Source organism: Carassius carassius, chromosome 22 (genome assembly GCF_963082965.1).
Source record: "Carassius carassius chromosome 22, fCarCar2.1, whole genome shotgun sequence".
NCBI lineage: Eukaryota > Metazoa > Chordata > Actinopteri > Cypriniformes > Cyprinidae > Carassius > Carassius carassius.
In genome coordinates, this window is record NC_081776.1 from 6,441,526 (window position 1) to 6,510,313 (window position 68,788).

The window sequence follows — 68,788 nt, forward strand, 5'->3', positions numbered from 1 at the left end:
CTCTTGAGTTGTTAGAAGAAAGAAAAATGTGTACTGACATAACTGCGAAAATGACTTAAGGGCCCTATGAATCGGTTCATTGAACCAAACTGTCCAAATGAATCATTTTCAGAAGTGAATCGGACTTTGCATCAGTAAAACAGATCACAAAAAAGAGATTTGTAACATCACAACATGGAAGGAACGTATACTTCGCAAACAGCGTAGAAATCTTTGCAAAGGTGTATGATGGGTATTGTAGTTCCCTGACCTGAAGATCTACATAGCTTGAATGAGGTATTAGTTAAATGTATTAAATTGAACCCCTTTGTAAAACAAAAACATATAATACATATAATAACAATAAATAACGACTATATTCAAGAATAATACGATATACTGTACATGTGCTAAAACAGGCTAAAATAGGGTTGGCTATGCTGTAATGGAGCAACCGTTGTTATGTTATCTTGTGAACCATTAGGATTCGTGTGTCCTGAAACCAAATAATTGTCTTTATCTGTAGAAAAAGACAATCGTGTCCTGCTGCTGTGGTCTGAATATCCAGTCTGTCTTCATCAGGAAATGATGAACACCCATCATCAGACCCCGTTCTGGAGATTGTCTGTATGTTTGTCTATTTTACAGACATATTTCATCATAAAACTAGGTAAGCAGGGCCTTGTAATAATATGGTAAACATGTCATAAGTCGGTCAATTGTGCATCCAGAGTTTATCTTACTGCATCTCTATAATAAATTTCTGCAACCTTTTAGATTTTAAATAGGGTCATTTGTGATCTATAACCTATTGCAAAGTTCACAGTAACCTCCCCAAAACTGTGCGTAAAATAATTCCCCCCAAGGTCTCAGTTACAGCTAAACGTTAAAACAAAAACTTAAGGTCTTTGTTGGCAGTTTTGTGAGGAATGTGTGTGAAAACTGCGTGGTTTGAAAGAAAAATGTTTTAGCTTATATATGTGATTTTACTACAAACTATAAGCAATCTAACTAAGAAACCTAATATGTTTTTATTTTAAAAACCTTTTAAACCTTTGCGACCAACGTTATTAGGGTGGTTGGGGAAGTGTTAGTGTGTGTTTTTTTATTTTTTATTCGATGCTTTAAACATTAAAAACATAAAGACGTACATTACTGGTAGATTTACAAATACGCTCTGAGATAACACTCAATTTTTGTTCACACTCTGTACATCATAAAACAAAATAAATGTAAAATAAATAAAACAACACTTAAGAAAAAATAAAAATATAATGATAAAGAAAATGTAGTGGGGAGTAACAGATTTTCACATTAAGAAACCAAAGTCCTCTAATGAAGAATACAAAAGTCTTGCTTTGGGACTTTTCATGCCTTTTAACGTCTCCAAATACATCACAAATTCCTCTTTAAACGCCACTAAACGTGGTGGAATTTTGAAAAACATACATTTATGAATCTAGAATTTGTGCCAGAAGTTAATATTAACAAAATAAAAGACATATTCAATGATTAAGGCTACTAAAGTAAGTGTGAGTGGCTTATTAAAATAAAATAAAACATCAAGGTCTTTTGTTTAGATTAAAAATAAAGAGCATATATATAGAATACCAGAAAGAACATCTAATCATCCGTCTGTTTATACTACAGAAATGATTGTCATATTTTTGGCTCTTCAGTGGGGTTGAGCACATTAATACACCTAAAGTAGTCATATGCTCAGACTCATTTTCAGTACTATCAAGTTTAAAGAGTGGTGAAGCTTCTACTAGACAAGTCATCTTATCAGGCATTTTACAGAGTTTGTTCAGAATACAAGCAAAAACAAAGATTTATTTTGTATGGATACCCACACATATAGGTGATGAAAGTAGTGGACCAGATAAAAGCCAGACATCGTATTTAATACTCCAATGAGTAAATTAGAAATAAAAGGTCTAGTTAAAAAATAAATAAAAAGATACGTGTCAAATTAAATGGGTTGGTTAGAATAAAGGCCAGCATTTATATAATATTCAAAGACCAGTTGGAAATGAAAGGAGAATTTTTGGGAATAGAAGAGAAGATCTCGCCATAGAATTGGACACATTGCACTTAATCAGTCATTATTTATAAGATGAAATACATGTGCCTGGACTTTGTGTTAAATGTGATATTGTGAAACAGTTGAATCTATTTTAATAAAATGTAAAAGATATGACAACGAAAGATTACAACCTACAGAAACATTTAATATAACAATAAATCAGATCTCATTTTAGATTTTGTTAAATAAAGGTGTGGCTATAGAAATGTTTCACAGAATAAGCATGGGAGAAGGAAAGTGTGTGTGTGTGTGGGTGTGTGTGTGTGTGTGTGTGTGTATTGAGGCTTGAAAAAAACAAGGTAGACTACGCTTGTTTGTATGACCTGTGTGCATTAATGTTTGCATCGGTGTTTAAAAAATCACCTTGTGAATAAAAATAATAAATGTAATTAAAATAAAAATCCTATATATATATATATATATATATAACACCCTTTGAAATTAGTTAGTTTCACAAGCCAGTTACAAGCATTTCAAAACCTGTTAGATGTTTTTACAACCGCTTGATGTCTAACTGATATGTAGACGCCTGTAATCACACAGACACCGACACATTCGGGTTTCGGTGCTTGAGATGACCGAGATGACGTCTGGTTTATTTACTAGATAACGCGACACAAGCTTGACAGAAGGAAAGTGTGTGTGTGTGTGTGTGTGTGTGTGTGCGTGTTAATTGACATAGCTTGAGAAATTAAGCTTGACAAAAATAAAAGATATATCGACGGAGATAGTCTAGATTTAGACTAGTCATAGATTAAAGTAAATAACTTAACACATTAAAAACAAATAACGCCTTTTCAACCAAGGTTTTTTTTTTTTTTTTTTTTTTTTTTTAAGACTAGCCTAAAAGTAAATAAAAATCGTATAGGCCTACATCATTTAAAAAGTAAAAATTGACCATATGTTTTCCATATGTTTTCTATAAAGTTTTCACTAATTAAGGACTGATGTCTATTTATTAAAAACTACTTAGTTTAATTATTGTAACATTTAAATCTATTTAATGCTGCTACCACGCCTCCTGCCCGGCCCTCTCTAGCGCTGGAGGCGTGGTTTATTTCCGGAGCATTCCCAAGCCGCATTCTAACTGTGTTTGCGGTGGTGGTAGGTTGTTTTACGGAAGGCTTCGCAACTCTGCCGGAGGATCTTTTTATTTTCTTTCGTTTAACAGTCTAGATTTTAAAAATTGTAGTTAGTGGTAAAGTACTGCATAGATTTGACAAGTATCTTGTGCTGGTGTTTTAAAGACGGGTCCGATGTATTTTCTTTGAGATCAGCGTAAATGCCTAAGTTAACTTTTCTTTTAACTTTTAACTTTTCACCCGACGTGACAAACGCCTACTTTCTTGGTTTATAACATTGCTTTACGTTAGCTTCTTTTTTTTTTTTTAGTTTGAGTCGAGCTAACGTTACCGGAGACATCGTAACATTTTGCTGTGAGATCTTCTTTTTTTTCTTTTGTTTAACTCTTGTCAGTAAAATTTTAGTTAGTGGTAAAGTACAACATAGTTTTGACAAGTATCAAAACTCCGTTGTATTTTCTTTGAGATCAGCGTAAATGCCTACCTCTTTTTTCTTTTGCTTTAACTTTTCTCTAACCTCGTGACAAAATTCCTACTTTTCTGGTTTGTATCGCTGCTTTACATTCGTTTCTTTTTTTCAGTTTGAGGTAAGGTACAAATGCTAAAACTCTATTACCTAGTTTTCTTTCTTTATTTTCTAACTGGTAACAAAACACCATTTTTAAATTGTAATGCTACAAGCTCTCACATCTTTTTCACGTATTGCTTAACGAAAACATATCTGATAGTTTTGACTCGTTTGGTTGGTTGTTTCAGATAAATAACCAGTAACCTAGTTTTATTTCATTTGTAACAACTTTAACAACGTTTTTACACTTTTCCAACTACGAAAACGATCATTACATTGTTTCCATTGCTGCTATGTGTTTATAACCTTTTTCTTGAAATGCATTGTGTACTTAAAACCTTAATAAAATCTTCCCTTACACCATTTTCATGATTTCGCCCTTTTCAGAGTTTAAAAAAAGCACATAGCTCCCCAACACCTCTCCCTCCCTCCGAAATTCCTCCTTGGGTTCATAAGTTCATATTAAGGTCACTGGCTGTACAGGGAGGGGAGGGGGGTGTACAAACAGGTGTCCAGAACAGATGGCTTTTATGACCCTCATCAATCAAATTTTTTGAGACAAGCCATACTTTACCCTCTCTTGCACGTGACAGGTTTTTCATTGCCGCTCCCGCAGAATTCTGTCCCGCGCCCGGCCGCATAAAATTAATCTTTATAGATTATTTTCAGTAGCCTAACCAAATTTTCTACGAAATTTATATGAAATGGTTCTGTAACATCGCCTAAGCAACACAACATTACAGCATAAACGCAATATTTGTTATTTAGGCTAAGCATCAACATTCACAATCACAAACCACTATTATTTTTACCAGAAAGCAAGCATGGGCATGGTTTGTCATGGAAGAATGTGAGCAGTGCTTCCTTTATTATCATTCAAAGCTGACATCTCAGTAAATCGCGATCTCATAAAGTTCTGTCATAATACTATAAATATATGCACAATGATTATTTCACAGTGTCTACACATTTTGTGTTAAAATGAGAGGATTCCTGAGCACACAATTTCAGCACTGCGGTAAGTAAATTCTAACTTGATCACCTCTGATTGGCCATTACGTTACAGAAATCAACAGCTGAGTTGGCTACATTGCCCAACCCTTTAAACACGTGTTATAAATAGATACTGTGCCTAGCTTGCATGTCAGTCATTTTAATGTTAATATTAGTTAATATTAATATTATGTTGTTCTTTTTGCTTTTTTTTTTTGCAACAGATAAATAACCATTTATATGTTTTAGACACTTGGTTTAGATAATTTCTATTTTCCGGAAGTCTCGCCTATCATTTTATTCTTCCGCATCCCGCACACACACGAGTGTCTTCCAGCCCCCGCCGCACGCTGTTTCGTTGGGTGACTCTTAAGTGCAGGTCTCTACTCCAGACTAGATCAAGTGTAACCAGTTCCACCAACATCTTTCCAATAAACAGGGCCGGATTAAGACCAAATTGGGCCTGATGCTACAGCGCAAAAAGGGCCTATTTTTTGTAACTGAGAAATATCTCTGTGATGTCTCGTTCCCGCTTTCAGGGAACCAAGAGGTTACGATAGTAACCGGAGCATTTTCAGGAGTGATGATATTACTGCGCCGAGGTCGAAGTGTTGTGAAGTACTTTTCCACCATACATTATATTTATAATTCTTTATCCTCTCAGAAAATCGCCACGTTTTATTTTGTGTCACCATTACTCGTGTAACTACTCAGTAAACCATCTTTAAATAGTGAAAACATGGAAGTGTTTGGTAGCTTTTAAATTAATCTCTGTTTGGATCATAAGTAATGAATGATGCTAAGCTAAATTCTAGCATAGTGGCGCCTCACGCTACACAGCGATTAAGTGCACACACTGAGACCGGAGAGTTACGTATCAACTTGTCTAAATTGAGGGAAGAAGATAGTGGAATATGGAAAAACAGTGGAGTTTTCCTTTAACAGTTTCATAAATAATAGTTATTTTAGTGCTTTTAAGAAATAAATATTTTAAAAAAGGTAAAGGAAATAGATAAAGAAAATAACATCTTATTGCCAAATTATGAGGTAATATAAATAACAATACATTTAAAAACAATTCTTGCAAAAGATGTGTGCAAACTCTGTAATGGCTTCTCACAGTCAGAGGCAGAGGAGACATAGTGTTAATACAATATAATAACTGATCTTAACTGTATGTATGTATAGGTACTCAGGGGTCCCTGGAAGTTATAAGAAAAGGTAGCCTACTCCACAACTTTACACCACCGGCAGCAGACTAAACCACTGATAAGCAGGATAGATGTCATGCTATTCGCTCTTCTGTGTACCTTCTGCCTTTCTATCAGCTCTAACCAGTCTGGTCATTATCCTCTGGCATCAAAAAGACATTTTCACTCACAGAACTGCCACTCACTGGAAATTTAGTCTTTTTGGACCATTTTCTGTAAACCCTAGAGATGGTTGTGTGTGATAATCCCAGTAGATCAGCAGTTTCTGAAATACTCAGACCATTGGTTTTAGTTTGAACTTCAGCAGATTGCCTTGACCATGTCTACATGCCTAAATGCATTAAGGCATGATTGGCTGATTAGATGTTTGCACTAACAGTTTAAGTGGCCAGTGAGAGTATTAGAGATAACAAAATGGGAACTCAACCAATCAACAATCTAAATAAATTAAAATAAAACTGCAACTATTGTTGTCAGCAGTGAAGAAGCAGCTTTGAACAAGTCAGTACTGAAGGTGAGGACAATTTCCAACAAAAGGGTTTTAAAAGTACCAAAAAAGTAGCAGGACATTTCAATGGTTTCATTTGACTGCAACACATGTACATAGACGATGTCACTACAGGCAACTCTGCACTTATTTTATATAGTTTATATATTAATAATTTTTTGTTGCTAAGTCATAATACATAATAAGTTAATATTAAGTCATAATATATTGTTATAAAGTGAAAGTAACATACAGCCAAGTATGATGACCCATACTCAGCATTCGTGCTCTGCATTTGACCCATCCAAAGTGCACACACACAGCAGTGAACACACACACAGAGCAGTGCTTAGCCATTTATGCTGAGGTGCCCAGGGAGCAGTTGGGGGTTCGGTGCCTTGCTTAAGTCATGGTATTGCTGGCCCAAGACTCGAATCCACAACCTTAGGGTTAGAAGTCAAACTCTCTAACCATTAGGCCACAACTTCCCCTAAAAAAGAGTTTCATATGGTTTATGGAGAAGAAATATGCATTTTAAATGTTTTACAGGTTGTTGAATTACACATGTAACACACAGCCTGATAAATCATGCATATAAAGAAAAACGCCCAGCAGACAAGAAATACGAGTATTTATTTATTGGTTAAAAACAGCTGATCACATAAGATAATATTTGATACAGACTTTGTGTGTGTGTGTGTCTAATGTAGAACTTAGTTTTTTTTTTTTGTTTTTGTTTTTTCATTTATCAGCTCACAAAAGTCCAGTACTTGCTGCAGTGATGCCGATGGATGTTAAATCACTGATGGTTATTTGGGTTTATATTTATAATGTCTTTGAATGTGTTGCTTGTGCTTTGTTGTCTAGTGTCTTACTGAAATACATAAAAAAATTTGTCTGAAATATTTTTATTGATATTAAAAAGGCCCAAAAAGAGGTCTCAAAATGCAAAATTAAAAAAGTTTTAATACAAAAACAGGGAAAAATATAAAAACCTGAGATTTAACATCAATAACAATATCACTCAAACTTTGTTCAGATTTGTTGAACCGAGGCAGTGGATGATCACTGAGCCGAATGCCCCACTTCTTTGTTTGACTCCACATCATCATAATCTGTTATTAACAATAAAATCTTAAATCATGTAAAATAATATAATAAGAAGAACATTTTAAAAGTCTAAAAAACGTAAAACTAAATTAATTTTTTTTTTTAAATATAAATAAAGATGTAAGCATAATGAGAACAAAAGGGTTACAATAACTTACCCAACAGGTTTTTCACATCCTCACTGACACTCATCACATCATCATACTCCTCCTGAACTCCCTCTGATCAAGAATGACATAAATATTAGTTTATAAAACACTTCATCTCATTTGAAGGATCCCTTTTCCCTTAAGTGAATTGATGACAAAGAACAAATGTCTAATACTCATGTCAACATGGAATGGGTGATTTGGAAAAAAAAAAGAAGTTCTGTTCATCTCACCTGTTACCTCTTGAGAGCTCGGTCTATTAATGATGACATCATCATAATTCTCTGGTGCATCCACTACACATAAAAATTTGTCAACTTTAAATGAGCCAAAAAAAAAAATCACATTAATATAAAATATTGTCTGTAACAATCTTGATTTTAAAGGAATATAAAACATTTTTTTATAAAACACCTTTTTTGATATCAGTACTGCATCCGCTTGTCATGACATCATCATAGCTCTCTGGTGTTTCTTCTACAAATTCACACATTCATCACAGACACACACATTCATTACATTCAGAACAAATTTGAAATATCTATCTTAAATGTACTGTAATATTTTAGTTTAAAAGTATATTATATGCTGTTGTAAAATAACAAAGTGACACCTGTCTCACGATCTGGCTTCAGTCCATCAGTGATGACATCATCATAGTACACCGGTGTGATTTCCTTCATCTCTTCTGCATCAACACACAACATGTTTGGATACAAAAGCCAAAAAAAATTTTTTGTGGCAGGTCATGAGACTGAGACTCTGTAAACATTTCGAATCATGTGATCAATTTAAAAGGTCACTGACCTTTTAGGCCACTGCCATTGGTGACATCATCATAATATGCAGTATTGAACTCTTTTGCTGAAAAAAGGAGAGCAGACTGTTAATATGTAAGTAAGTAAACAGCAGTATCTGAATAGTACTGAGTCATTAATCAAATATATAATCGAATTACTAATCACATTTATGTATTTTTTTTTTTTTTTTTTAGTGGATTATGGATTGAATATGTGCTTCAGCTCTCTAACCTGAGAGAAGCTCATCAGCATCTTGATACCCAGAATGCAGTTCTTCAGAGATGGGATTCCCTTTTAAAGAAGAGCAGAACAGTCAGAAACATGTTCATCAATACAAACAGACTGAATCTTTATTTCTTTTCGATTATAAAACATTATGTTAGTGACAACACAACAAATTATTTTACTAATTACACAATAAATAATAAACTTTTATTATTTAAAACATTCAAAAAAATAAATCCCATGATGTTTAGACCTATTAGCAAACATACATGAACCCATTCCTCACTGCCTTCCAGAAATATACACAGGAAGAGACAAACACACACACCTGCATCTACTGTACATGTACAAACATATAAGTTCCTGCTTATGACCTTCTAAAAACAGGAAGAGACGCTGACTGGCACACACACACACACACACACACACACACACATGCACCTGCACCTGCAGCTCTGTGGTTTTCTGTCAGGAATTCTGTGGTTTGAAGCAGGAGGTTTAACAAGACTAATAATAGATGAACATCAACTGTCTGACAGACTCTTATTAATGATATTAAATGAGATTGATGGCTCATGTCTCACCCCTCTGAGTGAAGTGATTGTTTCTCTGCTGAATCTCCTCATAAACGGCCCCAGACATCGTCCTGTGTCTCCTCTTAGAGAGAGCTGTGAGTGTAGACAGACAAACCTGCTGTCAGTTCACAACACATGACTGATCACACACTGAATAAGACACAATATGACAGTCTCTGGATCTCTCCTACCTCTCCTCATCACTCTGTTCTGCTGAATCAGTATAAGCAGTGGCACTAAGAGCAGTAAGAGCACAACTCCCAGAACAATCACTAGCACTGGGGGAGACACTGATGGAGACACTGGTGGAAGAGTTTGTGGAGGATCGATTGATGTGGAGCGCACTGAAGGAGAAACTGGAGGAGAAGCTGATGATGTTGTGGCAGGAGTAGTGGACACTGACACATCTGATAAATCTGTCCAAACAAACACAAACACATTAATAATCATGCAAATGCCTGATTAAACACAACTATTATAAGCACTAATATTATCAAAATATTTTGCTGTGACCTTCACAGGTGAGTGTAACAAGCTTCTTGTGGGAGCAGTCAGTGTGGTTATTCAGGGAGAGAGGACAGTCCCACAGGTGAATCTCATTCCCTCTGCACTCGACTTTGTTCATCCACACAACACCTTCACCAGCACCAAAGACTGAATTCCCATCAGCCCTCAGTGCTGCTCCACAACCCAGCTGCCTGCAGACCACCTGAGCATCGCTGATGTCCCAGTGATCATAACAGACTGAGCCCCACACAGCGTTATGATACACCTCCAGCCTCCCAGAGCACCGGCCGTCCCCTCCACTCAGTCTGAGAGGAACATGATCTAAAGTACACACACATCAATGAGAACAGACCAGCTTCAGCACAACATTTACAACAAAACACACACTGAACCAAGATGGCTTTAAATGTTTGATTAGACTTCTTGTTCTTGTTTTAAATTACATATTTCAATAATATATTTTGAGAATAAGGCTTAAGTTATAGATATAGTTAAAAACTTACCTGAACACTGTTTCTGGTGAGGAGATGGTGAGATAAAACATTTCAGACGACTCCGAGGAGACTCCTGATCCTCCTCCTCTGTGATCAAAATATGAAGTGAACTGAACATTAGGATACAGGGGACATCTTTCATTGAAACATATCAGTGTGAAAACATATCATTTCAGCCTTACAAATAATTTTATGCTTTTTCCATCAGCTAAGTTTAGCTTTTCTTAAACATTAGTTTACTCACAACATATAAACATTGTGTTAAACATGACTTTGGAGAACATTTTACATCATTTAAATATAATCTCACTTGAGCAGGTGATTTTTGCCACTTCATCCTTATTATTACAGTCATTCTTTCCCCAGGGTGAAGATGGACACTGCCATAAAGTGGAATCATGTCGTCGACATTTAAAATAATCAAGCCAGTTATGAATCTTCAGTCCCTCTGAATAACTGGGTTCTCCGCCAGATCTTCCACAGTTCAGCTCTTGACAGATCAGACTCGCTGTGTCTCTGTCCATCTGGTTGTAACACACATTACCCCAGGATCCATTGTAGAAGACCTCCACATTCCCTTCACAGCCCTCAGTTAACCTGATCTCCTTAAACTCTAAATGGAAAGGAATGTGAATTAAAACAACTGGAATTCAGGTATTGCTTAATTTAAAATATTCCCAAAATAACTTATTAATTCATGGCTGATTCATGCTGCCAGCACTGCCAGCGTCTAAAATATTATGGTAGCCTAATACTAAGTTACTGACATAATATGCTTTTGCAACATGCATTAGCTTTTTTTGTGAAAAAAAAAAACAAACAAACTTTTCCTCTAGTGTACTGTTTACCTGAGCACACGACTCCTACATCCTCCTTGTGTTGACAGTCATGTTTTCCCCAGCCTGGAGAAGAGCAACTCCACAGGGACGTCTCATTCCCCTCACACTCCACCTCATCCAGCCATATGTGTCCAGAACCAGGACCAAACCAGGCTGGTACCTGCTGGTTACTGAGGGCCACTCCACACTGCAGCTGTCTGCACACCACATGAGCATCTTTAATATCCCAGGAGTCATCACACACTGTCCCCCATGAGCCGCTGTGAAAAACCTCCAGCCTCCCTGCACAGTCTCCCCCAGAACCCACCAGCCTGATGGACCCGCGACCTGAAATTCAGAGACAGAAAAACACATTATTGATCACAAACAACTGAAGAATCTGTCCAGATGTTGTTCTTCTCACCAAGGCAGGTGATTGACAGCTGTTGTGTGGAGCTGCAGTTGAGAGTTTGTGGAGAGCTGCAGTTCCCCAGATGAGATTCACTCCCAGAGCACTGGAAGCCCGTCACACACTCATAACTGTGTTCAGGACTGGATGAAGAGGAGCTGGAGAAGTTCAGTACAGGGCCACAGCCCAGCTGTCTGCAGACCACAGAGGATTCAGTGAGACTCCAGGAGTCCAGCAGAACTCTCCTCCAGACCTGATGGATGAAAACTTCCACCTGCCCCTCACACTGTCTCTCTCCAGACAACCGCACCAGACCATCATGAAGAGCCAGAGAGGAATCTGGAGGGAAGATTTAATATTGAACAAAGTATTGTAATTACAGGTTACAGAAATGGTACTGCTATTTTTTTTTCCTTTCAGAATTAGCATTCATGACTCTCTTGATTAAACAAGTTTACTAGAGCAGATGACTCCAACATCTCGTCTATGAGAACATTCAGCTCGACTCCATGAAGAGATGGAACATTCTGAGAGTTTTTATTCATTTCCATCACAATCAAACACATCAGCCCAGATTTCACCACTTCCCTCTTCAAACCAGTCTGATCCCACAACAGACACAGCAATCCCACAATTCAGCTGTCTACAGAGGACACTGGCAGCTCTCATATCCCAGAATGCATCACACACTGTGCCCCATTTCCTGCTATATAGAAGCTCCACTGTTCCAGAACATGAATCTGAACTGTTTACCAGCCTGAGATCAGTGTAACCTGGACAAAACATGAAAATTATTTTAAACAGTGTAAAACAAGAGACAATTGAATATATCAGTAAAACTCTGCTAGCATTACAGAAATAGTGTGGTTACTTTTAAAATGTTATACTATTCAATATAGTATTAAATCCCCAAAATTTTAATTAATCATAATACATAGTTGCATTTGTCAAAAAGTATGTTACTTTTCTTTTGCAATATAGCCTTGTTAAAATCATGTTGTGTTCGTCTCAAATTGGACTCAAATCAGTTTCTCCATGGTATTTTTTTAAATCTTGTATATTTAGTTAGCAAATTAATGCTCAATCCAGTCAGGTTATATGTTGGACAAAACATAAAAAGTGACACATTTAATAACCAGAGGTGTTAAGTACTGGAGTAAATGTAATTAGTTACTGTACTTAAGTATTATTTTATCTACTTTGTAGTTTTACTGAGTATCAAAGATATTAGCAACTTTTACTCTCTACTTGACTACATTTTTGAATAGGTATCTGTACTCTTTACTCCCCTACATTTGTGATGACTAATGTAATTACTAATTACATTTTACATAGCACTTTTTTCTGCAGCAGTTTATTTTTGCTTTACAAAACAAGTGAAATCGCCAACGACAGGGCATTAAAGGCAAATAGGCCGCTATGTTTTCTAAACACTTTAAATGAACTGTAATTGTGTCCATGTTTAAAAGCATTATATTCAGCTTCTACATTTTGCTCCTCTCGTCCTTTCTTTATTTCACAGATTAAACTTCATGCATCGCCTTCCTTCCTATTGTCTCTGTCTCTCTGTTTTTTCTTCCATCTCTGATTTGAATTTCTTGACTGCACACTCATTTCTGTTTTCTAAAAGAGTAGGATATACATGTCAACTATAAAAAAAAATCAGTGTTAAGGTCGCCATACTCTGGCCCGCTTTATCTTCCACATTAAACCAGAATAATAGTTGTTTAAATTTAGTGGTCAACCTTTTAAGTTAGAAATAAAAACACATATTTCAAAGGGTTTTGACTACTCCTTTAAGGTATGGCCACACCCACTCGTGTCATATTCATAAAAAAAAAGATGTGTACACCCATTGAGCACAGTACAGTCAAGCTTAAATGGTCACTTTACTGCAGTTTTGAGGTTTTCAGTTTTGTTTTGATTTTAGAAAATAAACAATGATTGCTGTCCTCACAAATCACTGTAGGTGTTGAGGACTATTACATGTTTGACCCTGTATTCAGAAGGAGTAAAATACTCAAGTACTGTTAAAGTCAGATACTCTAAGATTTTTACTCAAGTTGTTTTGGAATTGGTGACTTGTAACTTGTAGTGCAGTAATTTTTACAGTAAGGTATCTGTACTTTTACTCAAGTATGGTTTTCAGATATTCTTTACACCTCTGATAATAACTTAAAACACAATACAAAATAAACCATGCAAGTTCTGTCTAGTGTGCTTTTTCACATTTTAGTGTATTGCTGTCTGCATAACAACATGTAGAAGAGAGAGAATATACTCATATGCACACACATAAACAAATATATGGAAGATATTCATACTCAACCAGAACATATAACTCCAACATTATTGTCATGGGAACAGTTGTTTTTGCTTGAAGATGTATGTGGACAAAAATATATATGTGATTCGTTTCCTCTGCACTGAATCTCTTGTGTCCACATTTGAGCGTCTCCTTTGCCAAAAGCAGCTGCTCCCAGCACCTGTACATGAGCCCCACAGTCCAGCTCTCTACACACAACCTCTGCATCCTGCTGGTCAAAGACAGCGTCACACACTGACATCCACGTCTGATTATGAAGGATCTCTAACCTCCCAGAGCAGCGAGAACCTCCAACCAGTCGGACTTCTGAACAAAGAAATAAAAATAAACATTAACACTTCATAAGTTTTATTTCATAAGTTAATGCATTCGGTATATTGAAGTACAGTGCTGTATTGTACAGTACACCATTATTTTGAATCATTCATTGATCAAGATTAATGTTAAATGTAGTACGGATAATTTTTTAACTCAGACTTGTTCATCATGATCTTTTCATCTTAATTTATACAAACTGATATGTTTTAAATGGATATGTAAAAGTACTTCTATGTGTGTGTGTGTGTGTGTGTGTGTGTGTACACACATACACACACACACATAGAAGTACTTTTATAAGAAAATGCTATTTCAGTCTTTCGACTTCAAAATTTCATGTTTAATTCAAGGCCTATTTAGATTGAAAGTAGTTGTGTTTGTAATTCAGTTTGGTCATTGTCGTTCTTTTCCATACAAAGTGCTATTTCGGTGCAAAATTTCTCAGTTAAAATTAGTTTGTGGATGGTATGTAAATAATATGCAGCTTTATTACACTGATATAATGCACAAGAGTGGTGTGACTGTGTAGTGAACTTGCTCCAAAATGTTTCGAAAATGAATCTTATTCACCTGAACAAATGACTCCAACATCTGTAGTATGATAACATCTGCTTTTACCCCATTCTAATGATCCACAGTTCTTCAGTGTGGACTCTGATCCAGTACATAAGACCATACTCATCCAGATTGGTCCTGATCCTGGTCCAAAACGAGCATCACTCAGAGCATCTACAGGTTCTCCACAGTCCAGCTCTCTACACACCACTGCAGCATCAGCCAAATCCCAGCCATCATCACACACTGTTCCCCACTGACCTCTGTGAAGAACCTCCACTCTACCAGCACAGCGACTGCTACCATTCACCAGTCTCACATTCACACTGTCTAAATATTGTACAAAGAGCATGAGAGATGAAAAGACATTAAAAATAAGAAAAATTAAGATAACAGAATCACACACAATGAGAAAAAAACCCTTCCAGGACAGAACCTTCACACTAATATTAGCATCCTTGGCCATGTACAAAAGTCTTAGTCTGTAATTAAAAATACTAGCAAATCTAAACTTCATTCAAAGTAAAATTATTGGCAACTAAAATATTTAGTTAATTGATTAGTGTTAAAAATGCACAGAAATGTGTGGCCACAGTTATTAGCTGTGCCAGAAATTAATGTAAACAGAAAATCTACCTTAATTAAATACCCATTTATATTATACATTATTACAGTAAATTTACCTGAGTGATTAAGAAACCTTCCCTGTTTCACTGGCCAAAATCATATAGTCAAACATCACTATACAGTAATTATACTTGACAAAGGTTGAGTCGCACAGATCAAGAAGTGGCTATATAAGAAAACAGATTATTAATTAAGAATGCCCATCATGGCAATAATTGATCAGCTGGAGATGTTAACAATTGCCCTAGAAAAGGATGTGTATATTTATCACACACAAAGAAAGATGGATGATGGCTTGTGATCAAAAAATTTATAGCGGAAATGCTGCCTATACTGTACAGTTTGCCAGATGTTACTGGATCTTTCATAGCCTTAGCTACCGGTCCCATGACCCAAACCCCATATATAAAACCTGCGGAATGAGCTAAATGATTCTGTATAAATGAATAGTTTCAGACTCTCTGCAATGTGTTCTCCAACCTTAATATAAGAGAATTTTCTTGGCAAAGAAATTTTACCTTAGCATAGAGAGCTTGTGCATGGTATTCAATAAAACTGAGAATATATATATATGTGACGCTAACAATGGAGGACAGGAGGCAGATGCAAGTAAAGGTAGTTTATTGACAGGAGTTGTGATGGATGAATGCTGGTGAGTGACGCAGGAACCACGATGGCAGCACAGACAGGTGGGTAGGTGATTTGAGTGCGTTGGTAGAGATGACGGTGGTGGTAGATCGGTGATCCGTGGTGATAATCCGTGAGTGACTGTGATAATCCAAAGTAGACCGAACAGGAAACAGGGCAAGGACAGGAACACAGGAGCACGAACAGACATCAACACATGGACCTCAAACAACGATCTGACAAACAGGAGACGAAAGACAGGGCGTTATATAGGCGGTTGGAATGAGATGCACCTGCCGCTGATCAGGCGATCAGTGGCCACACCCACATGAACCAATCAACATGACATAACATGACTACAGCTGGAGACGGTGCGTTCACGAACCGTGACAGTACCCCTCCTCCTAAGGACGCCTCCTGGCGTCCCCAGAATCTCTTACCTGTCGATTGTAATCATCGATAAGGGAGTGATCCAGGATGTCCCTGGCAGGTACCCAACTTCTCTCCTCCGGACCGTAACCCTCCCAGTCCACCAAGTACTGAAATCCGCATCCCCTCCTTCTAGAGTCCAGAATACGATTTACCAAATAGGTGGTCTCCCCATCTACGAGACGCGGCGGGGGAGGAACCGGGGTAGGCGGATTAATGGGAGAATGAAATACGGGCTTAATTTTGGACACATGAAAGGCGGGATGAATTCTCCTGTACGTAGGAGGGAGTTTAAGGCGGACTGCCACCGGACTAATGATTTTGGTGACAGTAAACGGGCCAATAAATTTGGGAGCCAATTTATTAGATACGGACCGGAGAGGAATATTCTTGGTTGAAAGCCACACCTTTTGACCCACGACGTATACGGGAGGCCTAGACCGGTGGCGATCGGCCTTGGCCTTGGTGCGCGCCCCCGCTTGGAGTAGAGTCTCACGGGCTCTGGTCCAAGTGCGGTGGCACCTCTGGACGAAGGCGTGAGCGGAGGGGACCGCAACTTCGGATTCCATACTGGGAAAAATAGGTGGCTGGTAACCTACACTACACTCAAAAGGAGATAGGCCCGTAGCTGATACTGGTAAGGTATTGTGGGCGTACTCCACCATAGACAATTGTTGGCTCCAGGAGGAAGGATTCTTGGAGACCAAACATCGCAACACCCTTTCCAAATCTTGGTTGGCTCTCTCGGTTTGACCATTGCTCTGGGGGTGAAACCCTGAGGACAGACTTACAGTCGCTCCCAGTAGTCTACAGAATTCTTGCCAAAATTTAGCCACAAATTGGGGTCCCCTGTCGGAAACCACGTCTATCGGGAGGCCATGTAAACGAAAGACGTGGTCTACGACGGTCAACGCTGTCTCCTTGGCTGAGGGTAATTTGGGCAAGGGAATAAAGTGGGCCGCCTTCGAGAACCGGTCCACCACGGTTAAAACTACCGTGTTTCCCTGGGAGGGTGGGAGGGCGGTAATAAAATCTAGAGCGATGTGGGACCAGGGTCTCGAAGGAACCGGCAGCGGTTGGAGTAACCCATCAGGGGGCCGATTGGAAGTCTTACCAGTGGCACAAACCGAGCAAGCCAAAACAAAACTGTGAATGTCGCGAGCCATAAGTGGCCACCAGAATCGTTGCTTGACTAAAAATCTAGTACGGTTAACCCCTGGATGGCAAGCTACATTCGAGCAATGTCCCCACTGGATAACGTTGGACCTTAATCCCTCCGGCACAAATAAACGGTTCGGTGGGCACCCGGGCGGAGGCGTTACCCCTTCTAAGGCCGTTCTGACCTTCGATTCGATCTCCCATGTGAGAGTGGAGACCACTAATGTCTCAGGAAAAATACACTCGGGAGTGGACGGGCGTTCAGAATGGTCAAAAATACGCGACAAAGAATCGGGTTTGATATTTTTGGAACCCGGGCGGTACGAGATAGTAAAGTCAAAACGTCCGAAAAAAAGTGCCCACCGAGCCTGCCTGGAGTTCAACCTCTTGGCGGTGCTAATGTACTCTAAATTCTTGTGGTCAGTCCATACTATAAAAGGAACCCCCGATCCCTCTAACCAGTGTCGCCATTCCTCTAATGCCATCTTAACTGCCAACAATTCTCGGTTACCAATATCATAATTTCGTTCTGCCGGAGATAAACGATATGAAAAATACGCGCAAGGGTGGACCTTGTCGTCTAAGGGAGAACGTTGAGATAACACCGCTCCTACCCCCACCTCTGATGCGTCGACCTCCACCACGAACTGACGTGTAGGGTCAGGGGTAATCAGAATAGGGGCTGAAATGAAACGGCTCTTCAGTTTGGCAAACACAGCCTCAGCTGTGTCCGACCACCTGAACGCAGTCTTGGCGGAGGTCAAGGCGGTCAGAGGTGCGGCTAGTTGGCTGAAGTTGCGAATAAAACGCCGGTAGAAGTTAGCGAACCCCAGAAACCTCTGTAGGGCCTTACGGGAATCTGGGCTTGGCCATTCTACCACAGCCTTAACCTTCTCGGGATCCATGCGTATTCCCTCAGTCGACACGATATACCCCAAAAATGGAATTGACTGTGCATGAAATTCGCATTTCTCCGCCTTGACAAAAAGCCCATTCTCTAGCAACCTCTGAAGCACTCGTTGGACGTGCTGCACATGTTCCTGGAGAGAAGAAGAAAAAATCAATATGTCGTCCAGGTAGACATAAATGAACTGATCGATCAGATCTCGCAGCACGTCGTTGACAAGTGCCTGGAAGACCGCTGGGGAGTTGGAGAGCCCAAAGGGCATAACCAAGTATTCAAAGTGCCCTCTGGGGGTGTTAAAAGCGGTCTTCCATTCATCCCCCTCCCTGATCCGAACCAAATGATACGCATTGCGTAAGTCCAGTTTTGTGAAAATTGACGCTCCCTGCAACCTCTCGAAGGCCGAAGACATCAACGGCAAAGGATAAGTATTCTTTACCGTGATGTTGTTCAGTCCCCGGTAATCAATACAAGGTCGCAGAGATCCGTCCTTCTTTCCCACAAAAAAGAACCCCGCCCCCGCAGGAGAAGAGGAAGGGCGGATGAATTTAGAAGCTAGAGAATCAGAAATATATTTCTCCATAGCCTCCCTCTCTGGAACAGAAAGTGAATAGAGTTTGCCCTTAGGCGGAGACTTACCTGATAGTAAATCTATGGCACAGTCGTAAGGACGATGCGGAGGAAGAGAAGCAGCCCGAGACTTACTGAACACTTCCTTCAGATGGAGGTACTCAGCGGGCACGTTAGACAAATCCACCGCCTCCTCCTGCAACACAGACACAGACACAGACGGACAGGCAGACACTAGACAAGACTCATGACATCTTTTACACCAAGACAAAACGGAGTTAGAGAGCCAGTCAATGCTAGGGTTGTGGAGGAGGAGCCAAGGGTGTCCGAGGACAATGGGTGCCAGGGGAGAGTCAAGGATGTGAAAAGAGATGGTTTCGGAGTGATTGCCAGAGGTGATGAGTGTAATGTCTTCAGTGATGTATGATATGGTGGGAAGTTGCTGACCAGTGAGGGCGTGAACCGTGATGTGGTGCGGAAGAGGTCTGAGGGGGATGTGGAGCTTGTGGGCTAATGTGCTGTCCATGAAGTTACCTTCTGCCCCGGAATCCAGTAGTGCCTGACAGTGATGTGTCTGTGCTGACCACCGCAGCCATACCGGGAGGAGCGTAGAAGATGATGGTGATGATGATGATGATGATGAGGTCTTCTCGGCGGAGATCCCACCCGATAGTAGCCTCATACGTACTACCGGGCCTGGCCTTTTACCGGACAGGCGTGGGCTTGATGTCCGGCTCCCCCGCAGTAAAGGCAAAGGCCCAGGGACCTCCGCCTCTCCTTCTCCTCCCGGGAAAGCCGAGCTCGCCCTACCTGCATGGGCTCGTGATCGTAGACGGGGCTGGCCACGTCCCCGCCGCTGAACCGCACGTCTGCCGGTCCCCTGGATGGGGTGTTGAGTAGCCCCCTCCTCTCCATCCGTGCCAGACGTGCGTCGACCCGAAGGGCCAGCTCAATGAGTCCATTGAACGACGGGGGAAGGTCCAGGGCGTAGATCTCCCTCTGGACGCGGTCAGCCAGCCCATGCAGGAACATGTCCCACTGCGCCTCCTCGTTCCAATGGCACTCCGCCGCCAGGGTCCGGAACTCGATGGAGTAGTCCGAGACGGATCTCTCGTGCTGGCGCAACTCCGCCAGCCTCCTGGCCGCCTCCCGTCCTGCGGCGGCCCGATCAAAGACCCGTCTCATCTCGGCGGAGAGGGCCTGGAACGAGGCGCAGCATGGGTCCTGATTCTCCCACACCGCTGTTCCCCACAATGCCGCCCTCCCAGAGAGCAGGGTCAGGACGAACGCCACCTTGGCCCTCTCAGTGGCGAACGTTCTAGGCTGGAGGGCAAAATGCATATCACAACGGTTAAGGAAAGCTCTACAATAATCGGGTTCACCTGAGTAAGCCTCCGGAATCGGGAGGCGTGGTTCCGGCTGGGAGGGGGCCTCCGATGGTGCTGGTGGAACAGGCGGTGTGAGTGGCGCAGTGGGAGCTCGTAATAGCTGGAACTGTTGGGTGAGCTCGGACACCTGCGTCACTAAAGCCTGAACCGCGCGACCAGTGTCGTTAAGAGTCCGCTCCTGGGAGTCCATCCTCCGAACACTGGCGCTGAGGAAAGCTTCGAGAGAGGAGGGTTGATTACTCGCTGCCTCCATGTTGGTCAGATCGTTCTGTGACGCTAACAATGGAGGACAGGAGGCAGATGCAAGTAAAGGTAGTTTATTGACAGGAGTTGTGATGGATGAATGCTGGTGAGTGACGCAGGAACCACGATGGCAGCACAGACAGGTGGGTAGGTGATTTGAGTGCGTTGGTAGAGATGACGGTGGTGGTAGATCGGTGATCCGTGGTGATAATCCGTGAGTGACTGTGATAATCCAAAGTAGACCGAACAGGAAACAGGGCAAGGACAGGAACACAGGAGCACGAACAGACATCAACACATGGACCTCAAACAACGATCTGACAAACAGGAGACGAAAGACAGGGCGTTATATAGGCGGTTGGAATGAGATGCACCTGCCGCTGATCAGGCGATCAGTGGCCACACCCACATGAACCAATCAACATGACATAACATGACTACAGCTGGAGACGGTGCGTTCACGAACCGTGACAATATATATATATATATATATATATATATATATATATATATATATATATATATATATATATATATATATATATTTTTTTTTTTTCTTCAGGAAATCAATTTCTGTCTTTTAATTATTGTAATTAAAGTTTACATTTATGTAAATATTTTGACTGAAAGACAGGAACTGACTGTTCACAGACTGTTTTGCTCATATTGACCAAAGATACCAAAATTAGTGGAGAACACTGTAGATCTTATTTCAGATTATATTATATTAGATTTAGGGATTTTAATCTAAAGTGGAACCTGCACACACTAGTCCAACGATGTATTCATGTGAACAGTTGTTTTGATGTGATGGTGATGTTGGACAGAGGTGAATCTGAGATTCATGTCCTCTGCACTGAATCTCTTGTGTCCACATCTGAGCGTCTCCTTTGTCAAAAGCAGCTGCTCCCAGCACCTGTACAGGAGCCCCACAGTCCAGCTCTCTACACACAACCTCTGCATCCTGCTGGTCAAAGACAGCGTCACACACTGACATCCACGTCTGATTATGAAGGATCTCTAACCTCCCAGAGCAGCGAGAACCTCCAACCAGCCGGACTTCTGAAGCAACACAGATAATTAAATAGTTGTTAACAACAGCAGCAATAATAACAGTACATTTACAGAAATTCAGATTACTCAGAGAGATATTTTTTACATCTCTGAAACAACTGTTTCAAAATATTTACAGTAATTTCTGATCATTTCATAACATGTAAAGAAAAACGCTCATCACACATACACGAGTGGAATTCTTTTCACTCAGACGAAAAAAAAAAAAAATTTAGGGACAAAAACATTACAAAAAAGCACTTGCAGATGCTTTTTAACTGAGATAGAAAAAACGTTAAGGAGAACTTTTTGTAGAGTTGATTAACAATTTTGAGTACACACAGAAGAGATGTACAGATGTTACAGCTGTGAACATTTTTATTTTTGTTTTGGAGGGTTGTATTCATGTACAACCTAAGAAATATTAGTGTTTATTACACTCTAATATCAGAGAAAAATATTAGAGTGATGTAGTAATTTGAAACAGCTCACCTGAGCAGATGACACCAGCATATCCTGTAGGACCACAGCCCTGTCCACCTTGTCCTAATGACCCACAGTTCTTCAGTTTAGATTCTGATCCAGTACACATGACAGTACTCATCCAGACTAGTCCTAATTCCGGTCCAAAACGAGCATCACTCAGAGCATCTACAGGTTCTCCACAGTCCAGCTCTCTACACACCACTGCAGCATCAGCCATATCCCAGCCATCACCACACACTGTTCCCCACTGACCTCTATGAAGAACCTCCACTCGACCAGCACAGTGACTGCTACCATTCACCAGTCTCACATTCACACTGTCTTTTAAGGCAATAGATAAATAACAGATGAATCGAAAGAGGAAATGAAAAAGATTAGGGGGAAAAGAATGGAAAGACAGAGGGAGAAAATCATAAAAAAATACAGCTCTAATAAATATATTAATAAATTATTGAAATGTACTGTATATAATATGTGAGTCACCAGCAGCATTATTTAATTGCTTTATGTTTCATTTGAGATTATTTTCCTCCTTGATTCAAGGTATAAACCTACCAGAGGTGATGAGCTTTATCAGAAACATCAGCATCAGACAGGTCTTCATCTTCTCCTTCATCAAACTATTTTCATCAGCTCAAAACGCAGCAAAAGTTTCTCCTCTGCTCCCTCAAACACACTGAAGATATTGGCTTCTGTCAGCCCCCTAAAGATAAAGTATGTGCCAAAAGTTTCCAATCAAGTTCATCGTTACCTTATTCGACACAACAGAGGAAATCATCAAACAACTTAAGTGACAAATCAGAGGAAGCATTTCTGATTTTTACCATATATATCAAACTAACGTCAGCGCTGAACAGGACTCCTCCTCCTCCATATAGAGACTCTTCAGTGAGGATGTGCGCACACACACCTGCCAGAGGCAAAAATAGACACACATCATACAGGAGACATTAAAGATTTCAGAGAGAGGAAGCACACCGGGATATTTACAGCATCAACACCTGCTGAGATACAGAGACTGATAACTGTTCACTTTAAACTTCATATCAGCATATTTTCCTCTTACAGATAAATTCAGTAAAATTCTTTAAATTGTGAAACCCAGCAAACAATTTTTTTTAAATCAATTTTCTATATATATATATATATATATATATATATATATAGTAATACAAATTGTACAAATATAATAATATAAATAAAATAAATAAACAAACATGCATATGTATATTTAAGAAAAATATGTTGTTTATATTTTAAATATATTTATACAAAATATAAATTAAATGAATATAAAAATATACATGGAAATACATGTAAATATTTTCAAAATATTTATTGTATGTGTGTGTTTTTATATGTACATAATATATATGCACAGTACACACACATATATTATGTAAACTTTCAATTTTAACAATTTATTAAAAAAATCGAAAAGTAAACACTACATTATACCCCACACATATCACACTGCAATGTGTTCAGAAAAATAATAATACAAATAATAATTTCAAATATTAAATATAGCTGCAAGCAGGGATTAAGGGGTTCAAGCACATTAAGGCCTTTAAGGTGGTATGTTTTTTGGGTCTAGGCCAACCTTAATGAATGGCTGACAGACACACATACAGGCAGAACCAAACACACATATACAGACATACATGCACACACATTTTGTTGCAGATATAGATATTTGAAGTAAATGATAGGTGACAATACTTAATGCAAGTCTTGTCTTTTTAGGAATTTATATGTAGTTTTCAGATTTCACTGTAATCATAATCTGGCATAATGGTAAAAACGAATATGTCTGTATGAACAAAATGTTAAGCTATGATTAAATATGATTTTAAATGTTAGAACTGATTTTATAATGTGTAAGCATGAATCCATCAAACCTATGAACAGTACTGTGTAGTACATTTAATGAGCCCATTAGTGGTCTTCCACTGCCACCTAGTGGTTATAATCCTCCATAATTATTACAAGTTCACAAAAGTAATTTTTAATTAAAGTAATGATTTTGTAATAATCTAATATATTTAATCAACAGTTTGATTGACAGTATTGGTCCCATAGACAAAGTTGTTCAGAATGAGGAGATGCATTATAATATATGCAGAACTAGAGTTTGTGTGAATATATATCTATATTTTTTTTGCAATTTAAGGCAATTTAACATAAAAAATAGTGAAGTTTTTGAAGTTTTAGTGCCACCTGTGGTCCGATCTCCATGAAACTGTGCATGCTTGTTAAGAGTCATACAAAGAATGTTTTCAACAAGTTTCGTAATGTTTTGAGATTTTGTTCACATTTTATAGGCTTTTTGGGTATATTTGGCCACACCCCTTTTCTAAATGACCCCGTTATAGCTAACCAATGGACAAAATTCAATTTTTTTCTTTTTTTAACTATAATTGTTGATTTAGAGAGTCCAGAGAATATTATTGCAGTGGTTTGATTGAGATTAAGTAAAAAACCTAGAACTAGATCACAAAAATAGGTTTTTAACATAATGGAGAAGTTTTTGTTGAGATTTACAGGCTTTGGGGTATTTTGGCCATGCTCCTTTTATAAATGAACCTGTTACAGTTAACCGAAGGACAAAATAAAATGTTTTTCATATATATAATTATTGATCTAGAGTTCAGATAATTGTTCTATAGTGATTTGATTAAGATTGAGCGAAAAACCTAGAACTAGTACGCAAAATTAGGTTTTTAACATATTTGTGAATATTCAATGAACTATTTGATTGACAGCATTAGTCCCAGAGGCAAACTTGTTCAGAATGAGGAGATCTGTCATATGATATGAAAATCTATTGTTTTTGTGAATATCTGAACATGTTCTACAATTTCAGGTCATTTTCTATAGATATCTTATGTTTTTGCTGCCTTTTTAATGGTTATAGTGGCACCATATAACCATTTTAACATATTTGTGAATAATTGTGAAATGATTTGATTGATAGCAGTAGTTCTTGAGGCAAAGTTGTGCATTATGAGGAGATCTATCAAATTTTATGCGTGTGGATATGTGAAACAACACGTGATTACAGATCCAAAAAACTTGTTAGTGCCAACTAGTGGCCAATTTCTTTCATAATTCTTACAAACCTTCAGGGCCATGAGTTGAACACGCACACCAAGTGTCGTTCCGATTGACCTCCGTCAACCTTGTTTAATAGGTGCTTAAAATTGTTTGGTCAATGGTGGCCATAATTTTTTATATATGCAAAAATCCTCATAGACACTTATGCCACTTTAGACCAAGACGCTGCATATCAATTTTCAAGCCGACCGGACCAATGGTTGCCTAGTAATAGCTGAATTTTTTTTTTCTTTTTTGTCTTATAGCACTTTTTTTATTTGACCAAAGATTGCGCTCATACATATATGTACCAAGTTTGGTGAAGATCTTATTGTGAAGATAAGTTGGAATTTACATGAGTTGGAATAATCATTGAGAAGACATAAACCTGGATTAGATGTGTAATCAATTTGTAATAAAAAGGATGAAACAGAATTCACATGTGTCCATAGGTTGACAACAATTGTTTATTCACAAAACATGTGGAGAAAAGATGATACAGTGTTACAGATATGCCAGTTTTAGGTCGATTGCAGTTTTATTTGATACCTCTTGTAAGGAGTTATGAATGCTCTATGGATTACTTTGAAATGGATAATACAATGAGCCAAGTTTCTAGAAGTTAAAATTAGATTACACCACACCCTCTCCCAGTCGATCGATAAATCAATATCTGTTTATTCACGATTCCATTTAGATTTAATAGAAAGATGCTTTGCAGTGTGATTATTGATTTTACTATACATTAAAGAAACAGATGGCCGACCAGAGGATGGTATGACCCAATCCCACATAGGATGAGAGGAAATGGGGGATGCCCAAGGAACTCCATGGGCCTTGAGAGCAGATCATAACTGAAAAAGAAAAAATATTATGATGCTGGTAAACAAAAGTTCTTGAAGCGAGCAGAGGCCTTGGTTATCATATAAGTCACCGCCAGCGTTTATGCCCAATGTAGACCAAGCGGGTTGGACAAATGGCCAATTTCCACATAAATCATTAAAGTTGTGACATAAGGGTGTGGTTTTAGAAAATTTGAAAGGTCATCCCATCAGGTGTTCCATCTTTTTCCAGAACCTGGCCAAACTTTTATTCATAATTTTTTTTTCCTGTGCAAGCAAATAAAATATCTTGGAGCCTATGGTTTAACCGTATCAGTTTGATTACTCTTCATGAAACTTTAAATTGAGGATAAACCCAAGTAAGAAGAGCCTTAAAGTGTAATGACCAATAATATAATTCAAAATTTGGTACAGCCAATCCTCCTGAATGTATAGGACGCTGCAATGTGACCAGTTTTATTCTGGGTTGTTTACCATTCCAGATAAACTGTGAAAATATAGAATTGATAAAGGAGTATAGAATACTCCTTGAAGTAACCTGGAGGAGGGGAAAGCAGCAAAATAGAAAAAAATAAATTAAGCCGAGGTAACAAATTCATTTTGATGGTGGAGATTTTGCCTTGAAGTGAGACTTTAAGATTATTCCATCTTTGAGTATCACTCTTGATCTTGACTAATATATTGTTAAAATTGTTTCTGGCAATTTTATTTATGTCTTTATTTATTTTAATACCCAAATAAATGAAATCATATTTAATAGGAATGAATGAGGGGATATGAGAGTTTACTTTAACATTGTTAATTGGCATTAAAGCAGATTTGGTCCAGTTTATCTTGTTTTAGCATAAACTTTTAGATTGCATGGGATGAGTGATACTGGTCTGTAGTTACAGCAATCTAATTGCTCTTTACCCCTTTTAAGAAGCAGTGATATCAAAGAAGACTCTGTAAATGTACAATGCTCAATTGCAAAATTAAATGAGTCAAGCATGAGAGTCCCTACCACATTCTATATTTCTAAATATAATTCAGGAGGGAGGCCGCCTAAGCCTGGTGACTTGCCCTTCTGAAGGCTTTTTAATGCTTCATGAATCTCTGATTCATCAAAATCGGTTTCGGCTTTATAAAGATTTGTGTAAAAACATTTAAATATTAAGATCTGTAAGATCTGTAAATAAAAATAGTTTTCTGTTCTAAAGATATTAATTTGCCATCATATCAAAGAACATTTGTATGTTTAACACTGTAGTGTGTAATTCATCCAGCAGATGGAAGCAAAACACTTCTTATAATAAAGAGAAGCAGACAAGAGTCATGTCCTTGTGTCAACACATGAGGGAGCTTCTCACTTTTTTCCAGGCAGAACATGTTCACTTATTTATTCACAGCTATATTACATATATAAATTTAAATTATTTCATGTAGAGCTAATTTCAGAGCACATTTATTTTTTATCTGCTGCTACAACATTCTAACAAATGCACTAGCAGTGAGAGTGGTATTTCTCATATTTTCATTCTTTTTTTAATAATCATCTCAAAAGTACGGCCCTGGGTGGGTTTACCATTTCGGGGACCCTAAGCAAGATCAAGACCCTAGGCTCCCTCAGCAGACATTTAATTTCAGGGAAGTGTGTGTCCCACAGGGGGCCCCACACACTTGCATAGTTTGCGTTTTGCTACTTTTAGTTATGACTACTTTTGCATAGTCATGCAATAATTATTTTGACCAACAATAGAGCTGCAATAGAGCTGCGAGCACCCCTAAAAATTTACACACCCTCATGTTGTTCCAAACCTGTATGAGTTGAACATATGTATGTTGAACATAAAAGAAAATAACTTGAAGAATGCCGGTTAATCAAACCGGCATTAGTGTTTCCTAGTATTTCTTTTGCTACTGTGGAAGTCAATGGGAACCACCAACTGTTTAATTACCAGCAATATTCAAAATATCTTCTTTTATGTTCATTATAAAAAAGAAGCTCATACTGGTTTAGAACGAAATGAGTGTGCGTAAATGATGCCAGAATTGTATTTTTTGGGTGAACTCTCCCTTTAACGCACACTAAACCTAACGATTCCGCTCCAAAGCAGTATTCAAGGCTTAGCGTATCCCAATATGCATCATGTTCATGAACTTGTGCTCCGAAATCGTGAAATGGAAGAAATCATTTGACTGTAAGTTAATATAATTAGATATTACATATAATTTGTTAGTAAAACATGTTTTACATTTTATTGGAACAAAGATAAGTATGTGTATAACGGACATCATTTGCAATTGTTTTTATTGCTTAATTAGAAGCACCACAATGACTAAATAGTGTTGTCTGTTATAGGGACTACTGAACAGACATCTAAGTTTATTTTAAAATGCAAAGTACTGAAAATAAATAGAAAGTGACCAAAATAAATCTCTGTAAACATTTGCATTTTAATAGCATTGTATGTGTGTTCCATTGAGTAGTTTAATGAAAAGTTCTACACACACTTGTGGTCTCCTCAGCCACTTGAAACACAGGAAATATATAATGTAAGACAAATTGTCATGTGCAAAGACTTTGGGTATTTGAAGAGGCACTGAGAGGACAAGCGGGAAGACTGTGACTGTGTGCTTTGAGTAATGTCTTACTGAAATACACATACAAATTTGTATGAAATATTTTTTATTGATATTAAAGGTCCCCAAAAAATTTCACAAAATGGGGGAAAATATAAAAACCTGAGATTTAACATCAGTAACAATATCACTCAAACTTTGTTCAGATTTGTTGAACCGAGGCAGTGGATTATCACTGAGCCGAATGCCCCACTTCTTTGTTTGACTCCACATCATCATAATCTGTTATTAAATACAAAATATTAAACCATGTCAAATAATATAATTATAAGAATATTTTAAAAGTCGAAACAATTTAAAACTATTTAAAACTATTTAAAATATTAAAATATAAATAAAGATGTAAGCATAATGAGAACAAAACGATTATAATAACTTACCCAACAGGTTTCTCACATCTTGACTGACACTCATCACATCATCATACTCCTCCTGAACTCCCTCTGATCAAGAATGACATAAATATTAGTTTATAAAACACTTAATCTCATCTCAAAGATTGCTTTTCCTTAAGTGACTTGATGACAAAGAACAAATGTCTAATACTCATGTAAACATGAAAAGGCTGATTAAAAAAAAAAAAAGTAGTTCTGTGCATCTCACCTGTTACTCTATGAGTGTTCAGCCTATTAATGATGACATCATCATAATTCTCTGGTGCATCCACTACACATACAAATTAAATAAGCCAACAAAACAAAACCTAAACACATTAATATAAAATATTATCTGTAACAATCTTGATTTTAGAGGGAAAAAATAAAATTATAAAACACCTTTTTTGATATCAGTGCTGCATCCGCTCGTCAAGACATCATCATAGCCCTCAGGTGTTTCTTCTTCAAATTCACACATTCATCACAGACACACAGATTCATTACATTCAGAACAAATTTGAAATATCTATCTTAAATGTATTGTCATATTTTAATTTAAAAGTATATTATATGCTGTTGTAGAATAAGAGAGTGACACCTGTCTCATGATCTGGCTTCAGTCCATCAGTGATGACATCATCATAGTACCCCGGTGTGATTTCCTTCATCATCTCTTCTACATCAACAGACAATATGTTTGGATACAAAAGCCAAATATGTTCTTGTTGCAGATCATGAGACTGAGACTCTATTAAACATTTGAATCATGTGATCAATTTAAAAGGTCACTGACCTTTTAGGCCACTGTTGCTGGTGACATCATCATAATATGCAGTATTGAACTCTTTTGCTAAAAAATGAGAGCAGACTATTAATATAGAAGTAAACTGCAATATCTGAATAGTAATGAGTCATTAATAAAATATATAATGGAATTACTTATTACATATAATAATTACATTATATATTTAGGTGAATTCATCCTTTTTTATGAATTATGGAATGATTATGCGCGTCAGTTCTCTAACCTGAGAGAAGCTCATCAGCATCTTCATACCCAGAATGCAGTTCTTCAGAGATGAGACTCCCTTTTACAGAAGAGCAGAACAGAAACAAGTTCATCATTACAAAAAGACTGAATGCATATTTATTTTCGATTATAAAACATTGTGTTAGTGACAACACAACAAATTACTTTACTAATTACACAATAAATAATAAACCTTTATTTTTTAAAGCATTTCCATAAATGAATCCCATGTTGTTTAGGCCTATTAGCAAACACATATGAAACCATTCCTCACTGCCTTCCAGAAATATACACAGGAAGAGACAAACACACAGACACACACACACACACACACACATACACATGCACCTACAGCTCTGTGGTTTTCTGTCAGGAATTCTGTGGTTTGAAGCAGGAGGTTTAACAAGACTAATAATAGATGAACATCAACTGTCTGACAGACTCTTATTAATGGTATTAAATGAGATTGATGGCTCATGTCTCACCCCTCTGAGTGAAGTGATTGTGTCTGTGCTGAATCTCCTCATAAACGGCCTCAGACATCATCCTGTGTCTCCTCTTAGAGAGAGCTGTGAGTGTAGACAGACAAACCTGCTGTCAGTTCACAACACATGACTGATCACACACTGAATAAGACACAATATGACAGTCTCTGGATCTCTCGAACCTCTCCTCAGCACTCTGTTCTGCTGAATCAGTATAAGCAGTGGCACTAAGAGCAGTAAGAGCACAACTCCCAGAACAATCACAAGCACTGGGGGAGACACTGGTGGAGGAGATTGTGAAGGAGAGACTGATGTGGAGCGCACTGGAGGAGAAACTGGAGGAGAAGCTGATGATGTTGTGGCAGGAGTAGTGGACACCGACAAATCTTCCAAAACAGACACAAACAAATTAACAGTTATGCAAATTATTGATTTAAAGAGTCAAATATTATTAACAATGAAATTATCTAAAAATCTGTGACCTGCACAGGTGAGTCTGACAAGCTTCTTGCTTGAGCAGTCAGTGTGTTTATTCAGGGAGAGAGGACAGTCCCACAGGTGAATCTCATTCCCTCTGCACTCGACTTTGTTCATCCACACAACACCTTCACCAGCACCAAAGACTGAATTCCCATCAGCCCTCAGTGCTGCTCCACAACCCAGCTGCCTGCAGACCACCTGAGCATCGCTGATGTCCCAGTGATCATCACAGACTGAGCCCCACACAGCGTTATGATACACCTCCAGCCTCCCAGAGCACTGGCCGTCCCCTCCGATCAGTCTGAGAGGAACATGATCTAAAACACACGTCAACCACTCACCAGCTTCAGCACAACATTTACCTCAAAACACATTAAAACTAGAGCTATGGGCCTTTAATGCTGTGGTTAATTTTAAATGTGGAATAAAAAAAATTGTTCAGTGTTGATGTGGACAGATGCTATTTACGCAGATAATACTTTAGGATGAAAAAATAAATAAATAAATACAAGCTTATAATGAACTTACTTGAACACTGTCTCCAGTGTGGATATGAAGTAGAACACGTCAGATGACTCCGAGGAGACTCAGGACTTTCCTCCTCTGAGATGAAAACTTGTTAAAAATGTATTTACTACTGAACAGAATATCATAAATCATTAAAATATATAAAATAACCATATTTTAAATAAGCAGTAACTTGTCAAACAATCTTAAATATCATCTTACTTGAGCAGGTGATTTTGGCCACTTCATTATCACAGTCATACTTTCCCCAGGGTGAAGATGGACACTGCCATAATGTGGAGTCATGTCGTCGACAATTAAGTTTATCAAGCCAATTATAAGACTTCAGTCCCTCTGAATTACTGGGTTCACTGCCAGATCTTCCACAGTTCAGCTCTTGACAGATCAGACTCGCTGTGTCTCTGTCCATCTGGTTCCAGCACACATTACCCCAGGATCCATTGTAGAAAACCTCCAGATTCCCTTCACAGCCCTCAGTTAACCTGATCTCTTTATACTCTAGATGAAAATAATGAGAATCAACCTTAGATCTCATACAAACCTGATAATTTCAAACATTACATTACATAACGTTGCATTTGAGTGAAATATAAGATTTATTTTATTTCACAACAGTGAACTGTTTACCTGAGCACACGACTCCTACATCCTCCTTGTGCTGACAGTCATGTTTTCCCCAGCCTGGAGAAGAGCAGCTCCACAGGGACGTCTCATTCCCCTCACACTCCACCTCATCCAGCCATATGTGTCCAGAACCAGGACCAAACCAGGCTGGTACCTGCTGGTCACTGAGGGCCACTCCACACTGCAGCTGTCTGCACACCACATGAGCATCTTTAATATCCCAGGAGTCATCACACACTGTCCCCCATGAGCCGCTGTGAAAAACCTCCAGCCTCCCTGCACAGTCTCCCCCAGAACCCACCAGCCTGATGGACCCGCGACCTGATATTCAGAGACAGAAAAACACATTATTGATCATGAACAAATGAAGAATCTGCCCAGATGTTGTTCTTCTCACCAAGGCAGGTGATTGACAGCTGTTGTGTGGAGCTGCAGTTGAGAGTTTGTGGAGAGCTGCAGTTCCCCAGATGAGCTTCACTCCCAGAGCACTGGAAGCCCGTCACACACTCATAACTGTGTTCAGGACTGGATGAAGAGGAGCTGGAGAAGTTCAGCACAGAGCCACAGCCCAGCTGTCTGCAGACCACAGAGGATTCAGTGAGACTCCAGGAGTCCAGCAGAACTCTCCTCCAGACCTGATGGATGAAAACTTCCACCTCCCCCTCACACTGTCTCTCTCCAGAAAACCGCACCAGACCGTCATGAAGAGCCAGAGAGGAATCTAAGAAGAAGGTGTGGCAATTTATTAAGATGTTGCATGGTAATTTATGATATATTTTTCATTAAAATCCTCTCACTAGAGCAGATGATTCCAACATCTCGTCTGTGAGAACATTCAGCTCGACTCCATGAAGAGATGGAACATTCTGAGAGTTTTGTTTCATTCCCGTCACAATCAAACACATCAGCCCAGATTTCAATACTTCCTTCTCCAAACCAGTCTGATCCCACAACAGACACAGCAATCCCACAATTCAGCTGTCTACAGAGGACACTGGCAGCTCTCATATCCCAGCATGCATCACACACTGTGCCCCATTTATTGGAGTACTGACGTTCAACTCGACCAGAACAAGAGTCTGAACCATTTACCAGCCTGAGATCAGTGTAACCTGGACATAACGTGAGAGTTTATTTAAACAGTATAAAAACAAAAGGTAAGTAAAAAAACTTATTTATGCATAAATCAAACTTAGTTTTTAAAAGATAAACCTTACACTAGTGCATTACTCACCCAAAATAGTAATCAATTATGTTACCAATTATGTTAAATGTTTTGAAAAAATATGTTAATTTTTGTGGTGGTAGTTTGCATTGAAGCAATGCAAATAAATAGAAGAACTGTCCATTTTGATTTGTATGGTCATGCTTAAAATCTTGAACAATTAGCTCGAAAATTTGTCAGTCAGATCTGCTAAGTGACACATCTTTTATAACTAATAAAAAAAACAATATTCTGTCTAGTGCAAGCTTATGTATTTTTCACTGTACATATCTGCATGACTACGAAGAAGAGAATTACAATTCAGTGATCAAAATATATCATATCATATATAAATATATTTCTATGTATTCTGTGTATATAGTTATATACTATATATGTTTATTCACACACAAAGATTTGCTAAATATTTATACTCAACTAGAACAAATCACTCCTACATCACTGTCATGTGAACAGGTGTTTTGATGTGATGGTGATGTTGGACAGAGGTGAATGTGTGTTTCATTTCCTCTGCACTGAATCTCTTGTGTCCACATCTGAGCGTCTCCTTTGCCAAAAGCAGCTGCTCCCAGCACCTGTACAGGAGCCCCACAGTCCAGCTCTCTACACACAACCTCTGCATCCTGCTGGTCAAAGACAGTGTCACACACTGACATCCACGTCTGATTATGATATATCTCCAATCTCCCAGAGCACAGGTGAGGTCCAATAATAAATCTGGAATGATTATGATCTATTCACATAAAATAAAACATACAAATCGGGTTTATTTAGAGTGTAAATTTTAAGTGTACATTTAATATGCACAATATTTAAATAAACATTTGTAGATTTTAATGAAATTATTCCAATTTGTGAATTATAATTTTTTTTACAAAATTAGAAGCACTTTGAGGTTATATTTAAAAAATATATGACATTCAGTTGCTAAAATAAAATGAGCAAAATTCACTTATCAGTTGTGCCCTCCCAAAACAAACACATACACACACACACACACACACACACACAATTTTTACTGAAGACAAATGGCACAGCAAGTTGATACTGCAGAGTTTCCCCAGGAGCCACGACACACTAGAGCTGTGTTGGGCTGGCAGGTTGTCAGGAGTGATATCCACACATATCCAGTCACCAAATTATCCCTTTTATATAAATGTGAATTTACAGTCTTCATTTAAGTAATAACATATTCAGCAAGAAAAAAATGAGGTATGTATGTGCGGGAATGAACAAAAATTATCTATTTTAATTATTCAAGACAAAGTGTCATTTCAGCTCTGAATGCTTCTGTTTAAATTAGTTTATGGATGGTTAGTAAATAAGAAACAGCTTTTTGCACTGATATTATGCTCAAGAGTGGCACAACTGTTTAGTGAATTTGCTCCAAAATGTTTTGCAGATCAACCTCAGTCACCTGAACAATTGACTCCTGCATCTTTACTATGATCACAGTTATGTATACCCCATCCGAATGATCCACAATTCTTCAGTGTAGATTCTGATCCAGTACAAAAGACAATACCCATCCAGATCGGTCCTGATCCTGATCCAAAATGAGCATCACCCAGAGTATCTACAGGTTCTCCACAGTCCAGCTCTCTACACACCACTGCAGCACCAGCCAAACCCCAGTAATCATCACACACTGTTCCCCACTGACCTCTATGAAGAACCTCCACTCTACCAGCACAGCGACTGCTACCATTTACCATTCTCACATTCATACGGTCTATATAATGAACAGAGAGAATGAACCATAAAGGAATATTGAAGGACAAAGAGAAATGAAAGGTCAAGGTGAGATGGTAAAAAATGGTTTTAATTCCGACCTGCACACATCAGTCCAACATCATTTTCATGCAGACAGTGGTTGTCATGTGATGGTGATATTGGACAGAGGTGAATCTGAGACTCGTTTCCTCTGCACTGAATCTCTTGTGTCCACATCTGAGTGTCTCCTTTGTCAAAAGCAGCTGCTCCCAGCACCTGTACAGGAGCCCCACAGTCCAGCTCTCTACACACAACCTCTGCATCCTGCTGGTCAAAGACAGCGGCACACACTGACATCCACGTCTGATCATGAAGGATCTCTAACCTCCCAGAGCAGTGAGATCCTCCAACTAGCCGGACATCTGAAGAAAGAAAGAAAGAAAGAAAGAAAGAAAGAAAGAAAGAAAGAAAGAAAGAAAGAAAGAAAGAAAGAATGAACGAAAGAAAGAAAGAAAGGTAACACTTAAGGTTCTGTTTGTTAATATCATGTTAAGGTATTGGATATCACAACCTAATAATGAATACTGAATTCTTTTAAAACATTTATTGATTTAAGATAATGTTATTTAATAAATATTGCTCATTTTAATTCAGGTTTATCCAACATGATACATTAATAATTTATACAAATTGTTAAAATGTATATGTACTGTAGAAATGAACATTGCCCTAGGTTAATACATTTTGTAAAATAATGATTCTTTGTTAGTTCATGAAACTTAATGGTAATAAATGTAACATCATGATATCAAATATTAAATCTAGGTATGTCTGATGCTTATTTTAGATCTGGACATTATTTTCTCATGAAAGGAAAAAAAATACTGGTTTATTCTAACAACATAATTCTTGCAATTATTTGGACAGCCAAAAAACAGTATTCATTATTCATTATTCATGGTTAAATAAAAACTATAATGTTTATAGTTAAATAAACAGTTAAACAGCATTTCAATGAAAAATATAGATATCGGTGAAAGGTTGATTTAAGGCAGGTGGCTCATAACTAAAGATTAAATAAGTTTACCTCAGCAGATGACTCCAGCATCTCCATAAGGATCACAACCTTGTCCAACCTGTCCAAGTGACCCACATTTCTTTAGTGTAGATTCTGATCCAGTACACATGGCAATACTCATACAAATTGTTTCCAATCCTGGTCCAAAATGATCATCACCCAGAGCATCTACAGGTTCTCCACAGTCCAGCTCTCTACACACCACTGCAGCATCAGCCATATCCCAACCAAAACTACACACTTTTCCCCACTGACCTCTATGAAGAACCTCCACTCTACCAGCACAACGACTGTGACCACCAACCAACCTCACATTCACATTGTCTGTATTAAACAGAGAGAAGAGAGATGAAGAGACAATAAATGGCAGAGACAAAGAAATATTGATATCAGGCAAATAAACAAGAAAACAGCATACTAATCTTAAAAAAAAAAAAAAAAAAAAAAAATTGTTTTTAAATTTATTATACTTTAAAATATCATTTATTTCTGTGATGCAAAGCTGAATTTTTAGGATCATTATCACATGATCCTTTAGAAATAATTCTAATATGATGATTCATTATCAAAGTTGGAAACAGAGGACCTGTCCGTGCTCGTTGCCCACATTGGTGACCCAGGCTGCGGTCCCAGCTCCAGCTCCTGCCAGTTTTTTGGCCACCTGTAGGGGAAGTCGTGGCCTAATGGTTAGAGAGTCGGACTCCCAATCGAAAGGTTGTGAGTTCGAGTCCTGGGCCGGCAGGAATTGTGGGTGGGGGGAGTGCATGTACAGTTCTCTCTCCACCTTCAATACCACGACTTAGGTGCCCTTGAGCAAGGCATCGAACCCCCAACTGCTCCCCGGGCGCCGCAGCATAAATGGCTGCCCACTGCTCCGGGTGTGTGCTCACAGTGTGTGTGTGTGTGTTCACTGCTCTGTGTGTGTGCATTTCGGATGGGTTAAATGCAGAGCACAAATTCTGAGTATGGGACACCATACTTGGCTGAATGTCACTTCACTCACTTAAAAACAGTTCTGCTGCTTAATATTTTTTCAGAACATGTGATACTTTTTTAGGATACTTTGATGAATAAAAAAAAAAAAAGAAGAAGCCATGTTTTTAAAATATAAATATTTTGTAATAACAATATACACTACTGGTCAGTAATTTGGGGTCAGTAATTTTTTTTCTTTCTTTTTTTTTTAAATAAAATCAATACTTTTATTCAGCAAGGATGTGTTAAATTGATAAAAAGTGATAGTAAAGAAAATATATTATTATATATATATTTTTTTAATAAATGCAGTTCTTTTTAACCTTTTGTTGATCAAATATATTAGACAGCAGAACTGTTTCCAACACTCATAATAAATCAGAATATTAGAATGATTTCTAAATGATCATGTGATAGACTGGAGGTTACATGTGACACTGAAGGCTGGAGTAATGATGCTGAAAATTCAGTTTGCATCACAGGAATAAATTATTTTATTTAAGTATATTCAAATAGAAAACTATTATTTTAAGTTGTAATAATATTTCACAATATTACTGTTTTTTCTGTATTTTTGATCAAATAAATGCAGAGTTGATGAACAGAAGAACTTTCAAAAACATTAAAAATAGTAATGTTTCCAAACTTTTGGTCTGTACTGTATATATATATATATATATATATATATATATATATATATATATATATATATATATATATATATATATATATATTACTCAAAATAAATTAATTCCTACCTGCACACATCAGTCCAACATCTTTGTCATGTGAACAGTTGTTTTCATGTGATGGTGATGTTGGACAGAGGTGAATCTGAGACTCATTTCCACTGCACTGAATCTCTTGTGTCCACATCTGAGTGTCTCCTTTGTCAAAAGCAGCTGCTCCCAGCACCTGTACAGGAGCCCCACAGTCCAGCTCTCTACACACAACCTCTGCATCCTGCTGGTCAAAGACAGCGTCACACACTGACATCCACGTCTGATTATGAAGGATCTCTAACCTCCCAGAGCAGGGAGAACCTCCAACCAGCCGGACTTCTGTAAAAAAAAAAAAAAAAAAAGTAGAAGAAAAAAAAAGATTTTAACCAGTTGTAATATTATATTTATAATAATAATAATAATTATTATTATTATTATTATTATTAGTATTATTAGTAGTAGTAGTAGTAGTATTAGCATTATTGGTATTATTAGTATTATTAATAAATGATAGACAATAGATTCTTTAGATTTTAATATATATTTATTTATTTTTATCGCTGAAACAACATTTTAGCAAATAATTGCAGGAAATGCTGATAATTATATGCTTGATTTACATGTGTGCAATAAGAAAAAAGGGAAGGGGGGTAAAATATAAAACCGCAAATAGTAGCAGATGCTTTTTAACAGTGAAAAACATTTAAACATTTTTAAGGAGTGCATAAATGGCTGAGAGTACTCATGGAAAAGATGTGCTATTAGATGTTTCATGTTTCTAGAAGGTATAGATGTGTGCGTATGTACGAGCGTGTGTGTGTGCATGTTTAGCTCATGTTAGTTAAGTGAACAATTTTTAGTGATGTAATGATGTGGAACGGCTCACCTGAACAAATGACTCCAGCGTCTTTACTATGATCACACTCATGTTTACCCCATCCTGGTGATCTACAATTGACCAGTGTTGACTCTGATCCAAAACATAAGACAACACCCAACCAGACTGGCCCTGATCCCTGACCAAAATGAGCAGCACCCAGAGCATCTATAGGTTCTCCACAGTCCAGCTCTCTACACACCACTGCAGCATCAACCAAATCCCAGCCATCATCACACACTGTTCCCCACTGACCGCTGTGAAGAACCTCCACTCGGCCAGCACAGCGACTGTGACCACCAACCAACCTCACATTCACACTGTCTGTTAATACAACAGATAAATAAGACACCAAGAGAGAGAAAATGGCATAAACAAGTTTGGAAAAAAAGAACAAGAAGAAAATAACAGCTTTAATAAATACATTAACCGCAGCATAATACAATTACATATAAATGTTTGATTTGAGATTATTTTCGTCCTTATCTCCTTGAAGTATAAACCTACCAGAAGTGAGTTTTGAAATATAGCACAGAAATATGAGCATCCGACAGTTCTCCATCATCTCCTGCTCAACTAACTATTTTCATCGGCTGAAAAAGCAGCACAAGTTTCTCATCTGCTCCTTCAAACACACTGAAGAAACTGGCTCCTGTCAGCCCCCTAAAGAGAGAGAGAGACTCACAGCTGCCAATGACACTCACTGTTACCTTATTAGACTTAACAGAGGAAATCATCAAACACAATCAGGGACAAATCAGAGGAGGCATTTCTGATTTTCACCATATATATCAAAAGAACGTCAGCACTGAAAAGGACTCCTCCTCCATATAGAGACTCTTCAGTGAAGATGTGCGCACACACACCTGCCAGAGGCAAAAATAGTCCCACATTATACAGGAGACATTAAAGATTTCAGAGAGAGGAAGCACTCTGGGATATTTACAGCATCAACACCTGCTGAGATACAGAGACTGATAACTGATCACTTCAAACTTATATTTCACTTTTACAATAAATAAATAAATCCTTAACAATTGTGACAAAACAATTCTACAGCATGACATGAAAAACAAATAACACACAAACACACACACACACACACACACACACACACACACACACACACACATATATATATATATATATATATATATATATATATATATATATATATATATATATATAACCGCTTTCATTTACTACACTACAGCAAGTATTAAAGAACATGGGCTTGTGCACTGAATGTAGCAATGTGTTAAACAGCAAAAAACTATGTATTCTAATAACAGGCTGCAATGTGCATTTCATCCTGCAATGTGTTAGTCTTCCAAAGATGGCAGCAAAACACTTACCGGTATTCCAGAAACGATCTGGGGTGCGTTTCCCAAAACCATAGTTGCTAACTAAGTTAGCAACTTTGTTGGTTGCAATGCAATTTCCCATTGCCAACCAACTAAGTTGCTAACAGGTTAGCAACCATGGTTTTGGGAAACGCACCCCTGATAAGCGTCTTGTGTTCGTGTTAGGACAGGCAACACTTACAAATTGTTTATAGTTCTTTTTCAAAATAATGAAATTGCAGTTATCTTTTTCTGATCAAACAGACATTTTATTGTGTTAAAATATTTAGGTAAAAAAAAAGCTTGAAATTAGACAAAGAAACAACAGTGCTTTATAAGAGATTGAGGTCTGAGAGCAGGGCAGTAGCTGGGGTTTGCGGGGCCCCAGTGCGGGTTGTACCAGTGGGCCCTGTTTGAAATTGTTTAATTTGTATGTTCGTTCTTTTTATTTATTATTGCTATTTACACAATGTTTAAGTTTTTTCAAGTTTGTAGTTGCCCAGGTACAGAAACCGAATAATTCAATGTAAAATAGCACTGCATAGTCTTCAATGTAAAATAAAATATACAGTCAAACTAAAATGTATTCAGACACCTTCAACATTTCTCACATTATCACAGTTTATTTGCTATAAATTGGAAAATAGTAATAAAATATGACAAGAACTCAGAGTTAAACTGTGTCAGAACAAATTCATCTTGATAATGTCAGATAACTTTGATAGAAAGGTATGCAATGGATTACAATCAACCAAAACAATATTTACACAACTATCAATACTTTGTTGACCAATTACCAAGCAATGCTTAATTTTGTTCAGACTGTGGTGTGAAAAGCTTGCATTAGCCATTCAGGAAAAAACACATAAGCAAAACATGGTGCTTTATATTATAGTATTCTGTACGGTGGCCCAGTAGTGCACAACACAACGACATTAAAAAAGCAAACATAAGCTCACAACACAATGACATTAAGCCACAACACAAAGACATTAACCCACAACACAACAAAATTTTCACAACACAACGAAATTAAGCCACAACACAACGAAATTCTCACAACACAACGAAATTCTCACAACACAAATACATTAAGCCACAACACAATGGAAATACTCCCGACCACTAAGGGGCAGTTGGTCTGCAGAAACGGGCAATAGACTACGCATTTCCTGTGAAATCTCAGGGCGAATAAAAGGTTCCTGTCTTTATTCTGTGTGAGTGCATTACCAGCTGCAAACTTTTATCCATAAACGATGAATATTAAATAATATTTATACATTTTGTAATGTTACCATCAATCAGCTATCTAGATAGACCCCACAGAATAAATTCAGAACAGTTTAGAATGACATGAGGGAGAATAAGCTAAAACCCCAGCTAAAATCTTTTTACAGACCTACCTTTTTTCCACTTGTATGTCAATATATTATACATTTTTAAGTATCCTTCAGGTTCAGTGTAGGCAAACAAACTTTTTACATTTTTTGGTGTGTATTTTCTGAAAACATGTCTCATCCAATCTAGATTTGAGAAGTAGATCCATTTAATGGCCTTTTGGAGAGTTATTGAACCTGCATTCCACATGGTTCGTGTGACCAGAGCAAGGACAGCTAAAGCGAGGAGAGAAGTTGGAATAATAAAGCAATGCAATGGTAAATATTGATATTGTATTGTTTGTGACAGAGAAAGAAAATGTTATATTTATTTTCACTTTTTGATGCACACGTTACATGCATGTATCATAATTATTTAACATTTATTTTGACAGTGTCAGTGTCTGCAGCCCTTCGATGAGTTCCTTCTCTTCATGGTCCACCTTTCAGTCGATCTTCCACAGAGAGATCTGGCCTTACACAAAAAAAACTTGGGATGGATTCATTTGGTTTTATTTGTACAGACTACAATATAAAATGTAAATTAAATATTATGTAAGTGCAAATATATGTAACTTTAATATGTTTTCTTGCTCACCAGTGTAATGTAAACATGTAAATATCCACACTTAAATTTTTGAAACTTACAGTTAAAAAAGTCATACAGTTTTTATAGATATGTAAAATACAAATACTAATAAATAGGACAGTGTAATGGTGTGTTAATATATTTTTATAACACTACTATATTTATAACACTCCTGCCACTTGGAGGACTGATAGGTCAGACAGATCACTGGTGACATCACTGTAAACATTCTCCTGAGATGAAAAACAAAGGTATAGTGTAAATTGACCTTTAAGAAAAATAAAACATTTCCACCATCATTACATTTACATTTAATCATTTAGCAGACGCTTTTATCCAAAGCGACTTACAAATGAGAACAATAGAAGCAGTCAGGTCAACAAGAGAACAACTACAGTATACAAGTGCATGCATAATGAATAGAGCCATAATCATTATGATTGTGTTTTTGTCTTTTTTCTGTTCGGGCTAATCAAATAGCATGTTATACATTATGAATAAAAGCAAGATATGAAAAGATGATCAATATCAATATTAGACACTTTACTCCTACCTTAACCACTCAGCGAGTTTCCTCTCTTGAAAACAGGACCACCATCCCACTGACAGGACCTGGCTTGACTCGCTAGGCATACCAATGGGGCGTGTTAATATTATTAATCAAAGTTTATTAATTATGTCATACATTAATGAATTTGATAATTCTCTTACTTACCATTGTTCTAGGTTTGTGCCAGCTCTGCTCCCTTCAGTGCAGCTCTGTACAGGAGGAACTGCACTGATTCTCAGTTCTGAATAGTGTGCTGTCTGCTACAGTGCTGCAACAGTATGGATGGGAGTCCGTTAAAACAATCTGTGAAGATAATAACATTGGTTTACATATTTAATTGATTTCAGATACATTTTGAATTACTTTCCGTTGCATTTTAAATTATTACATTGTAAATTACTCTATATTTAAAATAAATTATGACAAATAATTAATATTTTATATAATGTTACAAACATGCCAATAGACTTTAAAGAGATCAGTAATATTTCAAAGGATGTCCCTATCTATCTTAACCATTTCTGATCTTGTTTGCTTTTTACTGAATAGCTTTATCATGCTTGTGTTGGGGATCCCTGGAAAACTGCTATATAAATGTGAACAATTAATTCAAGCTTCAGGTTACAGATAATACAATTTGAAAATATAACAATAACCGTCAGACTAAAGCCCCGTTCACACAATGAATGATAACTATTAAGATAACGATAGAGTCCACAGCAGCGAACGATATAATCTGTTTATTCTAAGTGCGCACACGCTCGTCTGCTGCTTTACATTCTCCAGCTCGTTATAGCAGGATTCTGATTGGCTGTCAATGTTTTTAATCGTTCGTCAGCTGGAAAAAAAAAAGTTCTTAAAGTGATTCCAATGATATTGTTTCTCTGTCTTTATCATTATAGCTGTGGTGTGGACTCTTTTTTTAAATAGTGAGAACATTTTTAAAACTAAATATCTTTATCGTTTTCTTTATAGTTTGGTGTGAACGGTCCTTTAATATTTATTACGATACATGGCAATCTAAAAATGGCAATAGTATTTAAAATACTTTATATCAAATGAAGAAGTTCCTATCACAGCAAACACCTACGTTATCAGAAGCACCGATGCAAATCAACGTGGATTACCGGGAGTCCTGCTGTTATTTCTACTATCTCTTATGAGTTATAAAAAGATGAGGTGGACAGAGTTTAAAGCTAAACTCTAACTTAGCCCTGCTATTTTTGAGCTGATCAAGACAGTGCAGGAGCGTTATCCAGCCTTATTAGCTAGATTTGCTAGAAGACGATAGAACAATACTCACCCTGTTGTTGATGTAACGTTAACTTGAAACGTTTAATGCCCTTCTCCGCGCGATGAAATTCATTTACAGTCATCAGGGGAAGTTCTTGTAAGATGAAAAATCTTCTCCTCTTGTCAATTTGAAAGCTCTACGGAAAGAGTAATGGATTCCCGCACATCACCGGATTTAAATAAACCCCCTGAGGAAAAACATTGTGTACAAGAGCAGAGCTAAACGGTCCAAATTGAAAATATTATCAATTTATTTTTTGCTCGATTCATGAATCTGTGGCAGCTTTGACTAGAGGTATACCAAAAGAGTCACCGACTACGCCACCCGGGGGCCTCTTTCCGGGAAAAATGCCCTTTGGTTAACTAAGGCTCAGAGGTTCGTTGATCAGAGTCAGATATCAGACATGGATGTGTAGAAAAATAGTACAAAGCTTTATTTTCTCCATAAAACCATATTAAATTTTATTCAATACAACACCAATAAACATAATCTAAACAAAATGATACGGACGCTCACTTCAGAATGGGGCACTGGCTCGTTTTAGCAGAACGGATATAGCGATCATACGTGCCCACTCACTGCACACTCACTGCACACTCACTGCACCCCTCACGGTGACCACAGCATTCAGGCCAAAGAACCCACCACCACAACCAGGAAGAGACGCTTATTTCTCTGCCACTGGCTGCCCCATTTCTGAAGAGAGAGAAAAAAAAAAGGAAAATAACACGAAACACACACACAATATTTAAAACATTAAACAAAGCAGCTGGCCGTTTAAGGCACAATTTTAAAAGAGTTCACCACAATCAGTTTGGCGCATCAGATTAAGGTGTCGCGTCCGGCCACCCTACAATATTGGGCGGACAGAAATGGGCAAAACAGCAAACACTGGTATAATGAGCACCTGCCCTCAGATTATCCACACAAGAAACATACTCATAAATAAACGTGGTTACAGTGAATATGTCACACCAAATGAATATATGAATAACACATTCAGCAAACACAAATCAAAGGGAAAGGATATATAGCCCACAAACAGTGAACTCACAAAAAAACACAAACTAAAGACAACAAAATGTAAAGGAGCTGGTGACAGTTAAGTGGCGGTTCTAGTACTTGGGCGCCACTGGAGGTTTATGGCTCAATTTATTTACTCACACACCGTCAATAATGTACCGTGCCAACGGCCCACAGGCAGTCCACGGCCCAGCTGATGGAGCGCGCGCTGAACGTAAACAAAGGACGAGACGCGGGGTTAAGCAGCAGCGCGTCACACACGAGCTGAAACCAATCAATGAAGCGCGCTCGCCAGTTCAATGAGCGAGACACACTCGGAACAGCCCCGCCTCACGTAATAATCAGTGTGATTATCACAGTGAAGAGTCTGACGGGAGTCAGAAAAAGTAGCAAACACAATGCAAACCGCAGAAGGGAAACATCCACCCGGCGTTTTAGATGAACCCAGAGGAAACCCACTGTAACGTCTTGCGCACGTTGGCCCGCACCTGGTAGTGAGATTCACACGGCACCCAACCAGCTTGGTATTAAGCACTCATTAAAATGGCGACATCACACGGAGTTCCTCCGTCCAACCTTTAACAGATAAAATCATGTAATCCCTGTGAGACAACCCCACAAACGAGCCATGCTAGTATAGTCGCTGACAACAGCTCTTACCCTACAGCATTCACGAGTCCCGCCGGAAACACGGTGTCTCACTCTGATGACGCAGAGAGAGAGAGAACGCATGCACATAGCGACACCCCTATATACACAGAGAACGTAATTAAAGGGCACTCCCCCTTCATATGGAGTAACCCCAACAGACAGTAAACAGTACTGCTACAGTCGATACATTAAGATTATCAGGATATCAAAACATTTAATGAAAACACGTTTTTCATTTAAAAATCGATTACACATATTAAGTTACACATACGTCTCGATGAAATATCGGTGTTTAACTTTCAACACTGCCCCCTAGTGGTCGGGAGCACTTCCGTTGTGTTGTGGCTTAATTTCGTTGTGTTGTGAGAATTTCGTTGTGTTGTGGCTTAATGTATTTGTGTTGTGGCTTAATTTCGTTGTGTTGTGAGAATTTCGTTGTGTTGTTTCTTAATGTATTTGTGTTGTGGCTTAATTTTGTTGTGTTGTGGCTTAATTTCGTTGTGTTGTGAGAATTTCGTTGTGTTGTGGCTTAATGTATTTGTGTTGTGGCTTAATGTATTTGTGTTGTGAGCTTATGTTTGCTTTTTTAATGTCGTTGTGTTGTGCACTACTGGGCCACTGTAGTTCTGCACCTACTAGTAAAAATATATACATATATATGAAATTATATCTGGTGTCTGAATAATTGTTGGTTTGACTGTGCATTAATTCTTGTTAAAACTACAAAGTTCAAGATCAGTGAGTGATTTTCTTTCTTTCATTTCTGGATTAACATGGATTAACATTACAGCAGGTAGTAGCTAAATTAGGTCCGGTCACTTTAAGAGACAATTAATGAACCCAATAATATAATATAATATAATACACATCCCATTTTTTTCTGAACTGTTTACTTTCACTTAAGATATAACCGACAGTTTTTTTCAAACATACTTGCCAAGATGGGTATTTTGACATTTGTATGTATTTGTCAGTGCAAGAGCAAAAAGTATGGAAGCATATGGGTAGCAATATTCAATTTGGAATGTTATATGCATATGTAAAATGGCAATGCATTCCTGTATTTACATTAACATTTTCCGATACATTTGTGCAACGTATGGTGCAAAATGAAAATGAAAATTAAATTACATAATTTTCATTTGCCATTTCACACACTAGTTTTAATATTTAAAATTAATACTAATTTTAACGCTTTATAAGTTGCAAAATTAAAATGAAAATGTATTACAGAAATGATTAGATATGTATAACATGTTCAAGCAGAAACTGTGGCAAAATTATCATTCAAATTCTATTTTTCTTAATTGCATTAACACTCACAGTCAAGACACTTACGATTGCATTTTCATTCAATGTCCCGCAATGAATGTAGCAAAATTCAATGTGCACATTGAAAATGCATTCTGAGGCGATCACGTCTCCGCCCCCTTGCGCCACGTCAATCACTGCGTGAACAAGGCGGGGCTTGCAGAAGGTCAAGAGACTCAAGAGGATTCAAGTGAGAGAACATGGACAAGACAGTTGGTCCATGTACGTTTTGATCATTTCGGTTTATGGCTTCAATATTTCATTCGCAATTGTGGGCTGAGCTGAAACGCTGCTTTCATCTGATTGGTCGAATCGCTCCACCTTCAGCTCGGTCTTTTCACTCTTTCAGGCAGAATAAGAGTCAGTGCGAGTGAAGCACTGTAATGTCAGAAAACCACCACTCACTGTTAATTAGCATAATATTTGAATCAGATATAGCTGGGCACATAATTCGTGCTGCTGTGACCTGCAAATTATTTACGATAGAACAATACTCACCCTGTTGTTGATGTAACGTTAACTTGAAACGTTTAATGCCCTTCTCCGCGCGATGAAATTCATTTACAGTCATCAGGGGAAGTTCTTGTAAGATGAAAAATCTTCTCCTCTGGTCAATTTGAAAGCTCTACGGAAAGAGAAATGGATTCCCGCACATCACCGGATTTAAATAAACCCCCTGAGGAAAAACATTGTGTACAAGAGCAGAGCTAAACGGTCCAAATTGAAAATATTATCAATTTATTTTTTGCTTGATTCATGAATCGATACATTAAGATTATCAGGATATCAAAACATTTAATAAAAACACGTTTTTCATTTAAAAATCGATTACACATATTAAGTTACACATACGTCTCGATGAAATATCGGTGTTTAACTTTCAACACTGCCCCCTAGTGGTCGGGAGCACTTCCGTTGTGTTGTGGCTTAATTTCGTTGTGTTGTGAGAATTTCATTGTGTTGTGGCTTAATTTCGTTGTGTTGTGAGAATTTCGTTGTGTTGTTTCTTAATGTATTTGTGTTGTGGCTTAATTTCGTTGTGTTTTGGCTTAATTTCGTTGTGTTGTGAGAATTTCGTTGTGTTGTGGCTTAATGTATTTGTGTTGTGGCTTAATGTATTTGTGTTGTGAGCTTATGTTTGCTTTTTTAATGTTGTTGTGTTGTGCACTACTGGGCCACTGTAGTTCTGCACCTACTAGTAAAAATATATATATATATGAAATTATATCTGGTGTCTGAATAATTGTTGGTTTGACTGTGCATTAATTCTTGTTAAAACTACAAAGTACAAGATCAGTGAGTGATTTTCTTTCTTTCATTTCTGGATTAACATGGATTAACATTACAGCAGGTAGTAGCTAAATTAGGTCCGGTCACTTTAAGAGACAATGAATGAACCCAATAATATAATATAATATAATACACATCCCATTTTTTTCTAAACTGTTTACTTTCACTTAAGATATAACCGACAGTTTTTTTCAAACATACTTGCCAAGATGGGTATTTTGACATTTGTATGTATTTGTCAGTGCAAGAGCAAAAAGTATGGAAGCATATGGGTAGCAATATTCAATTTGGAATGTTATATGCATATGTAAAATGGCAATGCATTCCTGTATTTACATTAACATTTTCCGATACATTTGTGCAACGTATGGTGCAAAATGAAAATTAAAATTAAATTACATAATTTTCATTTGCCATTTCATTACTAGTTTTAATATGTAAAATTAATACTAATTTTAACGCTTTATAAGTTGCAAAATTAAAATGAAAATGTATTACAGAAATGATTAGATATGTATAACATGTTCAAGCAGAAACTGTGGCAAAATTATCATTCAAATTCTATTTTTCTTAATTGCATTAACACTCACAGTCAAGACACTTACGATTGCATTTTCATTCAATGTCCCGCAATGAATGTAGCAAAATTCAATGTGCACATTGAAAATGCATTCTGAGGCGATCACGTTTCCGCCCCCTTGCGCCACGTCAATCACTGCATGAACAAGGCGGGGCTTGCAGAAGGTCAAGAGACTCAAATCTCAATTAGAGGATTCAAGTGAGAGAACATGGACAAGACAGTTGTTCAGTGTACGTTTTGATCATTTCGGTTTATGGCTTCAATATTTCATTCGCACTTGTGGGTGGAGCTGAAACACTGCTTTCATCTGATATGTCGAATCGCTCCACCTTCAGCTCGGTCTTTTCATTCTTTCAGGCAGAATAAGAGTCAGTGCGAGTGAAGCACTGTAATGTCTGAAACCACCACTCACTGTTAATTAGCAAAATATTTGATTCAGATGTAGCTGGGCACATAATTCGTGCTGCTACAACTTGCAAGAAACCCCGTTAAATTATTTATAGGTTATAGTATTGTATAAATATTGTCCCACTGATAAAAACAGTGCAAATAGTTCTGTCTCCTTGGATAACAGTGAAGTGGAAATAAATATAGTTACATTTATGAAATAAAATTAAATAGGATTTTTTGGGAAGGTAAGTCTGGCCAGTTATACAGCAACGCGAGTCAGACGAGTCTGAAGATCTGAGCTGAATTTGGTGAGAATTAAAGTTCTAGTCTGTGTCTATTACTCTCATATTAAATAATAATAATAATGTTACCAGTATTTTTCGGACTATAAGTCGCACCTAAGTATAAGTTGCATAAGTCCAAAAATAAGTCATGACGAGGAAAAAAACATATATAAGTCACACTGGACTAAGTCGCATTTATTCAGAACCAAGAGAAAAATTACCTTCTACAGCCTCTCGCGGCTGTAGACGGTAATGTTTTCTCTTGGTTCATTTCTCTTGGTTCATGTCAAATTAATTTTGTTAAATAAGTCGCACCTGACTGTAAATCGCAGGACCAGCCAAACTATGAAAAGAAGTGCGACTTATAGTCCGGACAATACAGTAAATATATGTTGTCTTTCTCAAGCCCAACAAAGAAGACTAAAAAGAGAAACATCATTCAATTTAGCACGTAATAAAACGAATGTTACTAATTTATTTAAGAAATGTAACTATATTAATTTTCGCAATTATTTATTAATGTCACACACACATACCTAGTGCCTTATGACTTAAAAGATGAGAGTGGTAAATGTTACAGACATGGAACTGTTCAGTCTATTATTGATTTTTATTTCCACTTCACTTTTATCCAAAGAGACAGAACTATTTGCACTGTATTTATCAGTGGGACAATATTCATACAATACTACAACCTAGTAAATAATTTGCAGGTCACAGCAGCACGAATTATGTGCCCAGCTACATCTGATTCAAATATTATGCTAATTAACAGTGAGTGGTGGTTTTCTGACATTACAGTGCTTCACTCGCACTGACTCTTATTCTGCCTGAAAGAGTGAAAAGACCGAGCTGAAGGTGGAGCGATTCGACCAATCAGATGAAAGCAGCGTTTCAGCTCAGCCCACAATTGCGAATGAAATATTGAAGCCATAAACCGAAATGATCAAAACGTACATGGACCAACTGTCTTGTCCATGTTCTCTCACTTGAATCCTCTTGAGTCTCTTGACCTTCTGCAAGCCCCGCCTTGTTCACGCAGTGATTGACGTGGCGCGAGGGGGAGGACACGTGATCGGCTCGGAATGCATTTTCAATGTGCACATTGAATTTTGCTACATTCATTGTGGGACATTGAATGAAAATGCAATCGTAAATGTCTTGACTGTGAGTGTTAATGCAATTAAGAAAAATAGCATTTGAATGATAATTTTGCCACAGTTTTTGCTTGAACATTTTATACATATCTAATCATTTCTGTAATACATTTTCATTTTAATTTTGCAACTTATAAAGCGTTAAAATTAGTATTAATTTTACATATTAAAACTAGTGTGTGAAATGGCAAATGAAAATTATGTAATTAAATTTTCATTTTCATTTTGCACCAAACGTTGCACAAATGTATTGGAAAATATAAATGTAAATACAGAAATGCATTGCCATTTTACATATTGCATTGTCATTTTGCATATTACATTCCAAATTTAATTTTGCTACCCATTTGCTTCCATAAAAGAGGCAAATTCTGTGTTCAAGTTTTTTGAGACGCCTCTCTCTGCGGGAGCCCTGAACACCAGAACACCATGGTGCTGAAGTGGGCTCTTACACATTCTTTTCTGTTTGTTTAAACTGCGATTCGTATTTGTTCGTTCAGGTGCAGGAGGGACTTCAAGGGGAACTTCGCAAAGGAGAGCTCGGTTCAGTGTTGCTATCTGTGAGACGCGGCTCTCTCTCCGCGTGTGCACCGAGCACAGCGCACGAGTAACCAGCTACTCAGTTCAGCTTTTCCTCGTCTTGTGTTTTAATGCTTTAAACTCTTTTGAATGTTTAAATGGACAAGTGGCAAGGCTTAAAACACGTGAAAATGATAAGCTTCCGTGAACACAAGCAGCAGTGGAATGTCAACTGTCCTGAGCGTCTTTTTAGGCTGGCCTCAGCCAGGCGGTTGAGATCGCCGAGGGCCCCCCCTCAGCCGTGGGCCCCTATAATCGTCACCACCTTTTACCCCACTAGCGACGGCCCTGGATTCGGCGCCTGGGGAATCAGGATATTTGAGGATATTTGATTCAGCATAAGAGTTTAATGATCTTTAAGACAGCTTTTGTGATAACTTAGTTAATATTTCATCACTACAATTATAATTAATTGCTAGACATTACATCAAAAGTGGAAAAGTAAAAAACATACATTTACAAAAAAAAAAAAAAAGATCCCCAGGCACAAACTTGAACATATGAGGACAGTGGGATATCAAAGACAGCAAAGGGTACATCTACACACCAGTCAGGTTAAGTGAGAAGCAGACTTACAGTATTTACAATGGTACACACTGTATATAAATGTTTTTGTCTAAACGGTTTTTTGCATAAACACTTTCATCAGACAAAGAACCGGTATATTGTTAAACAATAGTACAATACTTTGTCCACACTACTTTCCTTCATTTCATTTCATTTTTTAAATACGGTGCTACCCTAACTAGGGTCTACGCTGCCTCCAAAAATCAATCTGATGAAAATATCACAGTAGGACCAGATGTGTACATGTAACCGGTACAGAACGTGTTTTGTTAAAACATATGTATTGTTATAATTCTCACAAAATTGTTTTTCCACATGCACCTGATATGATGCCTAAGTGTGTTGAGTACGTTTCCCCTTTAATTGCTGTGATGTCATCATGAGCCTACATAATTTCCTGTTATGTCCCCTCCTCTTCCTCTTGGCATTGTAATTGCATGGAAGAGGTGGGTTATTTTTGGCTCCTGCTAATCCTTATTAATCTTTATTTTAATTGTTGCTTTTATTTCTATATCTTCATTGCAAATTATGTGTATTATGTTATTTTACTTACCTGTGTGGTTATTTTTGTCATTTTGCCCAATTTAAGTTATATTTGTCTCTTTGGCCTAATAAGTGGAGATGAAAAGCACATGGTAATTAAATCTACGTCACATTTGTTTTATAGAGCAAGATAAGGGTGATTGTACTCAGAGGCTGTTTTTATATGTTTTACATCAGGTATGTTTTCTCTGTATTTTCCTCTTGGCATTGTAATTGCATGGAAGAGAGCAAGATAAGGGTGATTGTACTCAGAGGCTGTTTTTATATGTTTTACATCAGATCTCGGAGTAAAACCCAGTGGAACCGTCGCCTTTTGTCCCGTGTCTGTTTTCACAACGCAGAGAAAAGTGATTTTATAACTGGTGTCGCGAGGCACCGGTTACACGTGGTGCCGTGATCCTTCGGATTTCGCATGATCGTCTGATTACCGATCGCCGAAGTTGCTGCTTCAACAGACTACAGTGTGCCATGAAAGATCGCTGGATGTGAGAGTGTTTCGCCGTTCGCGGAGGCCGCAGTTCATTTCATCTCGTCCGATCTCATCATCAGGGTTCTATCTTCTGTTGCTCATATCACAGACGGTAAAGGTTGAACGGTTGCCCTTTTATGAAGTATGATGAAAAACTGTTTTGACGTTTAGTAATAACGTGTTGAACTTTTGTTTTTTTTGTTTTTTTGTTTTTTTTTGTACTGCTGCACGCTCATCACTGACGGGATATTTTTGTGATCGCATTTTTTTATTTCTCCTCGTGCAACGCTGTACTGAACTGTTCTTTGCGTTGCTGAAAGCTGAAGGACAGTGTTTTTGTGATCGTCATCACATAATTTTTTTTTTTTTTTCCTCCCTGAAACTAACATTGGACTGTTTTGAGAGTCTAAATGAATATTTCTGCAAACTACATTTATCTGCATATTAGTTAAGTGATTTCAGTGTTTGTTTTTTTTTTTTTTTTTCCTTCTCATTTTTCTTTTTGAAACTGTTATTGCATTTATTTATTTTTTTCCCTATTCGAACTGAGTCATGTTTGAGGACACTGTCAGTCAGGATAATTTTAGCCCTGTACAAAGACCTAGTGCCATGTTACCAGTAGGCAGGGGTAGTGGGGCTGTACTTAATCGTCCTGACAATATGTATGGAGTTTCTCCTCAATGTTTTGGGAGAGGGAGGACATTCTTGACTGCAGATATTGACCATGTACATGCATCTGATTCAGCTATTGGTACCTCAGGGAGCCCAGCTGCTTGCTCTACCCCTTTTGCACGCCCTAACACTGATCGTGCAGTTACCTCTGAGTCTTTGGGGAGTATTATTTCTGATTTGGCACAGAAAATTGGTGAAAGCATTTCAGCCAGTCTCAACTTAACGCAACAGCCCAGCCCAGTGCAATCTAAGTCAAATGTACAGCATTCAGGTGAATGTTTTGATGCTTCTAATTTGAAAGTCATTGTCCAACATGATGTTGCGCCTCCACCGTTCTTTAGAGGTGATCAAAGTGATTCATTTACTGTACATGAATGGGAAGATTTGATGTACAGTTATTTGAACAGAAAGATATGCACTGATGAAACTGCCTCTGATCTCATTTTGAGCAGGTTAGCTGGAAAAGCGAGAGATGTAGTCAAAGTGTCCTTGCGCAGCTTCCCTGGGCCGACTGCTGCAGTGCTCCCCACCACCGTGTTCGATATACTGAAGCGCAATTTCAGTGAGTTGATGTATTCAAATATGCCTATGTCTGACTTTTATAACACCCTGCCTAGGGCGGATGAGAGCCCAATGGACTACTGGATACGGCTCAATAAGGCGATTGATGTGGCTGATGAGTGTTTGCGTAGACGGAACAAGTGTGTTGAGGACCCTGCTACTGAAGCTGTTATGATGTTTATCTCACACTGTCCAGATCCTGGCCTTGCTTTGTCTTTTCAGTTCAAGCCTGCTGAACAGTGGAGTGCTGCTGAAGTTCAAGAGCGACTGGATAGTCATCGCAGGACTCTGAAGAGAGCTTTTGCTAGAACTTCACGCTCCTTGCCTGTATCTGCTTGCCATCAGAACACCGTAACTGTCTGTGACGATTCTGTGTCAAGTTCTCCCAAACAGCCTGAACTCTCAAGCCAGATTCCAAGTTTAACTGGTCAGTTGAGCCCCAACGCTGCTCCATTTACTCCTGATGCTAGTATGCAGCAGTTGGTTGGCATGATGGACAAAGTTTTATCTCTCTGCACTGCCTCACTGTCCTCGCCCATCCCAAACTGTCCTGTCAGAACTTCAGACCCCAAGCCCAGTCTGAGCTCAGCATGTAGAGTATGTCAGTCTAAAGAGCACAGTACACATACTCATTGTATGCGCCAGAGGCTTTGTCGTAACTGCTTCAAACCTGGACACTTTAAGAGCAATTGTCCTAGGACGACAGGCCTTGAGCTGCCGCCTTCAGCCATTCAGTTAAACTAAATAGCCCATGTACGGAGGGGGATAACATGGGCAGTGGCGTATTTCCCCCAAAAGATGAGTCAGACCCACATGAGATTTTTGTAAATAGTTGCAAATTGTTGCCACCCGACAAAACATTGCTGTATGTGGGATCTCAGAAAATTGATGGAGCTAGTGAACTCTTTTATGCCCCTGTGACTGTCGGTGGCCAGTCCGTGCTGAACGGTATGCTAGATTCTGGCAGCATGGCTTGCACACTGAGTATGGAAAGTGAATCCAAGTTGCGTGCCGATGGAGTTCTCCCTCAACCCTCAGTGATTCCTGGTAATGTGGTCCTGGTGGGCTGCGGTGGTCTGACTACTCAGCCTAAGTGCACATATGACCTGGAAATCGAAGTCTACGGGTTCAAGTTTATCGTACCAACCTTAGTAGTGCCTGGACAGAAGGATGAGTTCATTATCGGCAGTAATGTAATCAAATGTGTGCTTCAGAAGATGAAAGCCGAAAAGAGATACTGGGAACTAATTTCCTGCCAAAACAGCAACCCTGAGTGTGAAGAATTTCTTGAGCTCTTGAGCGGTGTTTCTCGTTGGTCTGGTCCCCAACCGCCCGCTAAGCTCGGCACAGTTAGGCTTCGTCGGGCCGTTACCTTGCTTCCCAGGTGTGAGCACCTTGTCTGGGGAAAACTACCTGCAAACACTAATGTCTCCACAGGAAGCTCCGTCATCGTCGAGCCCACTACGTCACGTTCAGCGCCACGTCATGTTCTTGTTGGACGTGTGGTGACTCCTATGTGGGGTGATCGATGGGTGCCGATGAAGATCTTAAATCCCACCCAGTCTCCAATAACTCTTCAACGTAATGCTAAGCTGGCTGATGTGTCTCCTTGTTTGGCAGTGGAGGATGTTACAGTTTCACAAGATGTGTGCAGACCTCAAGTTCCTGATGCAGCTTTCCCCAAGCCTATTCCAACTGTTGATCCAGTGCAGTTACTGCATGAGTATGGTTTGGAGGGCATTGATATCGAAGGGTGTGAGGTCTTCAAGTCATGGAAGGAGAAGTTGGCAAGTCTTATCGTGTCCTATCGTGATGTTTTCTCCAGGGACAGACTCGATTGTGGAGAGGTGAAGGACTTTGTACACAGAATTCATCTGAGCGATGAGCGTCCATTTCGTCTGCCATATCGCCGAACCCCTCCTGCCCACTACCAGAAGTTGAGAGAGGTACTTTCTGAAATGGAAGAGAAAGGCATCATTAGCAAATCCGTCAGCGAGTATGCATCTCCTTTGGTAATGGTATGGAAGAAGGATGGATCTCTCAGAGTCTGTACGGACTTTCGCTGGCTTAATGCAAAGACCATTAAGGATGCTCATCCTTTGCCTCATCAGGCAGACTGCCTGGCTGCGCTAGGAGGCAATCTTTTCTTCAGCTCTGTTGATTTGACGTCAGGATTTTACAACGTCCCGCTCCATGTTTCTGATCGTCATTACACCGCATTTACAACACCAATGGGCTTGTACGAATACAACCGTCTTCCCCAAGGCCTGTGTAACAGCCCAGCATCATTTATGCGCATGATGCTCAGTGTGTTCGGAGATCTAAATTTTTCCAGCCTCCTTTGCTATCTAGATGATTTGTTGGTTTTCGCCCGCTCTGAAGAGGAGGCTTTGAAACGCTTAGAAGTAGTGTTTTCACGGTTGAGAGCTAGTAATTTGAAGTTGGCTCCGAAAAAGTGTCACTTTCTCAGGCGCTCCATCAAATTTCTGGGCCATGTGATCAGCGGATCTGGAGTTTCCGTGGATGAAGACAAGGTAGCAGTCATTTCAGCCTTTCAAAAGAATGATCTGATGAAGGAAGATAATGTCACACCTTCGCCTAAGAAGCTACGATCATTTCTGGGCATGGTTCTATACTACCAGAGCTTCATCCCTGGCTGTACACGTGTCGCAAAGCCATTGTTCAATTTGACGGCCGGTCAAAAACGTTTGACGAAAGGCACAAGTAGCCGTAATCGATCTGGCACTTATCGGGAGTTGTCTCCCCAGGACTGGACTCCTGATTGTGATGTTGCCTTCGAAGAGTTAAAGAGAGCCCTTGTCGAGAGCGTGGTCCTGGCACACCCTGACTTTGAGCGTCCATTTATTCTTTGCACTGATGCATCGTTGGACGGTTTAGGGGCAGTACTTTCTCAAGTTCCCAGTGGTGAGGACAAAGCACGTCCCATAGCTTTCGCCAGCAAGTCTTTGAGCCGCAGCCAAGCCAATTACCCTGCACACAGACTAGAATTCTTGGCCCTCAAGTGGGCAGTGTGCGACAAGTTCAGTCACTGGCTAAGAGGTCATGAGTTTACCGTGTGGACGGACAATAATCCGCTCACGTACATCTTGACAAAACCTAAATTAGATGCTTGTGAGCAGCGCTGGGTTTCAAAACTTGCCCCGTACAACTTTAAAATAAAGTACGTTCCTGGACGATTGAATGTTGTGGCGGATGCGCTCAGTCGAGACCCATTCGTCAACCCAGTGAGTCAGCGACTTCTGTCCGAGCCTTACTCTGAACTACTGAAGTATGTACACAGTGTAGGAGATGATTCTGTGCAGAGGACATTCCATCTCACTTGCCAGCCACAGACACTTGAAACTGAACTCAATCTAAGTTCTGAGATCAACTTTTCCATGACTTCTGAGGATGTTTCATCTATCTTGTCTCTCTGTGATGATTGGGATTCAGGAGCTGCATCCAGAGCAACATCCGTGGGTAGTCATTTGACTTCTTCGATTCCCGACTGTCAAGACGTAATCCATGCCTTTTCATTGTCTGAACTGCAGTGTCAGCAGCACAAAGATGCAGTTATTTCGAGGGTGGTTTTCTATGTCCGCAGGAAGCGCAGACCTACCCGGCGTGAGCGTGCGAATGAGGATTTGCTAGTTTTGAGGATTTTGAGGCAGTGGGAAAAACTCTGTTTGCTTCATGGCATCCTGTATAGAGCTGTCAAAGATCCACTCTCTAAGCATAAAAAGTTTCAATTCGTCCTGCCTGCCTCTATGAAACAGCAAGCACTCTCTGGTGTTCATGATCTGGCCGGTCACCAAGGTCAGCCACGTACCCTGTCTTTAGCCCGCCAGAGGTTCTATTGGCCTGGAATGGAAAGTGATGTGCGTGATTATGTCAAGACTTGTGCCCGTTGTGTCCTGAGTAAAACTCCGGAGCCAGCAGCAAGAGCGCCCTTGGAGAGCATCAAGACCACTGCCCCATTGGAGCTTGTCTGTATTGATTTCTGGTCTGCTGAAGATAGGCGCAATAAATCTGTGGATGTCTTGGTAATTACAGATCATTTCACCAAGTTAGCTCACGCTTTTCCTTGCCGAAACCAGTGTGCTAAAAGTGTTGCTAAGAAACTCTGGGATGGCTTCTTTTGTATCTATGGATTTCCACAGCGTATCCATTCGGACCAGGGAGCAAATTTTGAAAGTGGGCTGATAGCAGAGCTTCTTGATATTGCCGGCGTTGACAAGTCACGGACTTCACCGTACCACCCAATGGGGAATGGTGGGACTGAAAGGTTCAACAGAACATTAGGTAACATGCTGAGATCGCTTCCACCCAGATCCAAGCAAAAGTGGCCACAGTTGGTACAAACAATGACATTCATGTATAACTGCACTGCCCATGAAACTACTGGGTTTGCCCCTTTTTACCTGATGTTCGGGAGGGTGCCGAGATTGCCTGTTGACCTTATGTTTCGAAGCGTGCTTCATGATGAGTCAATCTGTGATTACAATGACTATGTTCAATCTCTTGTCAGTGATCTACAGTCTGCTATGGCGCTGGCTCAAAAGAACTCTACTGCTGAACAAAAACATCAGTCTGATCAGTACAATAAGAGAGTCAAAGGATTGCCCCTGTCAGTTGGTGATCATGTTCTCATTGCCAACAGAGGCTGTAGAGGTAAACGGAAGCTTGCCGACAAATGGGAGCCCACCATGTATTCCGTTGTTGACTCCAAACCTTCACTGCACATTTACAAGATCCGTGACAAATCTGGTCATGAGAAAGTGGTACATCGGAATCTATTGTTGCCAGTTAACTTTCTTCCTTTGCCTTCAACTGAGTTTTCTGTTGGTGAAAGTGCTAGTGGTGGTCCTTGTTCCACACCTTCTCAATCTGTATGTGATTTGGTTGAGTCAACCTTACCTGTCGCTGATGATTTGTCACATGCTGAGTCCATGTCTGTCATTTCTCACATTGCTGTTTGTGACTATGATCGTACTGCTTCTTGGGTCTCATCCCATTCTTCTCAAACTGTTTCTGAAGCACAAAATGAGTTTTCTGTTGACCTTGACACTGTATCTAGGGCCTTTTCTACTGTTCCTGACAGTTCACGTAATCCTTTGGTTGACCATAACTCTGACGATCGTTACACTACCAGGTTTGGTAGAGTACTTAGACCTGTTCATAGGCTGATTGAGTCAATGATTCAACTTGAAACCTTACTTGGTGTGGAGTCTGTATCTCCTGTTATTCATGTATAGGGTTGTGTATAGTATTATACTATCTCTGGTAATACATCTCAACCAAAGTGTAATCTTCTCTATTTTGTGTATACTAATCCTGTTTATGTACTTGGTATGAGTTTTTCAAAGTGTAATGGGCACTTTGTGTATGCCTGCAAAATGTGTAGAAGTTTGGCCAACTTTCTCCATATTTGTATCCCTTGTTTGGGTAACTCTCTAGGTGGAGTCTTCACTGTTTTTTAAAGTGTAGACCATGTAACTCAAGTGACCAGTGTTTTATTTGTTATGCTCTTAAGAATTTTGTGTGAATTCTGGGGGGTGAGTGTAACCGGTACAGAACGTGTTTTGTTAAAACATATGTATTGTTATAATTCTCACAAAATTGTTTTTCCACATGCACCTGATATGATGCCTAAGTGTGTTGAGTACGTTTCCCCTTTAATTGCTGTGATGTCATCATGAGCCTACATAATTTCCTGTTATGTCCCCTCCTCTTCCTCTTGGCATTGTAATTGCATGGAAGAGGTGGGTTATTTTTGGCTCCTGCTAATCCTTATTAATCTTTATTTTAATTGTTGCTTTTATTTCTATATCTTCATTGCAAATTATGTGTATTATGTTATTTTACTTACCTGTGTGGTTATTTTTGTCATTTTGCCCAATTTAAGTTATATTTGTCTCTTTGGCCTAATAAGTGGAGATGAAAAGCACATGGTAATTAAATCTACGTCACATTTGTTTTATAGAGCAAGATAAGGGTGATTGTACTCAGAGGCTGTTTTTATATGTTTTACATCAGGTATGTTTTCTCTGTATTTTCCTCTTGGCATTGTAATTGCATGGAAGAGAGCAAGATAAGGGTGATTGTACTCAGAGGCTGTTTTTATATGTTTTACATCAGATCTCGGAGTAAAACCCAGTGGAACCGTCGCCTTTTGTCCCGTGTCTGTTTTCACAACGCAGAGAAAAGTGATTTTATAACTGGTGTCGCGAGGCACCGGTTACATACACAATCAAATTGATCTTCATATGTTGCTTTTACAGCCGTCCCACAGTCCAGCTCTCTACACACCACTGCAGCTTCAGCAATATCCCAGGAATAATGACACACTGTTCCCCACTGACCTGATTAACCTGTACTCGACCAGCACAGCGATTATTGCCATTCACAAGCCTCACATTCACACTGTCTGTCAGTTCAGGAGTGACCACAAATATGATTAATGATTAATTAAAATTCAGAATACAGATTTTGTATTTCATCCTCCTTTTCTTTTTCTTTTCTTTTCTTTAGATATCTTTTAATTCTGAGTGTATAGTTGTAATGAATGATTATAAAAATTATATGCCAGATAGCTATACATTTCACTATACTCTCAGACAGTTCAGAACACAGCACAAGTTTCTCCTCTGCTCCCTTAAACACACTGAAGAAACTGGCTCCTGTCAGCCCCATAAAGAGAGAGAGAGACTCACAGCTGCCAATGACACTCACTGTTACCTTATTAGACACAACAGAGGAAATCATCAAACACAATCAGTGACAAATCAGAAAGCAGCATTTTTATTTTCTCCATATATATCAATAAAGTGTGAGCGCTGATGAGCGGGACTCCTCCTCCAGCGTGAAGAGACACTTCACTGAGGACAGACTCATGTCAGTCAGAAGTCAGTGTGGAGATAAAGTCACACTAAACTTAAAGCAGATTGATACAGAAACACTGCAGACTTATATTCAGCATCAAAACCTGAACACAGCAGACACAAGCACTGATGACTGACTGCTCACTTACGGAAACTTTATTTCAAAATAGTTGATTTTTGCTATAAGTTAGAATAAACTGAACTGTTTAAAGTTATTTTTTTAGAAACATTTTGTAAGGTGGATTTACTCATTATGATGTTCTAATCAACAGCACATTAAACAGTATGTAAATACATTATCAAATGATCTGGATTGATTCTGTACAACAGCAGAATGGTATTCAGACAAGATCTGTAAATAAAAATAGTTTTCTGTTCTAAAGATATTAATTTGCCACCATATCAAAGAACATTTGTATGTTTAACACTGTAGTGTGTAATTCATCCAGCAGATGGAAGCAAAACACTTCTTATAATAAAGAGAAGCAGACAAGAGTCATGTCCTTGTGTCAACACATGAGGGAGCTTCTCACTTTTTTTCCAGGCCGAAAATGTTCACTTATTTATTCACAGCTATATTACATATATAAATTTAATTTATTTCATGTAAAGCTCATTTCAGAGCACATTTATTTTACTTTTTATCTGCTGCTACAACATATTCTAACAATGCACCAATACTGAGAGTGATATTTCTCATATTTTCATTCTATTTTTTTTATAATCATCTTAAAAGTACGGCCCTGGGGTGGGTTTACCATTTCGGGGACCCTAAGCAAGATCAAGACCCTAGGCTCCCTCAGCAGAAATTGCATTTCAGGGAAGTGACACTTGCATAGTTTGCGTTTTGTTACTATTGTTGGTCTTCAGAGCAGTCATGTAGTAATTGTTTTGACCAACAGAGAGAGCTGCGAGCACCCCTAAAAATGTCAAAGCTCTGTCCCCTTAAAGGGATAGTTCTGTCATCATTTACACTAGGGTGACCATATGAGCCATTTTCCCAGGACGCGTCCTTGCCAGGATTTCTATATTGCCTAAAACATCCAAAGTAGTTTGACCAATAACATGCAGGTATGTTACATAATCAACCAATCGTATCGTGTGAGAAGGTCAGATCTACAGAGAACATTCAAAGCAATGCAAATACACGTACATGTTAGGTGTTTGTTCGTTCATTCAACTTGAAGCGTCGCTGCGCACAGATCATTGTATGACACCAAAGTACCAAGAGAGTGATTTGAATGCATAAGGAGCCGTCTGCTCTGCTCTCTTTAGCTCTTATGAATGTCATACAATGATCGATCTACACAGCACAGCCAAAATCTGGATATTTTAGGCAGTATAAAAATCCTGGCAAGGACGCGTCCTGGGAAAATGGCTCATGTGGTCACCCTAATTTACACACCCTCATGTCGTTCCAAACCTGTATGAGTTGAACATATGTATGTTTAACATAAAAGAAAATATTTTGAAGATTGCTGGTAATCAAACAGTTAGTGTTTCCTATTGACTTCCATAGTATTTATTGTCCTACTGTGGAAGTCAATGGGAACCACCAACTGTTTAATTACCAGCTATCTTCAAAATATCTTTTATGTTCAATATAAGAAAGAATCTCATACAGGTTTGGAATGAAATGAGTGTGCGTAAATGATGACAGAATTGTATTTTTTGGGTGAACTCTCCCTTTAACGCACACTAAACCTAACGATTATGCTCCCCAAAGTATTCAAGGCTTAGCGTATCCCATCATGCATCATGTTCAGGAACTTGTGCTCTGAAACCGTGAAATGGAGGAAAGCATTTGACTGTAAGTTAATATAATTAGCTATCACATATAATTTGGTAGTAAAACGTGTTTTACATTTTATTGGAACAAAGATGAGTATGTGTATTACGTACATCATTTGCAATTGTTTTTGTCTTTTTGCACCATTTTCTGTAAACCTTATAGATGGTTGTGTGTAATAATCCAAGTAGATCAGCAGTTTCTGAAATACTCAGGCCATCCCATGGGCCACCAACAACTATTCCACATTCAAAGTCACTTATATCACTTTTCTTCCCCATTCTGCTCGGTTCGAGTTTAAGCAGATTGCCTTTACCATGTCTACAGGTCTAAATGCATTAAGGCATGATTGGCCGATTAGACGTTTGCACTAAAAGTTGAAGTGGCCAGTGAGTGTATTAGAGATAACAAAATGGGAACTCAACCAATCAACAATCTAAATCAACCAAAATAAAACCTACAACTACATACTATTGTTTGTCAGCAGTGAAGAAGCTCTGATTAAGTTGTACACAGCTTTGAACAAGTCAGTACTGCAGAAAAAAAAATTGCAGGACATGGTTTCATTTATGACTGCAACACATGTACATAGAGGACTTCACAACAGGCAACTCTGCACTTATTTTATATTGTTTATATATTTATAATTTTCTGTTGTTCTGCATTTTAAATGTGTAACAGGTTGTTGAACTACACTTGTACTGCAACACTTCTAAAGCCTGATAAATTCTAAGTATTTATTTATTGGTTAAAAACACAGCTGATCACGTCAGATAATATCTGATACAGACTTTGTGTGTGTATGTGTAATGTAGAAGTTAGATTTTTTTCTTCCCCATTTATCAACTCACAAAAGTCCAGTACTTAATATTAAATCACTGATGGTCATTTGGGTTTATATTTAGAATGTCTTCCAATGTGTTGCTTGTGCTTTGTTGTGTAATGTCTTACTTAAATACACATAACAATTTGTCTGAAATGTTTTTATTGATATTAAAAGGCCCAAAAAATTTCCACAAAAGACAAAATGTAAAAAGTTGATACAAAAATGGGGGAAAATATAAAAACCTGAGATTTAACATCAGTATCAATATCGCTCAAACTTTGTTCAGATTTGTTGAACCGAAGCAGTTGATGATCACTGAGCCGAATGCCCCACTTCTTTGTTTGACTCCTCCTCCACATCATCATAATCTGTTATTAAATACAAAATATTAAACCATGTCAAATAATATAATTAGAAGAATATTTTAAAAAGTCTAAACAATTTAAAACTATTTTAAATATTAAAATATAAATAAAGACGTAAGAATAATGAGAACAAAAGGGTTATAATAACTTACCCAACAGGTAATCTTCACTGACACATCACATCACATCATCATACTCCTCCTGAAATCCCTCTGATCAAGAATGACATAAACATGCCATTTTAGTTTATAAAACACTTCATCTCATTTGAAGGATCCCTTTTCCCTTAAGTGACTTGATGACAAAGAACAAATGTCTAATATTCATGTCAACATGGAATGGGTGATTTAAAAAAAGAAAAATGTATAGCTCTGTGCATCTCACCTGTTACCTCTTGAGAGCTAGGTCTATTAATGATGACATCATCATAATTCTCAGGTGTGTCCACTATACATAAAAATGAGTAAAAATTGTACTTTACAATATTATATGTAACCATCTTTATTTTAGAGGAATATAAAAAATATATATAAAACACCTTTTTTGATATCAGTGCTGCGTCCCCTCGTCATGAAATCATCATAGCTCTCAGGTGTGTCTTCTACAAATTCACACATTCATTACATTCAGAACAAATCTGAATTATCTATCTTAAATATACTGTAATATTTTGATTTAAAAGTATATTATATGCTGCTGTAGAATAACAGAGTGACACCTGTCTCACGATCTGGCTTCAGTCCATCAGTGATGACATCATCATAGTATCCCAGTGTGATTTCCTTCATCTCTTCTGCATCAACACACATGTTTGAATACAAAAGCCAAATATGTTCTTGTTGCAGATCATGAGACTGAGACTCTATTAAACATTTGAATCATGTGATCAATTTAAAATGTCACTGACCTTTTAGGCCACTGTTGCTGGTGATATCATCATAATATGCAGTCTTAAATTCTTTTTCTAAAAAAGGAGAGCAGACTATTAATATACAAGTAAACAGCAGTATCTGAATAGTACTGAGTCAATAATCAAATTTATAATGGAATTACTAATTACATTTATTTATGCATTTTGGTGAATTCATTTTTTTTGTGTGTATTATGGAATGATTATGTGCTTCAGCTCTCTAACCTGAGATAAACTCATCAGCATCTTCATACCCAGAATACAGTTCTTCAGAGATGAGACTCCCTGTTAAAGAAGAGCAAAACAGAAACATGTTCATCATTACAAACAAACTGAATCAGTTTCCTTTCGATTATAAAACACTGTGTTAGTGACAACACAGCATATTACTTAAGTAATTACACAATTGCTTTATTATTTAAAGTACTGTATTCAAGAAATAAATCCCATGATGTTAGCCTATTAGCAAACACACATTAACCCATTCCTCGCTGCCTTCCAGAAATATACACAGGAAGAGACAAACACACACCTGCATCTACTGTACAAGTACAAACATATGAGCCTATGCTTATGACCCTCTAAAAATACACACAGGAAGAGACGCTGACAGAAACTCTCTCTCTCTCTCTCTCTCTCTCTCTCTCACACACACACACACACACACACACATAAACCTGAAGCTCTGTGGTTTTCTGTCAGGAATTCTGTGGTTTGAAGCAGGAGGTTTAACAGGACTAATAATAGATGAACATCAGCTGTCTGACAGACTCTTATTAATGATATTAAATGAGATTGATGGCTCATGTCTCACCCCTCTGAGTGAAGTGATTGTGTCTGTGCTGAATCTCCTCATAAACGGCCTCAGACATCATCCTGTGTCTCCTTTTAGAGAGAGCTGTGAGTGTAGACAGACAAACCTGCTGTCAGTTCACAACACATGACTGATCACACACTGAATAAGACACAATATGACAGTCTCTGGATCTCTCCTACCTCTCCTCATCACTCTGTTCTGCTGAATCAGTATAAGCAGTGGCACTAAGAGCAGTAAGAGCAAAACTCCCAGAACAATCACAAGCACTGGGGGAGACACTGGTGGAGGAGTTTGTGGAGGAGACACTGATGTTGAGTGCACTGGAGGAGAAGCTGATGATGTTGTGGCAGGAGTAGTGGACACTGACACATCTGATAAATCTGTCAAAACACAATAAAAAAACATGCAAATGACTGATTAAACACTCAACTATTATTAGCACTAAAAATATCAAACGATCTTGCTGTGACCTTCACAGGTGAGTGTAACAAGCTTCTTGTGGGAGCAGTCAGTGTGGTTATTCAGGGAGAGAGGACAGTCCCACAGGTGAATCTCATTTCCTCTGCACTCAACTTTGTTCATCCACACAACACCTTCACCAGCACCAAAGACTGAATTCCCATCAGCCCTCAGTGCTGCTCCACAACCCAGCTGCCTGCAGACCACCTGAGCATCTCTGATGTCCCAGTGATCATCACAGACTGAGCCCCACACGGCGTTATGATACACCTCCAGCCTCCCAGAGCACCGGCCGTCCCCTCCACTCAGTCTGAGAGGAACATGATCTAAAACACACACATCAACCACTCACCAGCTTCAGCACAACATTTACAACAAAACACACTAAAACTAGAGCTATGGGCCTTTAATGCTGTGGTTAATTTTAAATGTGGAATGAAAAATAGTTCAGTGTTGATGTGGACAGATGCTATTTAAGCACATAATACTTTAGGATGAAAAAATAAATAAATAAATACAAGCTTATAATGAACTTACTTGAACACTGTCTCCAGTGTGGATATGAAGTAGAACACGTCAGATGACTCCGAGGAGACTCAGGACTTTCCTTCTTTGAGATGAAAACTTGTTAAAAATGTTTTTACTTCTTAACAGAATATCATAAATCAATAAAATACATAAAATAGCCATATTTTAAACAAGCAGTATACCTTGTCAAACCATCTTAAATATCTTACTTGAGCAGGTGATTTTGGCCACTTCATTATCACAGTCATTCTTTCCCCAGGGTGAAGATGGACACATAAAGTGGAGTCATGTCGTCAACATTTAAGATTATCAAGCCAGTTATAAGACTTCAGTCCCTCTGAATTACTGGGTTCACTGCCAGATCTTCCACAGTTCAGCTCTTGACAGATCAGACTCGCTGTGTCTCTGTCCATCTGGTTGTAACATATATTTCCCCAGGATCCATTGTAGAAAACCTCCAGATCCCCTTCACAGCCCTCAGTTAACCTGATCTCTTTATACTCTAGATGGAAAAGAATGATAAATCAACCTTAGATCTCATACAAAACTGATATTTTCAAACATTACATTACATAATGTTACATTTGAGTGAAACATCTGATTTACTTTATTTCACAACAGTAAATGGTTTACCTGAGCACACAACTCCTACATCCTCCTTGTGTTGACAGTCATGTTTTCCCCAGCCTGGAGAAGAGCAGCTCCACAGGGACGTCTCATTCCCCTCACACTCCACCTCATCCAGCCATATGTGTCCAGAACCAGGACCAAACCAGGCTGGTACCTGCTGGTTACTGAGGGCCACTCCACACTGCAGCTGTCTGCACACCACATGAGCATCTTTAATATCCCAGGAATCATCACACACTGTCCCCCATGAGCCGCTGTGAAAAACCTCCAGCCTCCCTGCACAGTCTCCCCCAGAACCCACCAGCCTGATGGACCCCCAACCTGATATTCAGAGAGAGAAAAAAACATTATTGATCACGAACAACTGAAGAATCGGCCTAGATGTTGTTGTTCTCACCAAGGCAGGTGATTGACAGCTGTTGTGTGGAGCTGCAGTTGAGAGTTTGTGGAGAGCTGCAGTTCCCCAGATGAGATTCACTCCCAGAGCACTGGAAGGCCTTCACACACTCATGACTGTGTTCAGGACTGGATGAAGAGGAGCTGTAGAAGTTCAGCACAGAGCCACAGCCCAGCTGTCTGCTGACCACAGAGGATTCAGAGAGACTCCAGGAGTCCAGCAGAACTCTCCTCCAGACCTGATGGATGAAAACTTCCACCTCCCCCTCACACTGTCTCTCTCCAGACAACCGAACCAGACCATCATGAAGAGCCAGAGAGGAATCTGAAGAGAGTATTTATTTATCATTTAGTATTTATCTAAAATATACTTAAAAAATAAGTTGTTTTAGTCTGGAACCCATGACTTCATCACGGCATGAATGGACTCACGAGCAGATGACTCCAACATCTCGACTATGAGAACATTCAGCTCGACTCCATGAAGAGATGGAACATTCTGAGAGTTTTGTTTCATTCCCGTCACAATCAAACACATCAGCCCAGATTTCAATGCTTCCTTCTCCAAACCAGTCTGATCCCACAACAGACACAGCAATCCCACAATTCAGCTGTCTACAGAGGACACTGGCAGCTCTCATATCCCAGCATGCATCACACACTGTGCCCCATTTACTGGAGTACTGACGTTCAACTCGACCAGAACAAGAGTCTGAACCATTTACCAGCCTGAGATCAGTGTAACCTGGACATAGCGTGAGAGTTTAATTTAAACAGTATAAAAATAATACTGTCTTGCGCAAGCTTATGCATGTTTCACTGTATATGTGTGCATGAAAATGAGGAAGAGAATTACAATTTCTGTTATCAAAATATATCATATTATATATAAATTATATTTCTATGTATTATATATATAGTTATATACTGTATATGCTTATACACACACACAAAGATTTGGAAAATATTTATACTCAACCAGAACACATCACTCCCACATAATTGTCATGTGAACAGGTGTTTTCATGTAAAGTTGATGTTGGATAGAGGTGAATCTGAGATTCATTTCCTCTGCACTGAATCTCTTGTGTCCACATCTGAGCGTCT

The 68,788-nt window shown here is 38.6% G+C and overlaps 3 protein-coding genes across 3 annotated transcripts; all 3 read right to left on the reverse strand.

Moving 5' to 3' along the window:
* Nucleotides 1–7,362: 7,362 nt before the first annotated feature.
* LOC132098554 (scavenger receptor cysteine-rich type 1 protein M130-like) lies at nt 7,363–30,687 on the reverse strand. The gene is made up of 25 exons (XM_059504628.1): nt 30,630–30,687; nt 30,143–30,202; nt 29,908–29,964; nt 29,713–29,787; nt 29,514–29,576; nt 29,341–29,403; nt 29,118–29,180; nt 22,302–22,498; nt 22,184–22,237; nt 11,930–12,095; nt 11,509–11,832; nt 11,115–11,432; nt 10,577–10,879; nt 10,276–10,353; nt 9,779–10,093; nt 9,457–9,681; nt 9,275–9,358; nt 8,960–8,979; nt 8,697–8,756; nt 8,473–8,548; nt 8,279–8,353; nt 8,080–8,142; nt 7,899–7,961; nt 7,675–7,737; nt 7,363–7,521 (listed from the first exon to the last, which is right to left on the reverse strand). Exons 1-25 carry the CDS (start codon nt 30,685–30,687, stop codon nt 7,472–7,474), a joined length of 2,973 nt encoding a protein of 990 aa, XP_059360611.1. The 3' UTR covers nt 7,363–7,471.
* On the reverse strand, nt 21,404–39,887 carry LOC132098821 (deleted in malignant brain tumors 1 protein-like). The gene is made up of 5 exons (XM_059505043.1): nt 39,359–39,887; nt 38,861–39,175; nt 38,011–38,313; nt 36,287–36,601; nt 21,404–21,700 (listed from the first exon to the last, which is right to left on the reverse strand). The coding sequence occupies exons 1-4, from the start codon at nt 39,414–39,416 to the stop codon at nt 36,288–36,290; spliced, it is 990 nt and encodes a 329-aa protein (XP_059361026.1). The 5' UTR covers nt 39,417–39,887; the 3' UTR covers nt 21,404–21,700; nt 36,287.
* On the reverse strand, nt 33,823–35,224 carry LOC132098824 (soluble scavenger receptor cysteine-rich domain-containing protein SSC5D-like). The gene is made up of 2 exons (XM_059505048.1): nt 34,904–35,224; nt 33,823–34,219 (listed from the first exon to the last, which is right to left on the reverse strand). Exons 1-2 carry the CDS (start codon nt 35,211–35,213, stop codon nt 33,900–33,902), a joined length of 630 nt encoding a protein of 209 aa, XP_059361031.1. The 5' UTR covers nt 35,214–35,224; the 3' UTR covers nt 33,823–33,899.
* Nucleotides 39,888–68,788: the final 28,901 nt, after the last annotated feature.

Bases quoted from the DNA above. Each gene is read 5' to 3' on its own strand.
- LOC132098554 (XM_059504628.1), bottom strand. From the start codon at position 30,687: ATGTCTGAGGCCGTTTATGAGGAGATTCAGCACAGACACAATCACTTC. The intron at 10,880-11,114 runs GTAAACAGTACA...CTTTCCATTTAG, and splicing joins TGTAGGAGTCGTGTGCTCAG to AGTTTAAGGAGATCAGGTTA. The intron at 8,980-9,274 runs GTGAGACATGAG...TATTTCTGGAAG, and splicing joins CAATCACTTCACTCAGAGGG to GCAGTGAGGAATGGGTTCAT.
- LOC132098824 (XM_059505048.1), bottom strand. From the start codon at position 35,213: ATGAATGTGAGAATGGTAAATGGTAGCAGTCGCTGTGCTGGTAGAGTG. The intron at 34,220-34,903 runs GTGACTGAGGTT...TTATGTGAATAG, and splicing joins TGCAGGAGTCAATTGTTCAG to ATCATAATCATTCCAGATTT.
- LOC132098821 (XM_059505043.1), bottom strand. From the start codon at position 39,416: ATGATGGAGAACTGTCGGATGCTCATATTTCTGTGCTATATTTCAAAA. The intron at 38,314-38,860 runs GTGAGCCGTTCC...TTTTTTTTACAG, and splicing joins CGCTGGAGTCATTTGTTCAG to AAGTCCGGCTGGTTGGAGGT. The intron at 36,602-38,010 runs GTAGGAATTAAT...TGTTTAATACAG, and splicing joins TGTTGGACTGATGTGTGCAG to ACAATGTGAATGTGAGGTTG.